We start from the raw sequence: 72,089 nt of genomic DNA, 5'->3' as shown, positions 1-72,089 counted from the left end.
AGGAATTTACGTGCATCTCGAAAAACACACTAGCCTATCTAGAACGAGATAGCTTCGACATAAGGACCATAATTTACGTGCATAAAAACTTAAAGCCCTTAATCTACCTTTGATCCTCGAGAGGTTAGGGTGAGGTCTATAATTCATGTGCATCAGAAACTCAAATCTAGTACCTAGTCGAGCATAGAGTACGATTATGGAATTTACGTGCATCAGAACTCATATTGGTATGGCCCAAAATTTACCCGCATCGAATGCATACCAAAAAGACAATATCTCGATATTCACAAACAAAGGACGATCGTCATAAAGCTAGAGTAACTTGGGTGCCCGGACCATTTCCTGAGCATGATACAAGACAAATCTTATGTCTTCCTATCTTGCTTGATTTATCAGTGAGAAATTATAAGTCTTCTTTATTTTCACTTTTATTGAGTACTTGTAGTGTATACGAATGCATAACACCCTAGCTTGAACCCTCAAATCAATTGAATAAAATTACCTAAAAATCAACGTGGGTATCGATACTGGCCAACAGTATCGATATTCACCCCTTGGGTATCTATACTCAGGTGAGTATCGATACCAAAATCAGATTTGATGTTTTGAAAAACACTTGGGTATCGATACTCCTATGGGGAGTATCCATACTCTACCCTAGGTATCGATACCCCGTTAGTATCGATACCAAATTTGGCTTCGATGTTTTCAAAAATATGTCGGTATCGATACTAACCCTTTGAGTATTGGTAAAGCCCAAATTATCGATACTCCTATATAGAGTATTGATACTTCCTTTGCAAAACAACCTGATTTAGGCATTACACAAATAACAATATCGGTATTGTTCTTCTAATACCGATATCGACGAAACAAAATGCTCTATTTTGAGCACAAAAACATACTTAAATCTCACCCAAGCACTCCCCTAAGACTAGAAAGCTTATTAATGTCTTATTTGAGGTCTTAGAGGTAAAAAGAAACCATTTTCATCCATATAACACACAAATACAAAATTTTCCATGAAATCACTATAACATGCTTGCATGAACAAAACATACCATTTATGCACAATTAATGAACTACATGTGGTATGGACAAGTTATAATCGTGTTACCTTTATCCCAAACTATAGCAAATGTTCTTGAATCACCCAAGAGTTAGTTTCTCCTTGCCTCTTGCCTTAGAACTCTCACCATTTTCTTGCACTAATTAAGATATGAGAAATGAGTTAAAAACTCATTGAAATGCTTGGAACAAAGCTAAAAATGTATCCTCGCCACTCAAATCCCATAAAACTTGCTAGAACTCAAAGTTCCTTAAAACTCCATTAAAACTCGTTTTTAGGGAACTTGGCCAAAATTGGTAAAAATATGTTTGAATGAAAGCTTGAAAGATGAAGATGGAGGATCGTACCTAGGGATGGCAACTCAACCCGAACCCGACGGGTTCCGACCCGACCCGACCCGATCGGGTCAAATTTTTTAAAAAAATTTTGGGTTCGGGTCGGGTTTTTTTAAAATGCACTGTTCGGGTCGGGTTTATGGTGGAAAAAATCTGACCCGACCCGACCCCAAAAATATATATAATTTTACCCTATATATTTAGGGATAATTACAATAATACCCCTATATATATAATTTTGTTCAATTATGTCACTGTTTTTATTGTATAAATATTTTTTTATTATTTTGGGTCGAGTCAGGTGAAACCTTAATTTTGTCAGGTCAGGTCACGGGTGGAGAACCCTTTCTTCTCGAGTTGGGTCGGGTGGCCCAAAAACCCGACCCGACCCATTGCCATCCCTAATCTTACCTTAGAATTCACAATAGAGTCTTGGCTTTCTTAAATTTATCGACTTTAGCTTGACTTGGGAGGGAAAAAGATGAAGAAAAAGTGAGGAAGGAGACAAGGCATAGGATGAAAAAGAGATATGAAATAAAACAAACTTGATATCATCCCTCTTAATATGAATTCAACCTTTGATTTAAAAATGGGTTAGTTACTTCCCAAGTCCCTCCATATTTTGGTTTAGACTAACACTATTTCTTTTTAAGCTAATTGGGCTCATCCCAAGCCCAAATCAAATCACTTAGGTCCAAGGTTTCATATGCTAGATAAAATAATTCATAAGCCCAAATGAATAAACCCGAAACTCTTAACCCGTATTTCGGGGGGGTTACAACTATCCCTTCCTAAAAGAAATTTCATCCTCAAAATTTATCTGAATAAAAGAGGTACGGATACTGAAGTTGCATATCTTTTTCAGGTTCCCATGTCGCTTCCTCAACGCTATGGTTCATTCTCAAAACCTTTACTAAAGGTATCTTTTTGTTTCAGAGTTCCTTGACGTCTCTCGTAAGGTTTTGAATCGAATCCTCCTCATAAGTTAGTTCTTGCCTCACTTCAACTTGCTCAAGGGGGATAATGTGGGATGGATCAGATCGATATCTTCGAAGCATAGAGACGTGAAACACATTGTGGATGCGCTCTAACTCCAGAGGTAAGGCTAACCGATAAGCCACTAGCCCAACTCTCTCTAAAATCTCATATGGTCCAATGAATAATGGGGTCAACTTACCCTTGCGTCCAAACTGAATTACCTTTTTGTAACACTCATAGCTCATATATGTAGATAAAGATATCACATAAGCTTAACAAGCACTTGTTGAACATAAATGCTTAAAATTTTGTTTCATTTAAAAAACCCTTTTTACAATTTTAAAAAAAGTTATTTCCTTTAACATGCATAGTCATAGTATAATACTTTATCATTCCAAACAAAGCTAATTTTTATGTAGCAATTGGGAAGATCCATGTTATTTCATATTTATATTCAACTGCCTAATATTTATTGATTTAAAACTATTTAAAACCATCCATAATATTTATTCTTTAATACGATTATAACTAAAATTAACCAAAATTTAAAGCAGTTCTAAATTACTATTACAGATCCTTTTTAGAATAAATGTGATAAAGCAATCCAGTATAATATACATGCCACTAATAAGTCAAAGTTAGGATGCCTTACTGATTCGGTCGGTAGGTTTGATTTTCATAAGATGCTGGCAAGCTCCACACTTCACGTCATCTACTTTATTCGATCCTGAAAATTTTCACGCACTAAGTAAAAGATAGTAAGACAAATAAATAAAATAGAGTGAACTCTATCAGTAGAATTTCATAAATAATTCAAAACATAAAAATAAATGTAAATAAAATCTTTAAAACTTCAAACAAAACTTTCCAAGTTGTATTTTTCTCATTAGAAACCTGAAAATCATTGTCTCATAATTTTATCAAAATCACAATAATTAACATCAACAATAGTATACTTTCCATATACTTTCCATTCAGACACATTTTAGAACTTCCATATTTCGTATTCATATTTTTTTCCTTTCAGTCACTTTCAGAATTTTCCTTATTTTCATTTTTATAACCCATTGAATATTTAGGAGAATGCAAGGTACGTGAGTCAAACGTGTGTATATGTGCAATAAGCATTTCAGTGTTTTCATCAGAATTAGACTATGCACTTCATTGCAATTGTGCAATCACATAATCAAAACATATAAGCACACATAGTACTATCACATCAGAATCAGAATATGCACACAAAGTGTAATCAAATCGAAAGTTTACTAGTGTACCTTTAGGTAACACCATAATATATCATAATTACTCCACCTCATGGCATGACAATTGTACCTATGATTCTCAGTGTAATATACCATGGGCTTTCAGATCATATCACATTCAATTAATACTCGACGTTTCAATATCAGAATCATTTTCAGTTCTTTATTACAAAAACACAAATTTGGGTTGTTTGTACCCTAAATTATCCGTAAAACTTTATTAAACATTATGTAAATCATCCTTAATAAAAATAAAAATATTCTTTAAAATGATGTGAGGTTAACTTATCGTAAGTCATCGAAAAAAATAATTAAATAAGTAAATTAGACTCACGTTAATACTTTAGATACAAATCAAAACAAAAACCTCACTAAGCCTTAAGCTTAAATTCTTTGCTTTCAATTCGCTTATTCACAAATTTATTACAATTTCATATTTCGGTAGTTTGCGCTACCCTCATAGAAATATTATTCTGTATTAATATACATATTTAAAAATTATCCGTTTATACCACTGGAAACTAGACTCGAATACATATTTAATATGCATATTTAAAAATTATTTTGTTTAAAAATTATGATGTCCTATTTTTTGGCCTAGCCTCAAATAAAAATTTATATCTTTTTATATACACCTCAAAATCAATAGACGTTTGTTTTATAGAAAACTAGACTGATTTACGAATCCAACGGTATAAATTTCATCGTCTAATCATTTGTGTATAATTTATAATAATTTATGTATAATTTATAATAATTTCTTAAACTTATTGTTCAAATATTGAATTCTATTCACTTTTCTTTGATTAGGTTCCTTATCTCATTCTATACTTCTATTACTTATCAAATAAACATATAGGCTTGAATCATAATTTACATAACATTAGGAGTAACTTCTTAACGTAGTCACTCCGACTCTGGCTTATCTTAAACCAGTGTTTGTTCAATAACATAAATACAAATTAAATGCACTCACCTTTGCCTTTCTATCGAACTTCCTCCACGATAATCTTCTCGATCCCACAATTTTTTTCTTCCCTTATGAGCTTTATGGGTCACTAGATTTACCATGGTCTGATGATGTCATAAAAACATAGAATGTTCAAGCTATATGTTAGTATCGAACTAACATAATCTAAGCATAAATATAAGTTTCGATAGAAATAAAATCGATACTTAAATCGACATAAAACTAATCGTATTTCCATCTTATTTAAACCTTTTGCAATACATAAATACATAAATACTATTTGCCTTTCTATCAACTTTACTAATTCTCGATCAAACCCTTGAGCTTTATGGGTCACTAGATTTACCTGTCTGATGATGTCATAAAAAACATAGAATGTTCAAGCTATATGTTAGTATCGAACTAACATAATCTAAGCATAAATATAAGTTTCGATAGAAATAAAATCGATACTTAAATCGACATAAAACTAATCGTATTTCCATCATAATTTCAATCTTCTTGCAATATTTCCTTAAATTCCATAAATATCTATTTCCCATTGTCAACCCTTCAACTTTTACTAATTGCATAATCAAACCACTAATTATGAATTCTTTTTAGAATTCACCTTAGCTTTTCTATTAAATTCATAATGATCCTTCACCATTATGATCATTGCATTTTAATTTCTATAATTTCCAGAACCTTCATAAAATTCTCAAATTAATACTTTAACATAAATAAATTTGTAATTTCATCCTAAACTTTCTTAGAATTTTTGAATTCAACCACCCAACTTGATAAACTTACAATTCGATTCCCACTCAATAATTAAACTAAAAAATCAGCACATAAATAAAAATTTCCAGCAATGTACTATTTTACTCAAATGATGCTTTCACATTTAAAAACTTGAAATCAAGTCCCTATAATATTGAGACCTTTCAAACTCTACCCTTAAACTTTACCAAACTTGGAATTTGGTTCCAATAAACTTTCTAACTTAAATTTCCAGCATTTCAAATATTAAAAAAGCAGCATTGAACCCTTCTAATATCTCATTCTTACAATAATGTCCAATAATTCTCAAACTTGTAAACTAGCCCTTTTTCTTATCCAAGCTTCCAAATTGATCCAAATTGAACTCTAAATTACATAGAACACTTCTAATATCATTTCTAGACCATAGGAAATTTTTTCAATATTTCCCCCCTAATTTCCCCTTATGGTCGAATATAACAAGTCTTCTAGGGCTTGATTTTTATTTCATTCCAAGCATTAATTTAACTTCCTTAGATTAAATTCATGTTATTCTAACCATAACAACATCAAATTACATCAAAATCAACCAATTTCATAAAACCCTAAACATTGCCGAGCACTCCACAAAGCTTTACACATGATTTTAAACAACACACATGCCTTAGAATTAATCTCCAACACCAAAAACATAAAAATCATTCATTAATTCTTCAAACTCAATAAACCCTAATCACCAAATCTCAACATCCAAGCATGCTTAATATGAATTACTTATACGAAATGATACATAATTTGATATATATTAATTCTCTATCTAATAGCTTTATCCAAAAACTAATCATGTATCTTTAAAAATCAAAATGAAATTTCTTACCTTGGAACCATGTAGGTTTCGGCCAAGAGAGAAGAAAAAGATGAAAATGTTGATTCTTCTTCATTACTCTAGTATTTAATAACTTGTACACTTGACATTTTTATAATATAATTGAATTTAAAATTCAATTAATGAAAATTTCCAAAAATACTATTAATGAAACTTGAAAATTACCAGATGTCATTGCATTATCTTCCATTAAAATTTCCATTAAAATACTATTAATCAACTTGGCTTTGACATTTTATTTTGCCATGTAATTTTCAAAAATTGCATTTTAGCCACTAAAATTCCACTGTTTGACACAAATTTGAAAAAATTCACTGATGTGATCTAAATTTCTCTGATGTGATCTAAATTTCTCTAATATAAAATATGAAAATAATATTTCCAACCATTTCCTAACATCCTTCAATTTTCTTGAAATTTTGACTCGATCCGATGTCCAATTCCTATACTGAACTTTATCGCTTTATAACTTTTTCTGCTCATCCCAGATCAAAATCCGAATGTCATAAAAACTCCATATTTAAGAATAAACTATTCATTTATGAAATAAAAATTCTTTTTAGGAATATTACCACTTTGATCCTTGAAATTTTCCAAAGTTATACTTTGGCCATCAAACTTTCAAAATTTACATTTTAGTCACTTTTTCAAAATTTTGGGTATTAAAATTCTTCCCCCTTAACGAAAATTCATCCTCGAATTTTTTTCCATATGTATTTACATTTTTTATGTAAAAAGATGAATAATTTACTTTTTAATGTCTTTATCTCGTTCTCATGTCACTTCCTTAACTTTAAGATTTCGATAAAAAACTTTTACTGACAGAATCCTCTTATTTCTCAGTTATTTGATTCCATATGCTAAAACCTTTACTGGTTTCTCTTCATATAACAAATTTGACTGAATCTCGATTTCTTCCTTCTAATCCCCTGTAAAGTATTCGATCTTCAAACTTAATTTCCTTTTATACTCGAATCTCAGAACTTTCCCTAAGGCAAAACTTTGAGAACACTTTATCATCTCTTTGATATTCAATCCTCTTCTTTACTTTTCTATCATTTTAGAATATTGTTTTATCTTTTCTTGAAAAGATCTTCAATCAATTATGGCAATACAAATCTTAGCATTAACTCTGCAACAAGTATACTATCATTTTTCATTGAAAACTAAACATCTACAACACTCAGAACAAAAGAATGTTTTTCAGCAAAATGCATTAGCTACAACTTTAGTTGTCTTCAAATGATAAATAAATACTACTTCATAATATTTTAAAAAAATTGATCCCATCTCATTTGTCTTAGATTCAATTCCTTATGACAACACTCAGAACAAAGAATGTTTTTCAGCAAAATGCATTAGCTACAACTTTAGTTGTCTTCAAATGATAAATAAATACTACTTCATAATATTTTTAAAAAATTGATCCCATCTCATTTGTCTTAGATTCAATTCCTTATGGATTAGCAGATATTTTAAACTTCTATGATCTGTATAGAGATAGCACCACTCACTTTATAAGTAGTGGCGTCAACATCTTAAGGAAAACATCGCCGCTACTAATTCCAAATCATGAGTCGGATGATTTCATTCATACTTATTTTAACTATCTTGAAGCATATGCTATCATATTATCTTCTTATATCAATATACACCTAAATCCCATTTATAACACATCTCAACAAATTCCATTTACTTGATTCTGGTAGTACTAAAACTAGTGTTTCTGTTAAAATGTTTTTGAGCATATCAATTTTTTTAAACACTTTTCAATCCAAACAAATGATATTTTTTTCCGAATAACTTGGAAAGTGGAGAAGCAATCATCACGAAATTCTTCACAAATCCCCGATAATAGCCCACTATTCCCAAGAACTTTAAACTCTGAATTATTCTTTGGAGTTTTCCATTCCACTATAGGTTGTATTTTCTTAAGATTCATTCTTATTCTCTCTACCAAAATTATATAGCCTAGAAAAGCAACTTCTGATAGTCAGGATTCACCTTTCGATAACTTAGCATAAAGTCTTTTATCTTGTAAAATTTACAATATGATATGAAAATGTATGTCTTGTTCTTTTTTATTCTTAGAATAAATCAGAATGTCATCAATGAACATTACTACGAACTGATCTAAGCATGGCTAAAACATTCAATTCATCAAATTCTTAAATGTTACTAGAACATTATTAGTCCAATTGGCATCACTAAGAACTCATAATGATCATATAACCCATTTTCAATCAAACCAGTCAACTATTACATTTCCATTTTGTATCCAACATGTACCTTTTTTTTATTCATTTCATAGCGTACTCTACTCACTTCATTTATTTCATAACATATATCATTCATTTAATTCATCGTAGCATGAATCATTCGCTTTCATTTCATAGCCTAATGTAAACCGCTGAGAATACAAGCTATTCCAAACAAACGTGCATATAAATAAATAGCACCACCATTACATAAGTAATGTCAGACGTGCTAATTATCATCAATAGTAGCACCATTGTCACACAAACGTCAGACGCACAAATCATCATCAATAGTAGCATCACCGTCACACAGACGTCAGACGTGCTAATCATTATCAATAGTAGCACCACCATCACACAGACGTCAGACGTGCTAATTATAATGAATAATAGCACCACCGTAACACAGACTGACATGCTAATCATCATCAATAACATTCATAAATACAAATATATCAAAATATAATTTAAAAGTGCATTGGATAATTATTTTAATTTTTCTCTAATTACTATTATTTCATAACCCTTCACATTTTTCAAAAACAATCATTTCTTACGACAATCTACCCAAAACCATGATACAAAAATAACCAATTATTTATTAAAATAACTTATTCATATATTTTATTCTTAACGATCAATTGCCACTTTACTAGTTGTTGTTATTCTTTATACACTTACTCACTTCTATAATCCTACTTCAGTTGCTATAATCTTGAAACTCTTCAAGTCTTTTAGATAAACAACTAGTTCATACTCATTTTATATCATTTCAAATAATAACATAATTATCATCTGATTCTCTAGGAACTTAACTTTCTTTAAACTTTTAACATACAATCTACTTACCTATAGGAATTTCAGAATCATCAATAAATTTAATAATTTCCTGATACTCTTGGGACTGTTTGGATGGATTTCAATCTTAATCTTCTTTTAGTATTAATAACTTTCTTACTCTTACTTTTAATTTTCTGACATCTAACACATACATTTAAAAAATTATGTTACTAAGGAGAAACATCACAAATACAATCATCGAACCATACCAGATCATAAATTTTTACATCCTAGTGGCATGTACATATTTCTAACATAACATAAGCTCGGTTTAGGCTGAGAATCAACTAAACATGCTGCTCTGATATCAATAAATGTAGCACCCATCCCATATATGTCTCGTATTACGAGCTAAAGATGTCACATCAACTTAACATATACTTGTTGAACATAAATGCTTAAAATTTTGTTTCATTTAAAAACAATCCTTTTTACAATTTTAAAAAAGGTTATTTCCTTTAACATGCATAGTTATAGTATAATACTTTATCATTCCAAACAAAACTAATTTTTATGCAGCAATTAGACAGTTCCAGGTTATTTCGTATTTATATTCATCTGCCTAATATTCATTGATTTAAAACCGTTTAAAACCATCCATAATATTTATTCTTTAATATGGTTATAACTAAAATTAACCAAAATTTATAGTAGTCCTAAATTACTATTACATACCCCTTTTAGAATAAATCTGATAAAGTAACCCAAAAAATATAATGTAAATGCCACTAATAAGTCAAAGTTATGATGTCTTACTGATTAGGTCGGTAAGTTTGATTTTCATAAATGATGGCAAGCTCCTCACTTCATGTCCTCTACTTTATTCGATCCTACGCATGAAAAGTTTCACGCGCTAAGTAAAACTTAGTAAGACAAATAAATAAAACAGAGTGAACTATATCAGTAGAATATCATAAATAATTCAAAACATAAAAATAAATGTAAATAAAATCTTTAAAACTTCAAACCTGGCTTTCCAAGTCGTATTTTCCTCATTAGAAACCTGAAAATCATGATCTCATAATTTTATCAAAATCACAATAATTAACATCGGCAATATTATACTTTGCATATACTTTCCATTCAGAACTTTTCTTATTTTCATTTTTATAACCCAATGTATATTTAGGAGAACGCAAAGTACGTGAGTCAGACGTGTGTATACGTGCAATAAGCATTGCAGTGTTTTTATCAGAATCAGACTATGCATTTCAGTGCAATCGTATCATTTGCACCAATGGTGCTGTCACATAATTAGAACATATAAGCACACACAGTACTATCACATCAGAATCAGAATATGCACACAAAGTGCAATCACATCGAAAGTTTACTAGTGTACCTTTAGGTAACACCACAATATATCATAACTCCACCTCATGGCATGCTAATTGTAGCTATGACTCTCAATGTAATATACCACGGGCTTTCAGATCATATTATATTCAATTAATACTCGACATTTCATTATCAAAATCATTTTCAGTTCTTTATTACGAAAACAAAAAATTGGGCAGTTCATACCCTAAATTGTCCATAAAACTTTATTTAAACATTATGGAAATCATCCTTAATAAAACTAAAAATATTCTTTAAAATAATATGAGGTTGACTTATCTCAAGCATTCGAATAAAATAATTAAATAAGAAACTTGTACTCATGTTAATATTTTATATACAAGTCAAAACATAAACCTCACTAAGCCTTAAGCTTAAATTCTTTGCTTTCAATTAATTTCTTCACGAATTTATTACAATTTCATATTTCAATATTTTGCGCTATCTTCTTAGAAATATTATTTGTATTAATATACTTATTTAAAAATTATTTCATTTATACATCTGGAAACTAGACTCGAATATGAATCTAACCATATAATGATATTTTTCTAGTTCAATTTGTACAATTTATAGAAAATTTTCAAATTTGATTGACAGAAGTTGTTTTGAGCAGAATCTGCTGTCTTATTTTCTGGGCTAGCCTCAAATAAAAATTCGTATCTTTTTATATACACCTCGAAATCAATAGACGTTTGTTTTTATAGAAAACTAAATTGATTTACAAATCCAATGGTATATATTTCACCATCTAATCATTTATGTATAATTTATAATAATTTCCTAAACTTACTTTCAAATCTTGAATTCTATTCACTTTTCTTTGATTAGGTTCCTTATCTCATTCCATACTTCTATTACTTATCAAATAAACATATAGGCTTGAATCATAATTTACATAACATTATGAGTCACTTCTTAATGTAGTCACTCTAACTCTGGCTCATCGCAAACAAATGTTTGTTCAATAACATAAATACAAATTAAATGCACTCACATTTGCCTTGCTATCGAACTTCTTCCACGATAATCTTCTCGTTCCCACAATGTTTTTCTTCACTTATGAGCTTTATGGGTCACTAGATTTACCATGGTCTGATGATGTCATATAATAACATAGAATCTTCAAGTTATATGTTAGTATCGAACTAACATAATCTAAGCATAAATATAAGATTCGATAGAAATAAAATCGATACTTAAATCGAAATAAAACTAATCTTATTTTCATCATAATTTCAAACTTCTTGAAATATTTCCTTAAATTCCATAAATATTTATTTCCCATTGTCAACCCTTCAACTTTTACTAATTACACAATCAAACAACTAATTATGAATTCTTTCTAGAATTCACCTTAACTTTTTATTAAATTCATAATGATCCTTCACCATTATGATCTTTGCATTTTAATTTCAATAATTTCCAGCACCTTTATGAAATTCTCAAATCAATACTTCAACATAAAAAAATTTACAATTTCATCCTAAACTTTCTTAGACTTTTCGAATTCAACCATCCAACTTGATAAACTTACAATTTGATTCCAACTCAATATTTAAACTAAAAAATCAGCACATAAATAAATTTTCCAGCAATGTACTATTTTACTCAAATGATACTTTCACATTTAAAAACTGAAATCAAGTCTCTATAATATTGAGACCTTTCGAACTCTACCCTTAAACTTTACCAAACTTGCAATTTGGTTCCAATCAACTTTCTAACTTAAATTTCCATAATTTCAAAATATTAAAAATCAACATATAACCCTTCAAATATCTCATTCTTACAATATTGTCCAATAATTCTCAAAATTGTAAACTAGCCTTTTTTCTTATTGAAGCTTCCAAATTGATCTCTAAATTACATAGAACAATTCTAATATCATTTCTAGACCATAGGAAAATTTTTCAATATTTTCCCCTAATTTCTCCTTATGACCAAATATAACAAGTCTTCTAGGGCTTGATTTTTATTTCATTTCAAGCATGAATTCGACTTCCTTAGATTAAATTCATGTTATTCTAACAATAACATCAAATTACATAAAAATTAACCAATTTCATAAAACCCTAAACATGGCCAAGACTCCACAAAGCTTTACACATGATTTTAAAAACATAAAAATCTTTCATTAATTCTTAAAACTCCATAAACCCTACATAAACCCTAATCACCAAAACTCAACATCCAAACATGAATTACTTATACAAATGATAGAGAATTTCATGTAGATTAATTCTCTATCTAATAGCTTACTAAAAAAACTAATCATGTAGCTTAAAAAATCAAAATGAAATTTCTTACCTTGGAACCATGTAGGTTTCGGCCAAGAGAGAAGAAAAAGCTGAAAAATGTTGATTCTTCTTCATTATTCTAGTATTTAATAACTTCTACGCTTGTCATTTTTATAATATATTTGAATATAAATTCAATTAATGAAAATTTCCAAAAATACCATTAATGAAACTTGAAAATTACAAAATTTCATTGCATTTTCTTCCATTAAAATATTCCTTAGTCAAAGATTAATCAATTTGGATTTGAATTTCTATTTTGGCCACGTAATTTTCAAAAATTATATTTTAGTCACTAAAATTCCAATATTTGACACAAATCTGAAAAATTACGCTGATTTGAGCTAATTTTCTCTAATCTAAAATATGGAAATAATATTTCCTACCTTTTCCTAACATCCTTCAAAATTTTCGTGAAATTCCAACTCGATGCGATTATCCAATTCCTATATCAAACTTTATCGCTTTATAATTTTTTCTGTTATCCCGGATCAAAATCTGAATGTCATAAAAACTCCATCTTTAAGAATAATCTACTCATTTATGAAATAAAAATTCTTTTTATGAAAATTAACACTTTGGTCCTCAAACTTTTACAAGTGTATACTTTGGCCGTCAAACTTTCAAAATTTACATTTTGGTCACTTTTTAAAATTTGGGGCATTACACTTTTTCCATGGGGAGACCTTGAGAAATACCTTGTCTCTCTCTATGAACTCAATGTCCTTACGTTTCAGATCGAAAAACGACATCTTCCTTTCAGTCACCTCTTTTTGACAACTCTAGATCAACTAAACATTTTCTTTTGTCTCTCAGATCAAGTTGGGTCCTACAATCTTTCCCTCACTGAGTTCCATCCAACATAATGGAGTTATGCACTGCACCAATACAATGCTTCATACGGAGCCATTTGAATGATTACCTGGAAGCTGTTGTTGTATGTGAACTCTGCCAAAGGTAAGTGATCCTCCCAACTACCTCAAGGTCCAAAACGGTGCATCTAAGCATATCTTCCAAAATCTGAATGACACATTTGGATTATCCATCAGTCTGAGGATGGAAGACAATACTGTAGTGCAACTTAATACCCAAAGCTCCATTCAAGGCCTTCTAGAATCAAGAGGTGAAATGCATATCTCTATTGGATATGATCGAGCCGGAGACTCCATGCAATCTCATAATCTTGCAGATGTAAAGTTGAGTCAATCTCTCTAATGTGTATTCCATACATGCGGGAAGAAAATAAGTAGATTTGGTCAAGAAATCCACTATAACCTACACAGCATCGTGCCCAAATCTCGTCATCAGTAGATTAGTCACAAAGTCTATCATCATTTTTTCTCATTTCTAACGCAGAATATGAATCAGCTACAGAAATCCTGAGGGAACCTGATGTTTCACCTTAACTTGTTCGCACCCTAAGCACTTAGCAACTTGGATACTTCTCTCTTCATGCCAAGCCACCAATACAATGGTCATAACTCTTGGTACATCTTGTTGCTACATGGATGAACGGATAAGGGGCTACAATGCGCTTCATGAAGAATTTTATCATGAAGTTGTTTGTCGGTTGGCACACATAAACACCCTCTGAAGTACAATATGCATCATCGCGTAACTCAAAACCTAGGGCCTCACCTCGGAGGACTTGCTCTACTCGGGCCTTCAATGGGTTATCTGAACTCTGTAACCTCCTAACTTCACCCACTAACTCGGGTTCGACTTATGACTCGGCTAACAAACAACCCGAATCAAATAAACTCAAACGTGCTAGCAAAGTACACAACTCCACCACAGTCTTCCTGCTCAAAGCATCTACAAGAATATTCACTTGACCCGGGTGGTAGTCTATTACACAATCATAGTCCTTAAAAAGCTCTATCTGTATTGCCTCAAGTTCAACTCCTTTTGAGTAAGTAGATATTTAAGGCTTCTTTGATCCATAAAGATGTGACACTTCTCATCGAATAAATAATGCCTTAAAATTTTCAAAGCAAAGAAAACTACGACAAGATCCAAATCGTGGGTAAGGTAGTTCCGTTCATGAGGCTTTAATTTTCGGGACACATATGATACAAACTTTCCTTCTTGTATCAAAATACATTTCAAACCATTTAGTTACGCATCGTTAAACACCATGAAGTCTTTACCCAACTCTGGCTGCGTCAAAACGGGGGTTTGCATAAGAATATCTTTCAGTCGGTCAAAACTTTCTTGGTGCTTCTTGTTCTATACTAAAGAAGCTCTTTTTGAAGTAACTTGGTTAATGGTGCTACAATCATGGAGAATCCCTTGACGAAACGATGGTAACATCCTTCCAGGCCTAAGAAATTGTGTATCTCTTTGACATTATTAGACGGTTCCTACTCTAATATTTTCTTAATCTTCTAGGGATACACTCGGATTCCATCAGCTACTAATATATGGCCCAGAAACCCCACCTCGATCAACCAAAACTCACATTCCCAAACTTAGTATATAGTGACGCTCCCAAAGTGTCTGCATAATGTTGTGGAGGTGTTGGTCATGCTCTTCCTCAGACCAGGAGTACACGAGAATGTCGTCAATGAAGACCACTACAAACTAATCTAAATAGGGATGAAAAACTCAGTTCATCAAATCCATAAATATCGCCATGGCTTAGTGAGTCCGAATGGCATTACGAGAAACTCGTAATGGCTATACCTTGTTTTGAAAGTAGTCTTAAAATTGTCAGTGTCCTTGACCTTCAACCGGTAGTACCCTGACCTCAAGTCAACTTTGGAGAACATATATATGCCATTGAGTTTGTTAAACAAATCATCTATATGAGGGAAAGGGTAGTGATTATTGATGATTAACTTGTTCAGTTGTCGATAATCGATGCACAACCTCATCGACCCATCTTTTTTCTTGACAAAGAGGATCGACTCTCCCCAAGGTGATACACTCAGTCTAATGAATCCCCTATCCAACAAATCTTGAATCTATTTTTTAATTTCCTTCAACTCTGTTAGTTCTATGCGATAGGGTACGATAGACACCGGAGTTGAGCCTGACATAACCTCTATGCTGAACTCGACCTCACGATTAGGCAGTAATCTTGGAAAATCTTCCAAGAATACATCGAAGAATTCTCAAAAAGTGCGGATGTCTGTAAGCTTCAGAATGGTGACTCGCGTATCCACCACATGAGCCAAGAATGGTGACTTGCGTATCCTAGGTGGGGCTCCCTAGCTCTATCTCCAGCTCTACGGTCTCTCACCAATCAATCGTGTCTCATTTCAGAATGGCGGTGATGCACTCCAACTTTCCTTCGTGAGTGAGGTGCAGCTGAAAAAGGGTACGAAGTGTCTCCCAAAGCCACTGATCAACATAAATGGGGTCATCATCCCCAAAACCATAGAAATCGAGGACTCATGAGGCATCATAATAGGTAAGACTAGGGGTACAAGTGAGAGCGATGACATAACAGACAGATTCATAATAACTCGGATGATCTGCTTAAGAGTCAAGGTTAGATCATGAAAAATATCACCTCATCGACATCAACGTTTTTAGGCATCTCATACTCAGAATCAAGGGTATATTCATCACCGAAATCCCCAGCCAATGAGTTGTGACTCCCCTTCTGGCCCTCATAACTAGAGACATCGTTGTCAGCCATAATTGAATCTTACAAATAAAAGAAAAGAGAGGTCATTATCGTCATTCGAGAATCTTAAGTATTCTTGACACTCTAGGGGCATGTAGTCACACAGAAACTTACTGACTCTGACTTTTGGGTCATTGGAACGATTAAAATTAGACACTCTGATACATTAAATATAACACCCTAATCCAGTCTGGCCCAAAGATCCATAGATTATGATGCCACATAGAACCACCGAAATGGTCAACCAAAATATTTCTTTTCAAAACACTTATAATCATCAAAATCATCCATCATACTGAATATGGAATATGGAATAGAATTAAGGTTTACAAAATATGGGAGTCCCCCAATATACATATAATATAACCATAGGGTTTAAAATCAAAATAGAGTTATGACTCGAATACACAAGGTCCATATAGAATGCATTCCCTCTACAAATACTCAAGAGATTCTCTGATAATCGGTCAGTCTGGAATGGACAGATGTGATAAGCTCCCTTAGCGATCCTCTACTAACCTGCGCATGGAAACACATTCCATACACTGAGCTCACAAGCTCAGCGCCATAAAATAACTAAGCAATACTACATGCATTCATTACACGAAAATGCCATAATGCTAAGTCATAAACATGTATAGGTGCATATCAAACATGAGATAGGCCAAGTGGTGCGGTCGGAGGAATTTACGTGCATCACAGACATCACACTAGCCTATTTAGAATAAGATAGCTTCGAGATAAAGATCCAAATTTACGTTCATAAGAACTTAAAGCCCTTAGTCTATCTCGAATCCTCGAGAGGTAGGGGTGAGGTCCAGAATTTACATGTATCAAAAACTCATATCCCGTACATAGTCGAGCATATGGTACGATTCTAGAATTTACATGCATCAAAATTTATACCAGTATGGCCCAAAACTTACGTGCATCAGATGCGTACCAAATAGATAATATCCAGATATTCACAAACAAAGGACGATCATCATAAAGCTAGAGTAACTCGGGTGCCCGAACCATTTCTCGAGCGTCATACAAGGTAAATCTTATGTTTTCTTATCTTGCTTGATTTCTAGGTGATAAATTAGAAGTTTTATTTATTTTTCACTTGTATTGAGTACTTGTAGTATATACGGATGCATAACACCCAAGCTTGAACCCCCAAATCAATTGAATAAATTACCCAAAAATCATCGTGGGTATTGATATCTACCATAGGTATCGATACCCCCATGAGTATCGATACTAAATTTGGCTTTGATGTTTTCAAAAATATGTCGTTATCGATACTGACCCTCTGAGTATCGATACTGAGCCCCGAGTATCAATACTCTTATAGAGAGTACTGATATTTCCCTTGCAAAGCAGCCTAATTTAGACCTTACACGAAGAACAGTATCGGTACTGTTCTTCTAGTACCAATACCTACAAACTAGAGTGCTCTGTTTTGAGCATGAAAACTTACTCAAATCTCACCCAAGCACTCCTCTAATATTAGCAAGGCTTATTAATGTATTATTTGAGGTCTTAGAGGTAAAAATGAACCATCTTTCATGTATATACTATAACAAAATAGGTTTTTAGCAGCGTTTTTCATACATATAACGACATTTTTTAAACGTCGCTAAAAATCCCTCATGGCGTAAAAACAAAGACCATAAAAAGCGCTGCCAAAACAAACACCGCTAAAGTTTGCAGCGCTTGTGAAAGTCAAACGTCGCTAAAGGTTATGATCTTTAGTGGCATTTTAAAAAAACACCGCATTTATCTGTTCTTTTGTGGTTTGTTCCCAAAAAACATCGCTATTGACTACATATATAGTGTTATTTTCTGTATAAATGCCGCAACAAATCTTGAACTTTAGTGGCATTTTGTATAACAAATACCGATGTTGACTATGTATTTAGTGGCATTCTTTTTATAGAAACGTCGCTAATAAAAAATGATTTTTCCAAATATTGTTTTCTGCTATTTTATTACCCTAAAATTTTAATATATAGCATTATCTTATAAACTTGACATCCATAACAACAAACTTGAAATCCATAATAATAAATCAAAGTTTACATTAAAGTGAAATATAATGTAGTTTAACATTGTTAACTAGAATAAACAAAACATATATCTAAAATAACACATAAGATGGTGGACTATGGGTTGATTTTGTCGTATCACACGGTTTCTAGGAGGAAGTTGGTATAATTCCTTCAACATTGTACGTCCTCTAGTCTTACGTCTTCGACCATTTTCAACTATATAAGAAATAATTCAATGTAAGTTTTGAAAATCAACCTGAAATTACAGAAAGTGTCAAACATTACCTTCAATTTATAGAGCTTCTTCAACACTAATCAGAACTTTCGAAGATCCAATACCAATCGATTCCTTATTATTTGTTTCTTCCTCCTCTTGAGAAGCTCGAACAATCCGTAAATCACTTAATTTTCTGCTAGGCATAATATCTGCAATAAGGTTGTGTTAAGAAGATAGAAGTATAATCAGATAAGCATAAGAATTATAAATATTAAAATTTAAATCTAGTATTAGTTAAATATCATATTTTAAAGATAATTATAAGTATTATACAAACTTAAACAAGGATGAAGATAATAGTGACTCATATCAATAAGGTCCAAAACATTACTATAGAATTCTATTACGGCGTTTTTAGTAAAAACGCTACTGATAACTCTGTAAAAAGACTATATTTTAGGTCTTTTTACTTAAGTTATTGATTGTCTAAAAGCCATTGACATAGCATTTTAGCTTCATATAGTTGCATTTAGGACATATTTTCATGTGGTGGATAAGTTTTGCCAAGGCAAAGTTTATTTGATTAAATTGATGCTGCTGATGAGAAAGGTTGTTTGTTGATTGTGATGATGCAGGAAATGTCTGAGGAAAAATTTATTTGCTAATACAAATTAATTTGATAGGGCCAATGGAACACAGAAGACGAAGACAGTGAAGAACATATATTTTCCTTGCCAAGGCAAGAAAAATCTTGCAAGTCTGATGCGAATCTGATGAACTGCTGACGTCACCTGCCAACTGCCTGATTGACCTCACATGCAAGAAATCCCTCAAAAGTCTGACAACAGCCAACCGCCTTTCCATTTATAGATGGAAAAGAAAAAATAGTTATTTATGGGGCATTTAATGATGTGAAACCCTAGGAAAATTCCCATTATAAATACCAGTCACAGCCGCCAAAAAGAGGAGAGAGGGGAGAATCATACAGAGAAAATTCCCCAAGTTTGGAAAAAGGCGGTCGCGGCGTTCTTTTTTCCACAGCCCCCACTCGTTCGTCCTTGGTGCCCTCCATAGCTAGGCTTCACCTAGGCGACAGCCAGGCCCTCGAGAGAGGCTGGTGTGCTGGAGCAGTCATGGTGGTGGTATGATGTCACGACAGAGCTCTGTTCTGGGAGTTTTTCTTCCTCTTGTTCTTCATGTTTTACTTTTCTAAGGGCTTGTACTTAATGAATATTTTTTGGATGATGTTAACCACACCATAAACTATTTTATTTGGTGTTGGGAATACTTGGATGATATTTTATTTTGCCGTTAATGAATGATTAAGTATGTTTTTGTTAAGTGTTATTTTGTTCACTGTTTTAACCTTTTGCCTTGACACTGTAAGAGCTTCGAGAAATTGCCTGGTGCTAGGCGAAATATTTCTAGATCTTGTAAGAGCTTTCGAGAGATTACCGTTTTTCTAGAAATAGATTCTTAGATTCGAGAGAATTAAGATAGATCTACGTGAACAATGGAATGGATCCTGGATGGTGATGTTCTAACCTGTCTACCTTAGAGATAAGGAGAGGGTTTCAATCGACTAAAAGGGATAAACGCTTGAGTATGATAGACAACGACTATAGTTCACGCTCAGGGGTATTGCCACAACAACAGTCTGACAAACCAAGGGTTGTAGCTCACGTCGAGTAGTATTGTCATAGCAACCGTCTAAGAATACTCAGTAATCCTGTCAGGCAACCTAAGCATAGCATACCAAATCATTCTTAGCATGAAATAACTTCTCGCCATAGCAAACCCAACCTAAGTGCCCCGTTAGAAGTCTGATTGTGTGAGGTTTCCAGTTTATTTACAAAGTTTTGATAACTTTAGCCTTGACAACTTTTATTTGTTTACCTTTGCATATTTTATTGCCTCGGCCATACTTTTTCGATATGTTCATACCATTTACCATTGCATATTTTCCTTATTTATATCATTAGACTTATATACTTAGGATTAGTTAGCGATACATATTCCTAGATGTAGCAATCTTTTAAAAGCCCTCCAATCCCTCTGGAGACGATACTCACTCACTACTATATTACTTGCATCGATTGTGTACACTTGCACATATTTGCTTGCCTTAGCATATGCATTTACAAGCGATCATTGCTTGCTCACCGTCTACCCACCAATCTTTCTTGGTGTCCTCCATAGCCAGGCGATAGCATAGCGATGCTCAGGCCTCGAGAGAGGGTGATCACCAAGGCAGGCGTGGTGCTGATCAGGATTGTCGTGACAGAGCCCCCATTTTGGGAGTCGTTCTTCCTTTGTTCTTAATTCTTATTTTATTTGGGGCTGTATTAAACGGTTAAATCTTGGATGATCTTTGATAACACTATGAATGCTTTACTTGGTGTAAAACTTTGTTTTGCCTAAACAATATTTTTATGTTTATGAATGATGAATTATGTTTGCTTATGATTTTTTCTCATAGTTTAAATATTTTACCTTAACACTATAAGAGCATCGAGAGATCGCCTGGGTTTGGTAAAACATGTCTTGGCATTGTGAGAGCATCTAGAGATAGCCTTTTGTCTAGATAGTGATTCTTAGATTCGAGATAATTAAGATAGATCAACGTGAGCAAATGAATGAATTCGGGATGTTGAAGTTCTAACTTGTCTACCTTAGAGATAAGGAGTGAGTTTCAAGCGACTAAAAGGGATAATGGCTAGAGTAGGTTAAGACAACATCTATAGTTAACGCCGAGAGGTGTTACTATAGAACCGTCCAAGAATACCTAGCTAGTAATCCTGTCGGGCAGCTTAGTGAGGCATAATAATTCATTCAGAACTTAGAATAATTATTGTCAAGACAGTAGTTTAGCACCAGTGCTCTGTGATATGTCTGAATATGAAAGGTTGTTTGCATTATATTTAAACCAATACTTGTTTTATTTGTTTGCATATTTCCCTTGTCTCGACTAGATTATTCTAAAATCATTGAATCATTCTTCTTAGTTTATTCGTACTAGTTCTTAGTTCGAATACTTAGTAGGATTTAGTTTGTGACATTAGTTCTAGTTGTGGTGAAAATATATTTCTAATCCAATCCCTGTGGAGACGATACTCACTCACTACTATATTACTTGCATCGATTGTGTATACTTGCACAGATTTGCTTGCCTTAGCATATACATTTACAAGTGATCAAGTTTTTCACGGTTCCTAGTAGGAAGTTGGTATAATTCCTTCAATGTTGTACGTCCTCTAGTCTTACGTCTTCGACCATTTTCAACTATATAAGAAATAATTCAATGTAAGTTTTGAAAATCAACCTGAAATTACAGAAAGTATCGAACATTACCTTCAATTTGTAGAGCTTCTTCAACAGTAATCGGAACTTTCGAAGATCCAATACCACTCGATTCCTTATTATTTGTTTCTTCCTCCTCTTGAGAAGCTCGAACAATCCGTAACTCTTAATTTTCTGCTGGGCATAATATCTGCAATAGGGTTGTGTTAAGAAGATAGAAGTATAATCAGATAATTATAAGTATTATACAAACTTAAACAAGGATGAAGATAATAGTGACTCATATCAATAAGGTCCAAAACATTACTATAGAATTCTATTACGGCGTTTTTAGTGAAAACGCTACTATACGTAAATGACTATTGCGATGTTTTCCCACAAACGCCATGAAATTTGTTATTTTGTGGTATTTTTTCTAAAAATGCCACGAGAGGTATAAAGTTATCAGTGTTTGTTCAAAAAATTCCGCTAAAAATGTTATTATAAACCCATTTTGTTGTAGTGATATAATACAAAAATACGAATTTTGCCATGAAATCACTCTAACATGCTTGCATGAACAAAACATACCATTTATGCACAATTAATGAACTACATGTGGTAGGACAAGTTAGAATCGTGTTACCTTGATCCCAAGCTACAGAAAACATTCTTGAATCACCCAAGAGTGAATTTCTCCTTGCCTCTTTCCTTAGAACTCTCACACTTCTCTTGCACTAATTAAGACATGAGAAATGAGTTACAAACTCATTGAAATTCTTTGAAAAAAAGCTAAAAACGTTTCTTCATCACTCAAATCCCATAAAACTTGCTAGAACTCAAAGTCCCTTATAACTCCACCAAAACTCATTTTTGGGAAACTTGGACAAAATTGGTAAATGTGGGTTTGAATGAAAGCTTGAAAGATGAAGTTGTATGATCTTACCTTAGAATTCACAATGGAGTCTTGGATTTCTTAAAGTTATCAGCTTTAGCTTAACTTGGGAGGGAAAATGATAATGAATAAGTGAGGAAGAAGACAAGGCATAGGATGAAAAAAGATATGAGAGAAAACAAACGTGATATCACCCCTCTTAATGGGAATTCAACCTTTGGTTTGAAAAATGGGTTAATTTTTTCCCAAGTAATCTATATTTGGTCAAGATTAAATCATCCATTATAAAGCTAATTGAGCTCATCCCAAGCCCAAATCAAATCCACTTGGGTCCAAGGTTTCATATACTAGAGTAAAATCATTCATAAGCCCAAATGAATAAACCTAAAACTCTTAACCCTTATTTTAGGGCATTACAAGTTGGACCAAGTTTAGTGTTTATGGGCTTGAGTTTGGGCCAACAAGTTTTATATTAGGGGATGAGTGTTTTATGAAATAGAAAGTTAAGGGACAAAAATGTAAATTTTCCCTTTTTAGTTTAAAAACTAAAAATTCCTCTCTATAATATGATTTCCTTTTTTTAGCTCAGCAAACACTCATCTTCTTCTTCCATCATTTCTCATTTCTTCTTCCATCTCAAGTTGAAGGATTAAAGATTTCAAGTTTAGTTTGGGTCAAGCTAAGGTAAGATAGTAACCAAAAATGGGTTTTTTTTGGAGAATTAAGAAACTCAAGGGATTTTGGCTCTAGGTTAGTGGATTCAAGTTATATATAATGTCTTTAACTTAATATAAGAAATGAGTTAAGATAATAACATCTTTCCTTACCTTTGTTTAATGAGAGATGTGGGGGAGAAATCAAAATCAAGAGGGAAAGAAAAGTTGACTTCGGGTTGATTGGGGAGAGTTCTAGCCATCAAAAGAAACAAGGTAACCATACTTATAACTCTTTGATACTCTTTGTGGGTCATTAGAGTTGTGGCATTTGCTCAAAAGTTTAGTTGAAGCATGATAAGTTAATTCTATGGTAGATTGTATGTTTTAAAATTATAGCATGTTTAAAAGCCTTCTTTATGACCCTTATATCACATATAAACATTAAGCATGATTGGGGACCTCACTAAGGTCTTTGGGCTAGAAGAATAAGATTTTTTGTGCTTATTTTGTGCACTCTATATCTTGGGTCTCGATACTGGAGGTTTAGTATCGAGAAGGTTCTTCATTTTCGGGGAAAATTCATGAATTTCTGGGTAGTGGTATCGATACTTATTTATGAGTATCAATACCGGGGTCACGGTATCGAGATTCCCAAGAGTAGTATCAAGATCCATTTTCTAGTAGCCTTTTTAGTATCGATACTTACATAAAGTATCAAAACTATTGTCATGGGTATCGATATTGAATGGTCAGTATCGATATCAACAGTCTGTTTTGGGCAATAAAGTTTAATTTTAAAGGGTTTTGACTCGAGGTACTCCAACACTTCAGTATATCATCAAATAAGACTACAAGTGACAACCCTAATGACACTTAATTAAATTTAGGAACAAGATCAATTAGGGGACATAAAACTAGACTTGATTGATGCTCGAGAAGCGATTAGGACACCTGAGTTCCTTTAGTAAGATATTGGTATCGAAGTATAGAATCATTCCGGATATCCTTCGCTAGTGCGCGAGGTACTTTAAAGTGACTAACTAGGGTCGAGGCTCGACACTCGTGAGGGGTGGTTAGTCGAGGGTGTTGTGTTTGATGTAGAGATTTCGGGCCTCATCCTCAGTAGACTAGAGGGGTGCATGAGCTCCGAGATTCGCACCATGATATCTACCATAGAGTAGAGAGTGCAGTATACGAGTATACTCACTATTGCAGTTTATTAGTTAGCTTGAGCTTGACATGAACACTTTTAGTATGACTTAGTTGTTAGTGTAGCACTGTGCTAGTTAGCTCAGTATTTGGAATTTGTTTTCTTTCGCATGATAGTCGAGGAGATGTCGGAGGACCTTTTTTTCCAACAATGATCCAAACCAGACTACTGCAAAGTATGTCTCGAATCCATCCTTCAAGGGCATGTATATTTGTAAACTCGTTTTGTATATTTGAGTCATAATTTATTTTAAATGATGGTCTGTATGATTTCAATTATTATTTTGGGAGGGAGCTCCTAATGTAAACTAATTTATTAAAATATGGTTGATTTGTCTTGGCATGGGTATTTACGAATAATTATTTCAGATTTAAAAATTAAAGAAAAATTTTGGTTAGTCACTCCGGTGGTTTCGCATGGCATTCAGATCGGTCAAATGTGTGTCTTAAAGGTCTAGGGTGTTACATTATCGATACCCCCTTGAGAACCGATACCAAAAATGGACATTGGAAAATTAGTTTCGATACCTAACTGGCTGGTCTTGGAACTAAGTATCAATACTCTCACCCCTAAAAATACCCTGATTTTTGCCTCTCATAAAAACAATATCGGTATTATTCTTACAATATCAATTCTCATCTTAAAATGCCTTGTTTGGGCAAGAATTTAGCACTCAAACTCACCCATATTGCTATTTTGGGGTTCCCAATCATTATTAATGTTTTATGTGATCACAAGGGGTTATAAATAAGGCTTTTAAACATGTTAGAACTCTAAAACATGAAATTTACCATGAAAATGCTTAACATGTTTCAAACTCGACTCATAAGCAATACTGCATTTATAATGACCCACAACGGTATGAAGGATTTGTGAATGTGTTCCATGGTATTCTAACTGCTAGAATTTTCCTCAAAATCAACCAATGGTCAATTTCTCTTTTCCCCTAGCTTTAGAGCTCTCCCACACTTCTTTCACTAAACACAACAAGAAATAAACTACTAAGTTATCTAGGGGCTTGGGTTAGAGTTAAGAACACTATAAATAACTTAAATCCACTTAAAACAAGCTTGGACCACTTAATTCCCTCAAACCTCCTTAAAACTCAATTTTGGTTTCTATGGCTAAAACTTATGATATGAGGCTTAAAATAAAACTTGAAGGGTGTGGATTAATATTCTTATCTTGATTAAACCAAAATAAACTTGAAATCCTTAAAGTTTCTCACTTTGTTTCACCTTGGAATAGAAGAAGAAGAGATAAAATATGAAAGGAAGAGGAAGAGTGTTTGATGATGTTTGGGGGAGTGGTTTCGTGAAATCATAAAATAGAGAGATGCTTCAACTCTTGATTTAAAAATAGGTAAATTGCACTTTTGGCCCCTCTTCTTGTTTTCTTATAATATAATATTCACCACTCTCTAACTCTTAGGACCAACTCAAGCCCACTATCAACTTAATTTCGTCCAAACTATTTTAATATATCCTTTGGGCTCAATTTATGAGTCCCAAGTCAATCCGACTACTGACCCGCGATTCGGGGCGTTACATTGAAGTATACTTTAAAGTTCATCTAAATGTTATATTTCATTTTCAACTTCCTTTGGATATATTTATAAGCCAATTAGGTTTAATTCAATTTCAAGTATCGATACCAATTATGATATCAATATTATTCTTAGGATATCAGTATTATTGAATAGTACCAATACTAAATCGATACACTAGAATTTAACATCTTACCACGATATTGATATCGAAGATAAAATATCAATGCAGATAGAACAATATTGATACTTCAATTGATACTTACTTTATAATTTACCCAATTTAAAAAATGTCCAACCATATCTTTAGATCCTAAGACCTCATATCAGTCTCGCATAATTACCATCCTCATACTTTAAGGCTCCATCAATAAGAATTTCTCACAACACTGGACCTTTTAAAACTCTAATAGATACCATAAGGGTATTTTGATAGTTTTCCTCTCATAAGAATTTTATAATCATTTCACTCATACTAATATTTAAATTACTTTTTTCTTTTACAAGCAATTCAAATACTTAATTATTTGGGGATCTTCTAACATTTTAATCAACAAAATTATTTTGATCATTTTGATTCATTAGGATAATTTAATCATTTCTCCTCGCTCGTGGGTATATTAAACATTTACATATCGAAATTGAGAAATCTAATTATTTAACATGAGGGTCTTATAATTTTCGATCAAATTTTAAATATTTAACATTATAATTTAGGACTAATGACAATTTGATAATTTTACTTGTTTACTACTCGAATAATATATTGTGTATACATACAAGGTAAATGAAGCATCACATTTAAGAATTTATGTTTCTTTTTCAAAAAAAATAATTTTAATTTTTACTTTTCATTATTAATGATAATCTTAGTCTTAGTTATATGTTATATCTTTAAAAAAATTAATTTAATGTAGTAGTTAATTATTTAACTATTTTTCTCTTGTATATATTTTTTTATAGAAAACTGCAAGTTTTATTAAAAATAAAAAATATTTAGAACTACAATGAAGATTTACAAGTATAACCGTAAATTAAAATGTAATTAGGACATTTTTCCTATCACCATTGACACAAAAACTGGCAATCTAGATCATACGAGGACCAAAGAAGGAAAATATTAAAATCCTAACTAAAAAACTCGAATAAAATAAAAATATGAACATGGTCCAAAGCAGGAAAGATCGTCATGGTAACAAATAAGTTTCATCTTGATCAGTTGTGGGGATGTCAAATCCAATCATGAGAAAAAAAAGATAAACAAAATAACGACCAAACAACCGAAAACTACCAAAAGGCATAGATAAACATGTCACAAAAGCATAGATAAATGTGTCACAAAGATATAATTATTCTTAATAAAAACTAAAAAAGAAACAAAGAGAAAAAGAAAACTGACAGTCGGTTCACAAAGATATAATTATTCTTACTAAAAACTAAAAAAGAAACAAAGAGAAAGAGAAACTAACAGTCTGCAATCAACATCAAAATTGGTATCGTCGTCTGTTAAAGAAAATCAAAAAAAAAAAGTTGATTTGATCTATAAAAGAGACACAACCTGTAAAGAAAAAAAGGAGAGAGCAACTAGGGTTACTTTTCTTTTGTATTTAAATTTAAATTATTTTAGAGTTATATGAATTTGTAACGCATGCGAGTAACACATATTGATTATTAGTTAATTAATAATTGTATTTAAAATAAAATATTAATAATTAAGTGTTTAAAAAGTGTGAAGTGCATAAATGATTTTTCAATTATAAGGTACTATTTTGTTGAGTCTTCCGACTACTAAAAATTATAAAATGGTCATCCGATTATAGAATATTATATCTAACCAGTAAAAATATAAAATATTCACCAAACTATTCATACGTTCCAAGCTATTCATTTTCTATTAAAAATTGATAGCAACTTAAGTTGGACGTAAATTTACTGACTGAGATATGATAATTTGATATCAGAATCTCAAATGATTATAATATCTTAATTATCGTGTTAATGTCCACATCAAATTTTCGTTAATTTTTTAACTAAAGCTAATAAGTTTAGAACATATAAATAATCAAATGATTATTTTATAAATTGATAGATTCAATAAAATAATATTGTATAATTAGAAGATTATTTTTATAACTTCTATTAGTCGAAAGATAATTTATATACTTATCCCTTAAAAATATCAATCGAGACCAACACTAACTATTCGAAGAAACATGAAAGGCTATTAACACAAACTTTGCTCTAAAGTATAGCAAAGCTTGCTGCTTTGCTTCTACGAGTAATAAACGAATCAAACCATTCAACGATTCTCCAAATACGATGCGCTTAAAGCCTGACCATTGATCCCTCACCACAACGTCTCAAAACTCCACGTGTGAAACATCAACGATCACCATTGATCTTACATATAACTTCAATTTTTTTAAATATTATGGGTGGTAATTTTTTTTAAAAAAAACACTCAAACAAAAATTTAATATTTTTGAAAAAAATAAGGCTGTTTTATAATTATTTTGAGATCTAATTTATTTATTTTATATACGTGAAATGTCATAATATGATAACGAATTTCATAAAATATATTAAAAATTAAAATTTATAATATGAATTAGAATAAAAATTATATAAAACTTGTCTCGGTTCACAAATTTTAATTTTTTAATATATCTTATGAAACTCGTAATCATTTCGTTACAAATTTCTCTTATGTTATATCAAATAATTTAAAGTTTAAAAGAAGTTTAATTTTAAAAAAAATTTGTCTCACCCAATGTTATTAAAACCGGATCGGACCGGTTGGTTCGACCGGTTGAACCGTGAACTAGTGGCATGTCCGGTCCGGTTAACTCTCAAAACCAGATGAGCACAGAACTGGTAAAGAACCGGAAGAACCGGCTGAGAACCGGTAAAATCGGGGTGAACAGGCTGAAAACCAGTGTGAACCGTCGGTTCTATTTTTTTCTTTAAAAAAAATTAAACCAAACGACGTCATTTGTTAAACGAGCCAAGTCGAACTCGAGTACTACTGAACTCGACTCAAACTCGAAAATTTTAAAAGTAAACTCAATTCGACTCAAAAACTCACGAGTTAAAAATTATCAAGTTCAACTCGAACTCGAAATGTAATATTGAAACTTGAACTCGAAAATGCTTGAACTCAAAAAAAAATTTAGAAGCTCGATTGAAGCCTGAAATTCGAGCTCAATTGAAGCGAAAGAATAGTTCGCTCTGTGCTCACCAAAAAGTTCTATGATTTTGAATGTCAAATTACCTCTAGTATTTATAGAAGTCAGTTGAGATGCTCTTCTATGTTTCTTAGTCATGTGAGATTGTTTTGTTCTCATATTTTTACTCTTTAGACTTTTGGGATGATCTTCTATGTTTCTTAGCCATGTGAGATTGTTTTTTTAAAAAAAATTAAATCAAACAACATCGTTTGTTATTATTTTTTTCAGCCCTAAATTTATTTTTTGATTATAGTTATATAATTATATTTATTATTTAATATGTTTTACCTTAAATATTATGTTGTAGTTGATTTAAATCATTTTGTTTCACTTGATTTTATGTTTTTTTATCTTATATATATCATGACTTGTGATATTTTTATACCATTTAATATTGTAAACTTAAAAAAAGTGTTATATATATATTAATATTACTTTGAATATTATGTAAAATTTAAAAAAAATATTATTTTATATAAAATTCGGTTAAATCACGATTGAATTCGATTAAACCAATAAACTAATAAATCAGTACCTTCATCGATTCAAAGTGCGATTTTAAAAACATTTGTCTCACCCAATATATTTAGCCAACGAAGCCTACGTATAACACCTTAAAACACCTATATATAAAAACGTAATTTCTCGTTTCTCATGAAATAGCGATTTATATAGTAAACCGCCATGGATTCTCCTCAGCAACAAAGAACCGCTTCCACACCGCCACGGCCTCCTCCTCAAAATGGAGATTATTTTCCGATCCTCATAATGGCATTTGCTTTTGTGATTATCGGCTCCACAGTAAGCGCCTTTGTTTTTTCTTCTCCCCACTCTGTATCTGTACGCTTATATCTCGGTAATGCCTTTTGATTGCTTCTTGATTCTCGTCGGTTTGTTCATGTTTTAACTTCATAATTCTTACTTCTTTTCCTTATCCTGCTTTGTTTGAATGAAGTTTGAGTGTGTATTTTGAATTTTTTTTGAGTGATGATTTGAATTCTGTTATGTATTCTTTAAAGGTTTTTTTTATACGTTATGCCAAGCGACTCTTATTTTACTTATTTCTGATTAGTTTTCAAAATCCTAAAATTGAATCCGATTGAGCTTTAGCTCGATTGACTTTTTTAAAAGCCCATCTGTTTGATTGTGTTTAAGTACGTAATTGAGTTCTATATATGAATTTGGGATTATGGATAGTTTAAGCATTTTATATAAAAAAAATTCCTACAGTTGAAAATAGTATCCATAATATCACTTAAATGTTTCCAAGGCCCTGCTTGGTTGCTTAACATTCTCTTCAACCGGAGAATTATTGCTTCTAAGATTGTAGAAACCTCTAATGAATGTGCAAAAACACATTTAGTACTGAAATTCATGTGTGATGATGAGATTTTTCAGGTAATAATTCCATTATCTTCAAGTACTAAAAACACCTTATCCATTTTGCATCAAGTCCCAGAAGGTTATGTTGGTGTGTATTGGACGGGTGGAGCCCTTTCAAAAAGAATAACAGAGCCAGGTAACGTTATAAACTTATGGTCTTCTTTTTTCATTCATAATAGAGGAGTGAGCCAGAAATTTTATATTGGATTGAGAAAAACCATATATTTTATCAACTTTTGAAGATGCCTCCTTATAATGTTATAAGTACTATATGCAGGATTCCATTTTCAGATGCCTCTGATAACTCACTATGAGCCTGTTCTAGTTACTCTTCAAACAGATCTGGTAACCTTTTCCCCAAATTGTACACATTGTGTACCACTTGGCCTATGGCCTATTTCATTTTATTTTTATTTATAAAAAAGAAAATGTAGGTGAGGGATATTCCTTGCGGTACTAAAGGGGGTGTGATGATCAACTTTGAAAAGATAGAGGTAAGGCTTAAATTACTCTTAATTCGTATTTGTAAGTGCAGTTCAAGGTGACTTTCCCCCCCTTGTTGATGGTTGAATTACAAGGTTGTCAATCGGCTTCGAAAAGAATATGTATACGAAACACTTCTCAACTATGGCGTGCACTATGACAACACATGGATATACGACAAGATTCATCATGAAATCAATCAGTTTTGCAGCTCTCATACACTTCAACAAGTCTATATAGATGTGTTTGATCAGGTAAGAGAAGTTGCAACTTGTAACTCATTATACATTCAACATTCAAGGGTAAGGTTTTTAGTTCCATTCGCCCGTGGAATACATGATATATGAAGTCCTATGTTACCCATGTCCAAAATGTACCATATATGGATGTCAGACATGAGCCCTTCATGAAATATGAAGAAATGGAATTACATAGATGGAGTATATTCAAACTATATTATCTTTTTCTTCGACAAATTGATGAAACTTAAAGGTATCATCAATTAAATCATAACATCTTCATTTTTAGATTGATGAGAAGATGAAAGAGGCTCTTCAGGGTGATTGTACACGCTATGCACCGGGAATTGAAATTCTTAGCGTACGAGTTACAAAGCCAACAATTCCTGAAAGCATTAGAAGAAATTATGAACAAATGGAAGAGGAACGTACGAAGGTATTAACTCAGTAATCTTCTATGGTCACGTTAGTTCCTGTTTCGCTTACCCGGTTTTCCTTTTTTTTTAAAAAAAAACATATCAAGCTATAATGTTATTGCGTAGGTTTTAATTTCAATTGAGAAACAAAAAGTAGCTGAGAAAGAAGCAGAGACCCAGAAAAAGATGGCTGTGAGTGAAGCTGAGAAGGCTGCCACTGTTAGCAAGATCATGATGGAACAGAAGTTGATGGAGAAAGAGAGTTCCAGGAGACAGCAGGAAATTGAAAACCAAATGTACAGTGCTCGTGAAAAGAGTCTAGCAGATTCGGATTTTTACCGGTGAAATCATCTTTCCCTTTTATCATGTCAACTTACCATATGCAATAGAGGTGTTAAATATCAGCGTTCTTTATCTATTTTTAGTGTGATGAAAGAAGCTGAAGCAAACAAGTTGAAGCTGACTCCAGAATTTCTTGAGCTCAGATTTATAGAAGCCATTGCTGATAACACAAAAATTTTCTTTGGAGACAAGGTTCTCTACTCTCACTCACCATGCCCCTTTGTCTTCCACTTTCATTGGCTCATTCATTTCTTTGACCTTTGTCTTTCACTATGAACCCTGATTTCTTCTGCAGGTACCCAATATGGTTTTGGATCAAAGGTTGCTTGGTAACTTCATTCAGAATATGTCTAATCAAGTGCATGGTTAGAAGCGAGTAAAGTCAAATGCTTAAAGTTTTCAGGTAATTACTGTCAAGTAAAATGTCGATACAACGTAGTAAAAAAAGAAGAAGGTTCAATGGATCTTTTTCTTGATGAAATTTTGGAGCAAGACCTGATTTTGCACTTGTTTATGGTAATTGTTATTAATTTGTGTTGGAATCTTTTTTATTCGAATGAATGACTCGAATCTGCAAAAATACATGGCTTTTTGTAATCACAGAGCTTTTAACAAAACTCAAAGTTTATGATAGTAAATTGTCATTACTCATTAAGCAAATAAATAGTGGAACTCAATCAAAATAAATTACGAGCTTTGAGTCTCTAACACGTACACTTCAACCTCTTGTGATTGAATCCGAATTTAGCCGATTATGTATCAGATGGATTTGATTTAAATAAGGTTGTCTGATTTGCACCATCAAGCAGTGGGCATGAGTGGGGATAGCTCAGTCAGTTTTTTCATCCAATGACCAGCGTGCCTTCCATATGATGGAGTGAGAGAGAAGCCTTTCAGTTTTCCACCTGCTAACCTTAGCTGCAAAACGAAAGAGAAACGATGCATCTTCAGTGAGAAAGAAAGTCCACCCGGCACGTATCCGGACATAGATACTAGAATATGGGACCATTCGAGTAGATGAAACAACTTGAACATATTCATGCCAAACATATCCGTCACATACAGGCTAACGTATTTCATGTTAGACGCACAAATTTCATAAAGATTAACTTGTGAAGGAAACTTTCATAGTGCTTATCCATCCATGCTTGGCTCTCCAAATGTAGAGATGTTTTTCATCCATAAGATTAACCATAACAAGTGCACGGATATACGACCTCAGGTATCACACCGACGGTTCCCTTCCTCTCAACCAGTAAATACTTTGCTATAGTATCAATATGTCAATTATCAACGAATGGTCATTTTAAATGTAAATAGTACATATACTATGTGTACAAGTTCTAACCTTTATTGTAATTAGTACATCCTGTTCGGGATGACCAGTAACACTAGTCAGTTCAACACACTTTTGAGTAACTATGTTAACTTATGAGCTCCTACAATATGCAATGCAGCGATATAATTTTTTTCCGATCAAAATACCTGTGATATTGTAAAAAATACAATTTAATTCTTCTACCGGCTATCATAGTTGCATGATGATTGACTTAAAACACTCACATTTCTAGGTGATCAAGAGTGGAGACCCTTCATCCTAGTTTTACTTTTACGTGCAGGGGCTTAGCAGTCCTTGATGACTTCAGAGTGGTCCACAAGGGCAAAACATGCTCCATGGTTGAGCCTTGTTTAGGAGAGAGAATTGAAAATATATTCAGGAATAGCATTAATATCCGCATTCGAAAATACGACGGCACGTGAAATCATTAAGAGTTAGAAAATATGCTGAAAAGAGAAAGAATGAAAAAGAAAACAATTCATATTGAGCTTGCAGAAGCAATCAGGTTGTATGTGTCTTGGTAAATAACCTACTCAGGTGCAAGATTTGTGAATCATTTTCAATATTGTGGAGCTTATGCAAAGTAAATTGGCTTCGTCGGAAAGAAAAATTACATAGAATTTACTTAAAAGTTATTTTGCTTTGACTCTTCATTTTTCTTTAAGTACTTGATCTTGATACCTGTATCCGACACACCTCCGGACAGGGTATGGGAATATAAACTTTCAGGGACCTCCAAATAAATAGAAAAGTATTTTAAAAAATTGAAAACATTTGTGACGAACACACAGTATGGTCCGAGTAACATAGCTTGAAACAATTATATGACAACCTTCCAGGAAATTTATATCCGGACCAACATTCGCTAAAAGTTGACCTCAAGGGAGTAACAGCAATGGAGGTTACGGTTATTTACCTTGGCCAGATTCTATGAAATGTCGCAGAAGAATCGAGCTCCTTTCGAAGTTCAGCGAGTCTAAAGCTAGGCACCTGACAGCTTTGTAATTTGCTATGCAGAGGGGAAAAGGAAATCACCAATTACTTACGCAATTAGAGAAAAGAAAATAGAAAGATAAGTCATAATAAGATAAAAATCTGGTGAACAATGCCCTAGTTTCGATATACTATGGGGTGCAAGGACAATAGGTTTGAAATATGCCTTACCATACGGCATAAAATCATGTATTCGGAGATTATAATTAATCTTGTCCTGAGACCGAAGACCTAGCATTTTCTATGCGGTACAGTGGGCAAGATGTTTCAAGTTTAAGACATGTATGGCTTTTCTAAGATGTTAGCTGCATTTAACAATATGGAAGTCTTTACGAAAACCAAACTTACCATACATATGGAACATTGTCAGAGAGAGAAAAGAGAACCAAATGGCGAGCGGGTTTTCGGTAGTAATTCGAGCAAGAAGCATTCCCAATGCCATGCCAATCATTGTTGCCATGGTCTCTTGGTTTCCTTCCTGCCATTATTTTTGAAACAAAAAGAACAAAAAATATATTCAGTACTCTGACTCTCCCTTTACACAACAGGTTCTTGTCATTGTCTTCCAATCATCATAATCACTTTCGAGGTACCTTAAAGGATATATATGCTGCATTATTTGGGAGGGCAAAATGTTGTGTGATAGCAGCTCTGGTTGCTCCACTGACAACACCATAGTTACATATCTCGCTCAATAGCCCACGATCTACGTACTGTACGTTGCGATTCAAAACGCGGTACGAACGCGTTCCACCCCACGAATCTCGTTTCAGTTCGTCCGTTCCAATTCACGGTTCGTTTGCGTACCGGAACGGTGAAATTAGTGTACTAAAAACCCATAGCAAAAATAATGGAAGTATAAACCCCATGAAAGCAAACCAAAGAAAGAAGAAACCCACCACAACAAACCAAAGAAAACAAAAACCCTCGCAGCAGAAGTAAAGGAAACAAAAGCCCATCACAACAAAAACAAAGAAACAAATATAGGGGTAAGGATTCAGTAGGAGAAGGGGCGGTAACGAAGACGGTGGAAGGGCCGATCTTGCTAGTCGGCGGTAGAGTTGACAGATTTTTTTGATAGGTAATTTGGTAAAAGAAAAGAAAGGAAGATGGACTAGCATTTTAGAGAAGGAAAAGAAAGGAAGATGAGGAAGCGTTGAAGTGTGAGAAGAAAAAAAGTAAAGTTAATATTTCAGAAACCCAAGTAAATACCAACTCTTTTTACTGTTGTATTTTTCATGTTTAAGATATTGGTTTAATTATAAATTTAGTCCTTCAAATTTATAAATTTAGCCCTTCAACATTTAAGTATTGAAGTTACTGAATGAAATCTATAGTATTGAAGTTACTCTAAGATATTTGAAGTCTTGAAGTTACTTATAAAATTTGATGTAGAAAAATAGCAACTTAAGAAACTGGTACATCGTATCAATTTATATGGTACATTGTACCGAGTGATCCAAAATGAGTCTACCCCCCTCGTATCGAATTTTAGGGACCTAGCGAATTGCGATCCCGTTCTACGTTCCCGTACCGGAGCGTACTGCGATCCATGTGACTATGGACAACACCAGTTTCATTGGGAAATTATGCAAGAAAACACATGATTAGAAGTTCAAAACGAGCCTCTTCCGTAACAAGAATTGCTTCATCTTGTACATAATAACAAGAAGCTTTGTAGGTAATAGAGTGCTTAATGCAAAAAAAAAAAAACAAACAAACAAATGTGCTCCGCAATGTACAAATGGCTCAAAAGAACCAATAACTATCATGTCCCAGCAAAGCTATCAGTCAAAAGTTCTTAGTTTCAAGGAATAACTTACTAAATGATCTCGACAAGCTTCCTAAGCAAACAATGAAAATAAAGGCTGAAGGGAACAAAGTGGAAAGAAGATCCATCAACATTCCTACAATAAAATACGGAAGCTTTAGTTGTTATTTGAAGTTAAAAATTTTAGGAGATAACAAAATCACTAATACCTTCCGAATCCACATAAGTAATCAAAAGTAAGAACTGGTTTCATTTACAAGGATGCCAAAACCAAAGTCTAACATGTACGTTCAAGAGTTTAGAATAAAGGAAAATCGAGGCATCAATTATACAGACCGAAAGCTTAATATGATTCACCTATATACATGATTTATAGCTTGACAAAGGAATGTAAAAGCCATTACCCCAAAAAACTGATTGTCACAAGCTATGTTACTCGGTCTTGGATGTGAACTGTGTAAGTCTTAGATATGAGTACATGTCCGACACGAGTGTCCAGTTTATTTTCTAAGTTATCTATATATTTGGAGCATACATGACCAAATATTTGTCTTACTCGCGTCTCGGATAAGAAAACCTCAAGAAAAATGAATAGTTGAAGCAATGTCCACTATTATGAGTATGCTACTCTGCCCATGGGCAGGCATTTGCACTGTTGTAAATGCATACACGTAGAGGGCAGAGAGAAAGATCAAAGATCTGTAGTCATTACAGCAAAGCAATTTCTCTAAAAGAAACATCGACATACCTAAATCATTCATGAGATCTGCAACCAAACACCACATTTTAGTATTACTATCAAGATTTGATCCCTGATGCAAAACCATTACGGTGTCAGACTCAAAACGAGAGCTTGAAAAGACGGCTTCGATAAAGAAGAAAAATACATCAATGAAGTCTCAATGAGCAAACCTGGTAAAGTGTGAATAATATGCCTTCGAGCATTCCCGTTAGATCTTTCAATAACCACTACGAGAATCACAATAACCATAACTCTTTATCAGAAGACCTAAGGTTGTTGGTTTTTTGGCAAATTTTGAATCCCACATTGGTTTTGTATAAGGAGGAGGAGAAATTCTTTTGTTATAAATAGAACCCTTATCCTCCTTAGTTTAACATCCCACAAATATAAGCCTTCTTCTATATTAAAGGCTATTTGTACTCTCTCTCTCTTTGTAATATTTCATCTATTAGTGAAATATTATTTTAGTAGTGTTCGAGGACTTAGGCATAATTTTGGCCTAATCTCATTAAATTTTGGCGTGCTCTTTTATGTCTATTTAATAGCTATTATCAGGTATAATTGTTGTTAATTATTGTCCTATTAAAATTACTTGTTTGGTAGTTCTATCTAAGTAGAGTGGGTTTTAAGAGGAACCATTGTGACCCCTCCACTCTTTCCTGGGAATTTACCTTGGGGTGATTTTTAGTACAATCGTTTTCACACTAGTCACCTAGATAATAGTTTTCAAGGTGAATTTGTTATTATTGGTGGAAATTAACCCGAATTCCACAACAATTGGTATCAGAGCTCTTGGTTTATTTTAGTATGCTTTGTGGTTGCGGCTTAGGCTGATCTTGCACATCAAAAAAAATTTCTTTGGGCTAATTGTCATTCCGCATTGACAGCTATTTAATAGAATTTGTAGCAGAAATGGCAGACGACACAAAAACATCCACATTGTCGTCAAAAGTTTCTTCATATTCAATTTTGACAAAAAATGATGTGACAAATGTTAGATTTACAGTGAAGATTTTTTATGGCACCGGTCATTTCGACATGTGGCAAAGTGAGGTTCTAGATGTCCTATTTCAACAGGGTCTAGACATTGCTATTGAAAGAGAGAAACCAGATGATGATGAGGAGAAAGAATGGAAGAGGATCAATAGATTGACATGTGGTACTATTCGATCGTGTCTTTCTAGAGAGCAGAAGTATGCATTTTCTAAGGAAACTTCTGCAAGTAAATTGTGGAAGGCACTGGAGGAGAAATTTTTGAAGAAAAGCGGTCAGAACAAGCTCTACATGAAAAAGAGATTGTTTCCACTTCAACTATGTATCAGGTACCACTCTGAATGATCACATTACTAGATTTAATCAGATGGTGACTGATCTGATGAATATGGACGTAACTTTTGAAGACGAAGATTTGGCTCTGATGTTGATGAGATCACTTACTGATGAGTTTGAGTATCTTGAAACTACTCTACTTAATGGGAAGGTTGTTGTGTCTCTCAGTGAAGTAAATGTTGCCTTGTATAGTTATGAATTGAGAAAGAAAGACAAACAAGAAAACACAAGTGTCGAAGCAGAAGCTCTTGTTGTTAGAGATCATTCGAAGAGTCAGAATAAAGGAAGGAGAGGGAGATCGAAGTCAAAGTCCAGATTGAGCAAAGATGAATATGCCTTTTGTCGAGAAAAAGGTACTAGAAGAAAGAATGTCTCAGGCTAAAGAATAAAGACAAACCTAAAAGGGGAAAGGCTATCTCAGAATAAAATGTGGTCTAGCATGATGATTCAGATTTCACATTCGCTACTATGCCATCAACCAGCTGTTCCAGTTCATGGCTGTTAGATTCAGATTGTAGCCACCATATGACCCCCAATAGAGAATGATTCTTTGATTTTAAAGAACTAAAAGGTGGAATTGTCTACACAACAAATAATTCCTCTCTTGACACACTTGGGATTGGTTCAATTCGCTTGAGGAATCAGGATGGATCAATCAGAACCTTAACAGGTGTCCATTATATACCAAATTTAATGAGAAATCTCATCTATGTAGGAACCTTAGAGTCAAAAGGTTTAGAAGTAAGGGCAAAAGATGGGATTAAGGATTATCTCTGGTGCACTGGTGATAATGAAGGGAATCCGGAAAAGAAACAATGTGTATTACTTTCTGGGTAGTACAATTATTGGGACAATAGCAGTGGCAGCTTCTACTGATGAACATGAGTCACAAGCAAACAGGTTATGGCATATGCGCTTGGGGCATATTAGTGAAAAATCCTTGAAATTACTGATAGATCAAGGATTATTGAAGGGTGCTCGGGCTTACAAATTAGTTTTTTGTGAGCATTGCATCAAAGGGAAGAAGACGAGGGTGAAATTTGGAACAACAATCCATGGTACTAAAGGTATTTTGGATTATGTTCATTCAGATGTATGGGGCCTTCCAAGACAACTTCATTGGGAGGAACACACTATTATGTCACCTTTGTTGATAATTTTTCCCGAAGAGTTTGGGTATATAGAATGAAGACAAAGGATGAGGTGCTAGGTGTAACATCCTCCATATCGAGTTAGTGATTAAATTATGTGATTTAAAAATTCAGTGACCAAATTAGATAAATTGAAATGTTTTGTGTAGGATCAATTAACAAAAGGATGAACTAAAGGGGTAAATGAGTCTTTTAATAAGGGAAATAATTAAATATTAGTTGAGGATATTTTATACCCACGTGGAAGGCAATTGAGGGATAACTAAAGTTTCAGACTTATCTTCTTCTTCATTCTTCTTCATTCTTCTTCTCCATCGTGAAGCCAAGCTAAAGGTGAGTTTTCTTGTTAATCAAAAGATGATGGAGTTAGGAAGGATTAAAGAAATGAAGTAGAAAAGTGAAATCTTGGAATAGAGTTCATAATAAGAATTAGAAATGGGATTTGACTTGTCATCAAGCTAATTAATGAATAGGAAGTATTAGAATTCAAATTAGAACATGTTGGAAATTGAGTGAGATTCTTAAATTCCATATGGAGGATTGGATTTCTAAGTTTTAGAAGTATTGAATGGATAATAATTAGTTTAAGTAAGTGTATGCAAGTTAGGGATATAAAAGAGGTGAATTATGAAGTGTTGAGGGGATTATAAAGGGATTTCGTGCTAAAAATGACATTTCTGGGCTATGTGCATCGATGCATATTCAATGTGTACCGATGCATTAAGGATAAATCCCAAAATTATTTAAGGTATATCGATGCACATGAAGTGCATCGATGCACTAATTTAAAATAAAAACATCGAATTCCATCAGTGTATCGATGCACAAGTAGTGCATCGATGCACCCCCTTAAATACAAACATCGAATAAGATTTCTGTATCGATGCATAGATAGTGCATCGATGCACCCATCAAGGGATGCATCAATACATGGTGTAGTGCATCGATGCATACCTTCATTAAAAGATGAAAATGGCTTTTGTTTTTGCCCAAGAAATGATAGTTTAGAATATATTAATTAATATGTTGATAAGTATCAATGAATTACTATGTAGATACAAGCCTAAACAAGTTCCAGAACAATTGCCTAGTAAGATCAATCGAGGAAAAAACAAGGAAATATAGGTGAGGCGTATGTATAACATGATTAGCGATATATTCAGTTCTAGACTTGTGAGAAGTCTAATTCAATACATTGATGCATGATTCATTTCATATTGTGAAGCATGATATGAATTCATACTATGTGCATTGTGTAACATGTTTAAAATTAATATGTATGCAAAGTTATATGAGCCATGTGATGAAGGTAAGGAAATGATATGTTTATGTGATATATTATATAATTTGGGGAAAGCCCATGTTTTGTGGATGAGAACTATAGGTATAGTTGGCATGCCAAGAATAGAGGGTCTACGCAGTCCTTCGGGACATATATGTATTCTTTGGAACATGTGTGAGGTCTTTTGAGACTCATACTTGAACATTGACATATGTATATGATTCTTAAGGAATTATCTATGTGGTCCTTAGGGACAATCTTATATGGCACTACGGTGCCATTCTACGCGTCACTTCGGTGCAATTCTACGTGGCACTTCGGTGCATTTATACGAGCTGTGGTGACAGAATAGTACACAACCTCACAGTACTTATATACCTTAGGTTCTCAGTATGGTATCATGGGCCAATAATCTTATTAATATGAATTCATGAATGTTAATATACTATGCTTACAGGTAAGGAACATGGTGATATAAACTGCATGGTTAAGTATTTGATTTCATCTCATTCTATTTTATTATGGCATTTCCATTACATTTCTTTGTTGTCATTATTATTATATTGTCTCACTAAGTCGATGACTTAGCGTGTGAGTGTTTCATACATAGGATCCGAGAAAGTAGACGAGACAGGTTAAGCAGCTGGACAACACTACTCCTACAACTATCAGATCAGAGACAACTTAATCAGTAGGTCCTTTTATTATGTAAATGAATATTGGCATGTAATCAAAGGGTCAAGTTGTGTATGCTCTGAGTATTTTGATAAACTTGTATTAACATATGTATATTATTATATTTTAATAATATAAGTTCAAATGTTTTATCATTTTTTAAGAGTATTGTTTTGTTTAGTCAATGTGACATCCTGGACTCGTATCCGGGTCGGGTATGGGTTATGGGTGTTACATTTAATGGTATCAGAGCTATGGTTTAGCCGATTCTATGCATAAACCAGAGTCTATAGTCTTTAAATAGAATACATGCCAACAAATAGTGAGAACTTCTTATCTGGTATAGTATTAGTATGTTGTTTTGCTAATAGAACAATGTGTTTATTTTATTAGATGTCCGGACATAATAGCTCCCGAAGTGAAGCGGGAGAAGATAGGCCTGCTGAAAGTAGTAATTCACCTGCCCTGGCCAGGCAAGGTGAAGGACATGCATCTCAGGGAGTGCTGTACAAGACCAAGACATTTTCTTCAGGACGTTGGACGCTATTCTAACGCGTCTTCAACCTCCTTTCCCACTAATTCAAAGAATGAATGTAGAAAAAGAGTTGAGAAGTTTGGGGGCTCCCAAATTTAAGGGAGAACTAAGGAAGGTCTGGTTGCGGCGGATCTTTGGTTAAATGATTTGAAAATCATGTTGGATGGTCTCCACTGCTTTGAAGTGGAGAAGTTAGATGGAGTTGTCTCGTTACTGAGGGGTCAGGCGAGAATATGGTGGACGAACGTCACCATGAGGATGTCCAGTGACCAGTTGACTTGATATTTGTTCTTAGATGAATTTAAAAATAAGTACATTGGAGATCAATTTATTCGGCTGATGAAGCAAGAGTTTATGAACTTAAAACAGATGAACCGCTCTGTATATGAGTATGAATGTGAGTTCAACAAGCTGAGTCGGTTTGCATCTGAGCTTGTGCCTACTGAAAAAGATGTGTAAATGGTTTGTGGAAGGCTTACGCCCTAGATTGAAACAGATGCTGATAGTATTGAATTTGTCCTCGTTCCAAGAGGTGATCAATCGTGCAAAGGCTCTTGAAAGGGCTCAGAATGAGAGATTCGGGGACTCAAGAGTTCAGACATCAAAGAGGACATGTGCTTTTTCTAGCTCAGCACCACCAAAAAGAGGAATGGACTCAGGATTTCGATCACAAGTTATATCAGAATCAGTTGCATCATCTATTAGGGGAGCAAGTCAGGCAAGGCCTAGACAGACATAGTCAGTGGATCTGGTGCTGGGAGATCCAACCAGGGTCAACCAAGACAGTGTCAGCATTGTGGGAAAAACCATTTTGGGGCATGTCAGATGGCTGCTGGGACTTGTTTCCGATGCGTAAATACTGGACATTTTATCTGGGATTGTTCGTTGATGGTTGGTAAACCTGCACCATCGAGAGAGTTGGTTCTGCCTCACAGAGAGGACGAGGAAGAGGCAGAGGAATGAACCAGTCTAAATCCTCTGCTCAACCTGAAGTTCGGTCAACCGCACAAGTATACAATTTAAAGACAAGTGAAGACTGTGATGACCTTGATATTATAGCAGGTACTTTTCAGCTGTATGATAAATTAGTATTGGTACTGATTGATCTGGGTTTTAATTATTCTTACATTACAAGTAAGTTAGTAAAGGAATTGAGGATTCCCTTAGAAGCTACGAGTAATGAGATTATAGTAACTAATCATTTAGGCCATAGTGCTCGGGTGAACAAAGTCTGTAAGGGGTGTCCCATAAAGATTTAGGGAATTGAATTCCCTGCTAATATGATGGAATTACCCTTTGACGATTTTGAAGTGATTATGAGAATGGATTGGTTGTTCCGTTACTATGGGGATGTTAATTGCAGATCGAAAAAGGTAACCCTGAAGAGTCTAGGAGGAACATAAATAAGTGTGATCAGTGAAAGGTTTAATCCTTTAGCAAATGTAATATCATTAATGTCTGCTAAGAAGCTATTACTACAAGGATGTCAAGGTTTTCTTGCAAATGTGATAGATACAAGAGCTAAAGAGAAAGGATTAGATGAGATTTCAATAGTTCGGGAATTCTCTAATGTTTTCCCTATTGAGTTGCCAGGATTACCTCCAGATAGAGAGGTAGAATTTCAAATTGAAGTAATATCGGGAACAGCTCTGATTGCAATGGCACCTTATCGGATGGCTCCGAAAGAATTGCAAGAGTTAAAGAATCAATTGCAAGAGTTGTTAGAGAAGGGATTTATTCGATCAAGTGTGTCGCCTTGGGGAGCTCGGTGTTATTTGTTAAGAAAAAGGATGGATCAATGCGTCTCTGCATTGATTATCGACAGCTTAATAAGGTGATCATCAAGAATAAGTATCCCCTCCCACGCATTGATGACTTGTTTGATCATCTAAAAGGAGCTTTGGTATTTTCAAAGATCGATCTACGTTCGGGTTATCACCAATTGAAGATTCAGGAGAAAGATATTCTGATGACAGCTTTCGGAACGAGATATGGTCACTATGAATTCATTGTAATGCCATTCGGAGTAACGAATGTACCTGCTGCTTTCATGGATCTCATGAACAGGATTTTCAGCCCTATTTGGACCAATTTGTTATTGTCTTTATTGATGACATATTGGTTCACTCGAAGTCCATTTAAGAGCATAACGCACATTTGCGAATAGTTTTGCAAATTCTCAGAGATAAGAAGTTTTATGCCAAATTGTTCAAATGTGAATTTTGGTTAAATGAAGTAATTTTCTTGGGGCATGTGATCTCTGCAAATGGGATTTGGGTAGACCCCCAAAAGGTAAAAGTTATAATAGATTGGGAAGTTCCAAAGAATGTATCCGAAGTTCGGAGTTTCCTTGGACTTTCCGGTTATTATCGAAGATTCGTTAAGAATTTTTCGATGATAATGTTGCCTTTAACGAAGCTGATGAGAAAGAATGTACCGTTTGTTTGGACTTCTGAATGTCAAGAAAGTTTTGAAGCTTTAAAGAGAATTCTGATAGAAACTCCTGTATTGGTTCAACCGGAATCTGGAAAGAATTTTGTAGTATACAGTGACGCGTCCCATAATGGGTTGGGGTGTGTATTAATGCAAGAAGGGAAGATGGTAGCGTATGCATCGAGACAGTTGAAACCACATGAAAAGAATTACCCCACCCATGATTTAGAAATGGCTGCAGTGGTGTTCGCTCTCAAGATTGGGCATCATTATATGTATGGAGAACGATATTACTTGTATACGGATCATAAGAGCTTGAAATACCTGATGACTCAAAAAGAGCTTGAAATACCTGATGACTCAAAAAGAGCTTAATTTGAGACAAAGTAGATGGGTTGAGTTTTTGAGAGATTATGATATAATAATTGACTATCATCCCGGAAATGCTAACGTGGTAGCAGATGCTTTGAGTAGAAAAATGTTTACAACTTTACGAGCTATGGATGCAATGTTATCTTTGACTGGAGACGGTGTTCTATGTGCAGAGTTAAAACTTAAACCATCATAGTTGGACAGAATAAGAGAATTGCAAAGCCAAGATGAAATATGTTTGAAAAGAATAGAGCAAGTAAAAAATAAGGAAAGTAATGATTTTGAGGTGAAGTCTAAAGGGAAATTGTATTATATAGAAAGAATTGTGATACCAGACGATGAAGAGTTGAAGAAAGATTTATTGACATAGGCTCATTGTAGTCCATTGACAATGCACCCGGGTGGAACCAAATGTATATGGATTTAAAAGATCGGTATTGGTGGCCAGGGATGAAACAAAGCATTACTGAATTTGTGTCCAAGTGCTTAGCATATCAGGAACTCAAAGCCGAACATCAAGTTATGTCTGGATTATTGCAAACACTTTCCATTCCACAATGGAAGTGGGAAAATGTAACGATGGATTTTGTTTCGGGGTTACCCCTGACTCCAAACAAAAGAGATTCAATCTGGGTAATTGTTGATCGATTGACCAAGTCAGCACATTTCCTTTCTGTCAGAACAGATTTCTCCATGGAAAAGTATTCGAAATTGTATATTAGAGAAATTATTAGATTGCATGGAGTGCCTGTTTCTATAATTTCTGATCGAGATCCTCAATTCACCTCTAGATTCTGGAAATCCTTGCGTGGAGCGTTAGGGACTCGCTTAAATTTTAGTACCGAATTTCACCATCAGACAGACGAACAATCAGAAAGAACAATTCAAATATTGGAAGATATGTTGCGAGCATGTGTCATTGAGTTTAAAGGGTCGTGGGAGAAATACTTACCACTAGCAGAGTTTGCTTACAACAATAGTTATCAGTCCAATATTAAAATGGCACCCTATGAGGCGTTATATGGAAAGAAGTGTCGTACGCCATTAAACTGGTTTGAGCATAAAGATAGAAGTGTACTTGGTCCAGATTTGATTCAAGATATGGAAGAGAAAGTTCGGGAAATTCAACATAACCTAAAAGTGGTATTTGATCGGCAAAAGTCCTATTCTGACCTTAAAAGAAAGGAGATTGAATTTGAATTTGGGGATAAAGTGTTTCTGAAGGTATCACAATGGAAAAAAGTATTACGATTTGGTCGGAAAGGAAAGCTAAGTCCTAGATTCATCGGCCATATGAAGTTAAAAGAATAGGGCCAGTGGCATATTAGTTATCTTTGCCACCAGAAATGGAGAAAATCCATAATGTTTTCCATGTGTCCGTGTTACGAAGATATAGGTCCGATCCTTCTCACATTGTTGCACCAGAACAAGTGGAAGTTCAACCTGATTTGACCTATGAAGAGGAACCAATACAAATATTGGCTCATGAAGTTAAGCAATTGAGAAATAAAACGGTTTTGTTGATCAAAGTTCTTTGGAGAAATCACAAGGTAGGAAAAACCATTTGGGAACATGAAGAAGATATGCGACTTTAATATTCTCATCTGTTCGTACAATAAAAATTCGAGGACGAATATTCTTGAGGGAGGGAGATTTGTAACATCCTCCATACCGGGTTAGTGATTAAATTGTGAGATTTAAAAATTTAGGGACCAAATTGGATAAATTAAAAGTTCAAAGAATTAATTGAAATGTTTTGTGTCGGATCAATTAACAAAGAAGGAGGAACTAAAGGGGTAAATAAGTCTTTTAATAAGGGAAATAATTAAATATTAGTTGAGGATATTTTATACCCACGTGGAAGGCAATTGAGGGATAACTAAAGTTCCAGACTTCTCTTCTTCTTCATTCTTATTCTCCATCGTGAAGCCAAGCTAAAGTGAGTTTTCTTGATAATCAAATTCTTGATGAATTTAAGGTTGCTTATTGATCATTAGATGATAACTAAGCTTAAAGAAAGCTTAGGTTATCTTAAAATCAAAAGATGATGGAGTTAGGAAGGATTAAAGAAAGGAAGTAGAAAAGTGAAATCTTGGAATAGAGTTCATAATAAGAATTAGAAGTGGGATTTGACTTGTCATCAAGCTAATTAAGGAATAGGAAGTGTTAGAATTCAAATTAGAACATGTTGGAAATTGAGTGAGATTCTTAAATTCCATATGGAGGATTGGATTTCTAAGTTTTAGAAGTATTGAATGGATAATAATTAGTTTAAGTAAGTGTATGCAAGTTAGGGATATAAAAGGAGGTGAATTATGAAGGGATTTCGTGCTAAAAATGACATTTATGGGCTATGTGCATCGATGCACATTCAATGTGTACCGATGCATCAAGGATAAATCCCAAAAATTGTTTAAGGTGTATCGATGCACATGAAGTGCATCGATGCACTAATTTAAAATAAAAACATCGAATGCCATCAGTGTATCGATACACAAGTAGTGCATCGATGCACCCCCTTAAATACAAACATCGAATAGGATATTGATGCATAGATAGTGCATCGATGCACCCGTCAAGGGATGCATCGATGCATACCTTCATTGAAAGATGAAAATGTCTTTTGTTTTTGCCCAAGAAATGATAGTTTAGAATATATTAATTAATATGTTGATAAGTATCATTGAATTACTATGTAGATACAGAGCCTAAACAAGTTCCAGAACAATTACCTAGTGAGATCGATCGAGGAAAAAACAAGGAAATATAGGTGAGGGCGTATGTATAACATGATTATAGAGATATATTCAGTTCTAGACTTGTGAGAAGTCTAGATTCAATACATTGATGCATGATTCATTTCATATTATGAAGCATGATATGAATCCATACTATGTGCATTGTGTAACATGTTTTAAATTAATATGTATGCAAAGTTATATGAGCTATGTGATGAAGGTAAGGAAATGATATGTCTATGTGATATATTATGTAATTTGGGGAAAGCCCATGTTATGTGGATGGGAACTATAGGTATAGTTGGCATGCCAAGATAGAGGGTCTACGCGGTCCTTCGGGACATATATGTATTCTTTGGAACATGTGTGAGGTCTTTTGAGACACATACTTGAACATTGGAATATGTATATGATTCTTAAGGAATTATCTACGTGGTCCTTAGGGACAATCTTATATGGCACTACGGTACAATTCTACGTGACACTTCGGTGCAATTTTATGTGGCACTTCGGTGCATTTATACGAGCTGTGGTGACAGCATAGTGCACAACCTCACAGTACTCATATACTTTAGGTTCTCAGTATGGTATCATGGGCCAATAATCTTATTAATAAGAATTCATGAATGTTAATATACTATGCTTACAGGTAAGGAACATGGTGATATAAACTACATGGTTAAGTATTTGATTTCATCTCATTCTATTTTATTATGGCATTTCCATTACATTTCTTTGTTGTCATTATTATTATATTGCCTCACTAAGTCGATGACTTAGCGTGTGAGTGTTTCACACGTAGGATCCGAGAAAGTAGACGAGACAGTAAAAGCAGCTGGACAACACTACTCCTACAACTATCAGATCAGATGCAACTTAATCAGTAGGTCCTTTTGTTATGTAAATGAATATTGGCATGTAATCAAAGGGTCAAGTTGTGTATGCTCTAAGTATTTTGATAAACTTGTATTAATATATGTATATTATTATATTTTAATAATATAAGTTCAAATGTTTTATCATTTTTTAAGAGTATTGTTTTGTTTAGTCAATGTGACATCCTGGACTTGTATCCGGGTCGGGTATGGGTTGAGGGTATTACACTAGGTTTTTTCCTTAAATGGAAAAATATGGTGAAGACTCAAACAGATAGAAAAATCAAACGTCTCCGTACAGACAATGGTGGAGAGTACAAAAATGATCCATTTCTGAAAGTCTGTGAAGAAGAAGGTATTGTCAGACACTTCACTGTCAGATATACACCACAACATAATGGGGTGGCAGAGCGTATGAATCGGACATTAGTGGAGAAGGTTCAGTGTATGTTGTCTAATGATGGGTTAGGCAAAGAATTTTGGGCTGAGGCTTTGGTCTATGTTTGTCACCTTGTCAACCGCTTACCATCGACTGTTATTGGTGGTAAAACACCATTAGAGAAATGGTTTGGAGAACCTGCTACATATTATGATTCCTTACATGTGTTTGGTTCTACTGCATACTATCATGTTAAGGAGTCAAAGCTGGATCCAAGAGCAAAGAAGGCGATCTTTCTGTGAATCACCTCTGGTATGAAAGGCTATCGTCTTTGGTGTCCAGAAATAAAGAAAATAATCTTCAGCAGGGATGTTACCTTTGATGAATCTACCATGTTGAGAAAGGTGACTTCAGAAAAATTGGACCAGACAGATATAACTCCCAAACAGGTGGAGTTTGAAGGAAGAAGAATGGTCCCAGCCAGTAAAGAAACTGATGTTGACTCTCCTATGGTAGAAGAAGAGTTAGATGAAGAAAAAGTTCAGACCCAAGAACCTCCACAACAACATAAATCAATTGCACTCAGAAAGGGAAAGAGGGCCATTAGACAACTTGCTCGTTATGCTGATATGGTCTTTTTTGCATCACCAATTGCAATTGATGACGTTCCTACCACTTTTAATGAAGCAGTCCAAAGTTCAGAACATAAAAAGTGGAGGATCGCCATGAATGAAGAAATACAATCCCTTCAAAAGAATCTGACGTAGAAACTAGCTAGTCTTCCGAAGGGAAAAAATGCAATTGGGTGCAAGTGGGTATATGCAAAGAAATATGGATTTCCTGACAAGAATAACATCCGCTACAAAGCAAGATTGATAGCTAAAGGCTACGCTCAAATGGAGGGAGTTGATTATAATGAAGTATTTTCTCCAGTTGTAAAACATTCCTCCATCAGAATTTTGTTGGCTTTGGTAGCGTAGTTGAATTTGGAACTAGTTCAGATGGATGTAAAAACTACATTTTTACATGGAGACTTGGATGAGGAAATCTACATGACTCAGCCAGATGGATTCAAAGTTGCTGAAAAAGAAGAGATGGTGTGCAAATTAGAAAAATCGTTGTACGGATTGAAGCAATCTCCAAGGAAGTGGTACAAGTGATTTGACAAGTTTATGATAGGGCAGAAGTACACAAGAAGCAAATATGATCATTGTGTGTATTTACGCAAGCTACGAGACAGATCCTATATATATCTTCTTTTTTATGTTGATGATATGTTGATAGCTTCTAGGAGTTAGACAGAAATTGTGAAACTAAAGACTCAATTGAGAAGGGAGTTTGAGATGAAGGATCTTGGTGAAGCGAAGAAGATTCTAGGCATGGAGATATCAAGGGATAAGAAATTGGGGAGGCTTTGTTTGTCTCAGAAAGAATATCTGAGGAAGGTACTAAAACGTTTTGGCATGAATGAGAAGTCAAAACCAGTTAGTACACCTCTTGCTCCTCATTTCAAGCTCGGTGCATCCATGTCACCTAAGGATGATGCAGAACGGGAATACATGTCAAAGGTTTCTTATGCAAGTGATGTTGGTAGCTTGATGTATGCAATGGTGTGTACGAGACCCGATATTTCACATGCAGTTGGGGTTGTGAGCAGGTATATGCATAATCCTGGAAAGGAGCATTGGCAAGCTGTGAAATGGATTATGTGGTATATTCTGAACACAGTAGATGTTGGTTTGGTCTTTCAGGAGGACAAACAAGATGGTCAGTGTGTAGTTGGGTATTGTGATTCAGACTATGCACGTGATTTGGACAAGCATCAATCAACTACTGGTTATGTGTTTACATTTTCAAAAGCACCAGTCAGTTGGAAGTCCACCTTACAGCCAACAATGGTTTTTTCTACTACAGAGGCAGAGTATATGGAAGTTACAGAGGCTGTGAAGGAGGTAATTTGGCTTCAAGGGTTGCTTGGTGAATTGGGAATGAAACAGAAAAACATCAAAGTGCACTGTGACAATCAGAGTGTTATTCATTTAGCAAAGAACCAGGTTTACCATGCAAGGACGAAGCACATCGATGTTCGAAATCACTTTGTACGAGAGATTCTAGAAGAATGTGGAGTCATAATCCAAAAGATTCGGACCACTGAGAATCCTGCTGATATGTTGACAAAAGTGGTAACTACGGTCAAGTTTAAACATTGTTTAGACTTGGTCAATATTGTTACAAATTGAAATATGAATTTGCAGACACTACTGAAGATTAGATTTTTGAGAAATGTGTGTGGAATTTGCCAATATGGAGATTTGTTGGTTTTTTGGCAAATTTTGAATCCCACATTGGTTTTGTATAAGGAGGAAGGAAAATTCTTTTGTTATAAATAGAGTCCTCCTCCTCCTTAGTTTAGCATCCCACAAATATAAGTCTTCTTCTATATTAAAGGTTATTTGTACTCTTTCTCTCTCTTTGTAATATTTCCTCTATTAGTGAAATATTATTTTAGTAGTGTTCGAGGACTTAGGCATAATTTTGGCCTAACCTCGTTAAATTTTGGTGTTCTCTTTTATGTCTATTTAATAACTATTGTCGAGTATAGTTTTTGTTAATTATTGTCCTATTAAAATTACTTGTCTAGGTAGTTCTGTCTAAGAAGAGTGGGTTTTAAGAGAGACCATTGTGACCCCTCCACTATTTCCTGGGAATCTACCTTGGGGTGATTTTTAGTACAATCGTTTTCACACTAGTCACCTAGATAATAGTTTTCAAGGTGAATTTGTTATTATTGGTGGAAATTAACCCGAATTTCACAACAAAGGTAACCTCAAGAATTCAACTCATTAGGATTCCATAAAACTCCCAAATATCACATACCAATTATAATAATACAGGAACGATCTATATAGAATTGTACATTGGATATTCTACCTGAAAAGTTGCACCGATAATAGTCGCGGATGTCCCACCAACTCCAATAGCGCTCAAAAGTGCCTGGGAAAGAAGTAAAATCAACAACCAAATATCAGAAATGATCAACATATAAAGCTCATAAGCAACTCGATATCAATTGGATTTGACAGTCACTTGTGTCGAAAGCATTGTTCTTATACTACATATTGAAACTTTAGTAAGGATTGCTAATTTTGAGCAGTCCACAAACGTTAATCAATATTTCATTTTCTTATACATGCAAAGAGTCCCATACTTGAAAAGGGACATAATCTGGAGTCACACTATCTGGGAAACCCTGCAACCAAAGCTGACTTTTAAGACTTGAAAATCATCTTCGGGATTTTGGTTATCCAACTAATGAAACAAATTGTGAAAGAAAATATAGTTATTTTTTAATCAAATTTTCATGAAATTTGGAAGACCCAACAAACAAAATTAAATTTTGAATGGAAACAAACAGAAAGGAGACTTGCCTCGGGGACAAAAGCATCGAAGAATCGTCTCCAAACATGATTGAAACCATTAACTGGTCTGTTTTAAGCCAAATAAAAAATTAAAAGCTTGGGGAGAGAGAGAGAGAATTGAAAAGGAAGGACCTTTGGATTTGGAAAGCAGGGGAGAGAGTGATGGTGTTGGTTTTGGAAAGCTTGGTAGAGGAAGATCCGTTCCATTCTTCGATTATTAGTTGTTGTTGCTTTGACATCTTTGTGGTTTCCAATTGATCATCCCCTCAACCAAAAACATGCACAATCCTCTGTCTTCAAACTAGTGTAGTTCAATTAGAGTCCCATGTCGTTGACCACTTTTTTATTGTTTAATTAAATTTTTTATTTTTTTATAATTATTTCCTTTAATTAAATTTATTTTTACTTTAATGGAGTATTAAATTTATTATATATTTTATTTTAATTTAATATTAGATTTAAATAAAAATAATATGATCAATTTGTACCAATGATAATAATAATAATAATATGATCAATAAAAATAAATATTGGATTTGATTATAAATTTTTAAAATTGAGTTAGGATCAATTTGGAATTAAATAAAATATTTTAGGATTAAATTAAATAAAGGAAACTTGAAAAAGAAAGATATACCATTTACTTTTCTAAGTGAAGAAAAATGTGTTTTTACCGAAAAATCATTCTAATAATAAAATATTGCTTGTCAAGCACTCCTTAAATTTTATCGATTTAGTATCTTTTCTAAAAAGGTGTGTTGCAAGGGGCGCGCCTTCGATGGATTTTGTCCGAACTGGCGCCACGGTGGGAAGGCACGTTTCCGGGGATGTGCCTTCGTAGGGAAATTCTGACACACGGAAGGCGCAGTGCAGGGGCGCGCCTTCTATTATTCCCCATTAAATTAGTACCCCTTCAATTATTGCCCGAAAATACGACTAACCACTCATTCCCATCCCCTCCCCTATAAATACCCTCGAATTCAACTATCAAATCACACCAAAATTACTTTCACATTCTTCCTTCTATTAGTTCCTTCTATCAAGCTAAATAGATTTTGTTATAGTTTTTAGAAGGTAAAATAATTTTTTATTATATTATACTTATTTAAATTTAATTATTTTATCAAATTTTATTGTACAAATTATTTTTATTACTTTTTGTGACTGTAAAATGGAATGTGGGATGTTACGATTGGATGGGGATCATAGCGCGAGACATTTTTTCGATATGGTAACAATATTAAATTGTGTTATTTAAATTATTGTGAATTTGTTTTAGTATTAGTTTATATTTTAATTTGTATACTATTTATTTAATTACGGGAATGATCATATATTAAAAATATTTATTTGTTTTTACAAATATAAGACTCAACACTAAAAAATCCATCTATTATATCTCTCAAACTTCTCAAACCGTCTAACTCTCAATCCCAAACTTTCAAAATGAGGTGTATTTCAGCTATTGTTTACTATGATGGAGAAATTCGGGAAAATGAAACCGATATTGTCTTCATATCAAATCATTATATCACATTACCCTTCAAGAGAAACATTACTCTTAAGGAGCTAATCACTAAAATTTCAAGGAAGGTTCATTTTGGGAGTATTGGAAGATTGTCCTCATTTTAGTGTAGATTTCTAACTACACTATTTCCGTTAACTTATACAACGTTTGTTGTAACATCCCAAACATCGGGTCAGTGGTCAAATTGTAAGAATTTTAAACTCAGTGTTTGAATTAGAATAATTCAATAAACTCAATGATTTATAGTTGAATTTATGTGTAGGGCTTATTGAAAATTTTGGTTTAGTGGAGAGGGCAATATGGTCTTTTCAAAGAAGGATTTTATCCTCATTTTTAAAGGAGATAGATACGTAGGTTTTGGAAGAAAGAAAAGAGAAGTCTGGAACCATTTCTTATCTCTTCTTCTATGTGAACTCCATTCATAAAGGTAAGAATTTGAATTTTGTGGTTTTCCTTTAATTTTTGGTTTGGTAATGGAAGTTGCGGGTGTTGTATAAGCTTAAGGAAAGCGTATATAATATTAAAACAACAAGATGAGTGTATTAGAGATGAATTTGTAAAATGGGGTTTGAAATGAAATTTTGATATGGAGAAGTTTTTGAAGTTTTGTTGAGATATTTGACTTGTCAATGGGCTAATTAAAGGTTTAGGAGTATTAGAAATGATTAAGAGCTTAGTCGAAAACATGGTATGATTTTTAGATGTAAGTGTTTTAGTGAAATTTTATATGTTTGAGAGTAGTAAATGTGTAGAAGTTGGTTTGGAAGTATAAGGGTGAGTTCAAAGGCTTAAGGTATGATGTATATGAGAGATTTAGGAGGTTTTTGGGGTTATTTTTGAAGTGAAAATGGTTATTCTGGGCTTCGAGTATTGGTACCGTTAGAACAATACTGATACTTCAAATGATTAATATGTGTATTTTAAGGGTAGTATCGATACCAGTTGAAGAGGGTATCGATACTATGTGGGTAGTATCGATACCAGGAGGATGGTATCGATACCATTTTTTAAGATGCAATACAGAATGCCAAATCGGTATCGGTACCTAGAGGATGTATCGATACCATGAAGGAAAGTATCGGTACTTGAGGGGTAGTACCGATACTTCTAGGCAAGAAATAGAAAGTAATAGATTCTTGCATCACAAGTTATTCTGATTGGATATAAATGATTCGAAGAACGATATTGATTTTTGATTGTTTTGTGTAGTGATTGAATGTAATCAACTTCCGGTTAGCTCAACATATTAAGTATCGATTTGAAAGGGTTAAGGATTTGGATTAGACTTCAGTGAGACAAAGGTGAGTGCAACTTCTCGGTTTTGTAATAGAATTGAGGAAGATTTGAGATAAGCCAACCTCAGTGTTTTCGATCGAAAACTTTATAAATTTTTTAATGTTATATTGCAATATATTATTCAATTTATATTATATAAGCTATGTTTTATGATTATATGATTATGAAAATGTGAACTTTGAACAAGTGAATGGGAAAAAATCTATGAGAGAGATACTATGTGAATAAGAAACACTTCGAATAATGATTGAACATAATTATGTGATTAATTGCGCAAAGTATATATATGAGGATTAAAGGTATAGTTGGCATGCCAAGAGTCGAGGGTTTTATGTGGTTCTTCGGGACAATTATGTGGTCCTTCGGGACAAATATGTGGCACTTTTGTGCAACCTATGTGGTCCTTCGAGACAATTATGTGGCACTTCGATGTAAATTACAAGCTATGGTAACAGCATTAGTGCACAACCTCAATGTACTCAAATACCTAGTGTTCTTAGTAGTATACCTTGGGCATTTGGAACAAAGATATACAAAATGAATAATATTCATAAGTATACTTTTTAATATGGAAAATAATGAGAGTTCTTTGTAAAGCATTTTGATAAAATCAAACTCACTAAGTCATCGACTTAGCATGTGATTTTCTCACGCGTAAGTTTGAAGAAAGTAGAAGATTGAGTTATCGAGGACAACATATCACTTGAAGATCAGATCATGACATATTAAATGTAGGTTTTTGTGTTAATTTTATAAACTGTTGGCATGTATTATACTTTTAATTAAAATGCTCTGATCGATTTTGTAAACTCTTATATTTTGGGTATTTATGTAAATTATTAAGTTTTTATGTAAGTATGTATGTGAGATGATTATCTTATTCAAGAGGTTTATACTTTTTTATCTTGATTAAAATTGTAATTTTGTTCCTATTTGTGAATTGCATATGTTTTGAAAAGTCAAATGTGACACATCGGATTCGTATCCGGGTCGGGTACGTGTCCGGGAGTTATATTTGTACTCTCCAACGATAACGATGTTACTATGATGATTGATGCTCAGAATCAAAATTCAGACATTGTTACACAAGTGTATGCCATATTTGTTGAAGTGTTTGTGGTTTGTGGTATGTCATTATGCTCTCACTATGGGCTGGCTCAACAAGCTAATCAAGTTGTCAGCCCAAGTAATGTGTAATGATTTTACCTTGTTAATGGCAAATATGTATCCTGGTACCATTGCATCAAGTTCAACGGGGAGACATTCATCAGCAACTTGTTACGATCTCTACCGAGATGGCTCCACGAATAATTTGTATGGTAACATCGATTTCAATTCAAGGGGAAGACATTCATCTTCCAATTTCTTTGACCTGAATATGGAGATGCCCTCGACATAACAATCTATTCAATATCTATTTGACACGATGCCTTCAAGTTCCAAGGGGAGGCATTCAACTGCGAGCTTCTTCGACCTCAATGTGGAGATGCATGTGACACAACACTTAGTTTAAAACCCGTATGACACGATGTCTTCAAGTTCAAGGGGAAGACATTCAACTACCAGCTTGTTTGACCTAAATATCGGTATCACAAAGGAACCCTTATCTCCACCAGAAGAAACTATTCATGAGCCAAGTGTGGATGTTGTTGATACTAGACTGTTCGTTGAGCCCGAATCGCCGCAATTCAACATGGACTCTGATGATGATGGTGTATATGAAGTTCCCACAAATATGGTACGCATTGAAACTTCAGCACACATGTATGAAATTGACTATGATACAATGTACAGGCCAGAATTTGCGGATATACCTAATGTTGGATGCAAAACAACCATGCATATCACCCAATATTAATTACAGATCTACAAAAAAATGTTGCATCAAATGAAATGTCTGTAACAAGCTTTTCTTGAACCCATAATTATTTCGTGTCACAGAAATGCTACGACCTCTTCAAGGGATTGAAGCTAAGTCGTTCAGAGTTAATTTACAAGATATGTGGTGTGACTGTGGGTTTTTTCAAGCTCTAAAGTATCCTTGCTCCCATATCATAGCAGCTTGCTCTTATACCCGTCAACACTATAATCATTTTGTGGATCTCGTATACCAAATTTTAAAAGTATTTAAGGTATATGAATTCGAGTTCCCCTGATAGGTAATGAGAAAGACCCAAATAAGGTTCAGAATTAGCTTATGGTTGTATCAGATCTGTCCTTATTAAGGGAGACAGGTCATCCAAAATCAAATCGAATTTATTGTGATATGAATTATAACACCCATTTCCCGTATACCTTTCCATACACGAGATACAGATGTAGCATCACTTTAAAAACATTTCTCATTAGAAAACCCATAAAATTTGTTTTTTTATAAACCATTTTAATTTAATAATAATACAACACTCATTAAACGTCAATATATAACAAAAGTTAATATTCAAATATTTTATCCTTTCTACATCATTATCAACAAAAAACTTTGCAGAGCATTATTAGAATTCTATTACATGCCGACTAATAATACCAAAATATACATAGTTTTCGTACAGTTACTGATGAAGCGATTATGGATTTGTGATTCCAGATGTACTCCTTACTCGACTTGATATAACCTACGCATGAAATAAACATACGTTAAGTATTTCCTTAGTGAGTCAAGAATACTAGTGAGATGATGTTATTACTTCATTATTTTATATCCATCAAATACCAATTCATTCAGTTGCAGTCATTATCATTTCGTTAAGATACACACGTAGTGCCTATACGGTCATTCATAAACATATTATGAATTCCTTGGTTTGTACACATAGTGCCTATACGGTCGTTCATCAATATATGATGAATTGTGTGGGTTGTACACTTAGTGCTTATACGGATGTTCATCAACATATGATGAATTATGTGGGTTGCACACTTAGTGCCTATACGGTTGTTCATCAACATATGATGAATTTCGTGGGTTGCACACTTAGTGCCTATATGGTTGTTCATGAACATATGATGAATTATGTGGGTTGCACACTTAGTGCCTATATAGTTGTTCATCAACATATGATGAATTCTGTGGGTTGCACACTTAGTGTCTATACAGTTGTTCATCAACATATGATGAATTCCGTGAGTTGCACACTTAGTGCCTATACGGTTGTTCATCAACATATGATGAATTAAATGGGTTGCACACTTAGTGCCTATACGGTTGTTCATCAATATATGATGAATTCCGTGGGTTGCACACTTAGTGTCTATACATAGTACATATATAACAATGCAACATATGCCTTTAACCAAATGCAACTATAACTCTTATTGTACATAATAAATGCACTCACCTGATATGTCTCGGTTGTATGCTTTAAGGATGTCCAGCTACTTGGCAACTTTATTTTTTCCTTTGTTCTTGCTTGACTCAAGGGTTTGGTTACGATCTACTCAAACATCCATTAAAGACGCATATCATACCAAATGTTAATATATTCTCTAGCATTTAGCATTTATACTTTAATAATACTCACAAGTACTATTATTTAGATTTCTAAAACAATTTCAGCCTATCTTTAAATTCTAGGCTCAATAGTATCAATACTCCTACCCTGGTATCGATACTTCTATACTATAGTATAGATACCCTCTTTCAGTATCGATACCATTTTGACATTATGGAATCTATGGTATCGATGCCTTTCTCTTATTATCGATACTTCTATACTCTAGTATCGATGCTCCATTACGGTATCAGTACCATTTATGCATTATGGAATCAATGATATCGATATATTCCTCATAGTATCGATTCCTACATCAGTATCGATACTAATTGCTTCAGTATCAATATTGTTCATATAATTTTCCCAAATTTAAGCCTATAGTATCGATATTGTTCTTCTAGTACCGATACTCTTACCCATATTTTCCATTTTCAGTCCTATTTTTACCCAAATTTGGTAAAATTCTCTTATTTTTACCTCCATTAATACTATTAAACTCTTCTTTACTTATCCTAACTAACTTTCCCTCATTTATCTTCTCATAACATCTAAAATCTATAAAGAACATATCCAACCAAGATATGGGCATTGTAGAAACCTAGGCCGCAATAGGAAAAATGTTCATCTCTTTGAGCATCACGTAATCGTTGAGCATTACCATCTAATTGTAGTTTCTGAAATCTCATTTTTGTGTTATTTCATTTTCTTTTACTTTCAATTAATGTCATTTGAGCATCACCAAATAAATAAAAAAATACATTAAGAAAATTGAATAAAAACATTACAAAATAAATAATAAAAATAGTTAAATAGAAACGTAAAATACAAACATTACAATTCAAACAATTAAATAATAAAAACATTAAGAAACAAAATAAATAAAAAGTCCATAATTTATTACATTTGCTAATAAACAAAGAAAATTAAATAAAATCATTACAAACTAAACAAGTCTATCGATGTATGCGTCTTGAATATGTTCCACAAGGCGATGATTGTTTATTTCGATGAGGGTTTCTACGTATAACTTGCTCTTCCTCCTCACTCTCATCATCATCATCATCATCAACAATAGCAGCTATATTTTGTTAATGAGAGACAGATGACGATGTAGTACCTCCATAGAATAAGGACTCTAGAGTTGTATGACTAACCATCCCACCGCTCATAAAGAACTGTGAAAGCTATGAAAACAACAACATCGGTGACTACGATACATAATGAGATGGAGGTGTTTGTGTCTGTGGTGAAGCACCACCCACCAAATAAGCAGCATATAAAGCCAAAGCTAGATCTATAAGCATAGTAGTATAATATCCGACAGCATGTGCCATAAAACCCTGCTATGGTAGCATCTGAATCGGCTGCGGTTGTATATGAATCGACTGTGGTGGCATCTGAATCGGTTGTGGTGGCATTTGAAATGGTTGTGGTGCCATCTGAAACGAAGGTGTACCCATGTATAGTGACGGGATGGGAATGTAAACCGGTGTAGATTGTGGCTGTTGTGATGGTTTTGATGCGGCAACTAAGGACGAACCAGAAGCTCCCGCTCTCCGTCTACAAGTTGAGGCACGATAATATTGTGACAGTTGATGCTTTTCTCAGAGCCGATGAATGCTCCCGTCTCGTGTTTCCTCGAAAAGTAGAAATAATTTCCCATTCATATGGAACCACAGATAATAGTCAGTCATAATCCAATAATGATCCACATAAATCGAGTCCCTAGGAGGAATGTGTCAATGTCGATCCTCCCAAATCATTATCTACTCGATGTGCTTCGTCAACCAATTTACATCCTTTTTGCCCCGTCTATCAACATTATGCACATTGCCGAGATTTTTAGGTACTTCACGAATATATTGTATATAGCCAAATTGTCGGAGCACGCGATCAATCGGATGCCATTCGATAATAGCAAAACATATTAGAGTCACAACCGCCATCCATACATCTAATGTGTCACTCAAGTGAGGTGGGATGCAAAGCCTTATCTCTTCAATAGAATAAGGAGCCTATTGGAACTAAAACATATATATATATATATATATATAATATTCTAATTATACATAAATAATTAAAGGTAAATATTAAAATTTAAATATATACCTTTGTAGTAGTCTTTTGATCAATGAGTAGCCGAATTTATTTTAATTCGTCCAGTATATCACAGGGATTTTCCTTGTAGTCGACCACCTATTTAAAAAAATATTTCATTATATACTCAACAAAATTATTTATATACGAACTTGGTATTGAAATTACCTCAACAGTAACGGGAAGATAAATGACTCATTCACGATCGGGATAAAAAGAGCATGTGATACCACGCCCATGATTGGAGAAGAAGTAGACATCCGCCAATAGCATTTTTCTAATAATTTGTTGCCCGACACATTTCTCTATATAGAAATGTCAAAATTGTGAAACCTCAACTGAATATGTCAGTAACTCGAAAATCAATGAGGTGATGCAACCACATACAATGAACTTGGTTGCGAGATTTGTCGGGCATCAAGATCTCTCCTAAGAGTTGTAATATGCATGCCCAAGCAAATGCTTTAACCTCATCCTCTGAACAGTTTTCATTCAACTATCTAAAATTACTTCGCAGCCATGATAACGGTATTTGACTACCGTTGAAATAACCTGGGACACCTCCAAGATACTCCTAGCACAACAAATTCCATTCACCATATACCACACCGGAAATAACATCTCCCTCTACCATAAGCCCCAAATGCATGGAAACATCATGGAGCGTAATAGTGCACTCCATACATGAATGATGGAATGTGTGTGTCATGAGGTCTCAACCTCTCAATTAGTGTAGAAATAAGGGTGGGTTCAAGTTTACAATGCCCTTCATATTTTGTTATGAAACCAAATCCAGCCTCAGCTAAATACTACCATACACAATGCAGTATATCTAACTTAGCATTATGAATAAATGCATCTAATATACGATTATTCCCTTAATTAAATAAATAATATACAAATTAAAATATAAACTAATACTAAAAAAATTAAATTAATAAAATATTCATAATAATAAAAAATAACATAATTTAATATTGTTACCGTATCGGCAAAATAACTCGAGATATGGTTAACATCCAATTGCAGCATCCCACCTTTCATTTTACAACTGCAAAAAGTAATAAAAAATAATTAGTAAAATATAATATTATAAAATAATAAAATATTAAGTAAATATAATAAAATAAAAATTATTTTTACCTTCTAAAAACTATGACAAAACCTACTTAAATTTGATTTAGAAGGAAGAATGAGAGAGTATATATGATTTTGGGGTGATTTATGGATGAGGGGTATTTATAGGGGAAGGGGACGATTTGTTGGACGGGAATTAATGGTTGGTAAGTGGGATTTAAATGGAAGGTGTGCCCCCTAAAACACGCCTTCCGCCCGTGTCCCCAACTCGGACAAAACCCATCAAAGGCGCACCTCCTGCAACGCACCTTCCATAAGGAGTGTTTCCTGCAACGCGTTTTATTATCACTCTGTTAGAAAGGGTGCTAGATCGGTAAAATTTGGGCAGTCGATGCCTAAGCGGTAATATTAAATTTATAGGGTGATTTTTGAGTAAAAACGCCGAAGATAAACGCTGGTCAAAATAATGATTTAACCTATATAAAAAAAGAATAAAGGATCAAATTATGACAAACTATAGTATATGGTTTAAATCTAAAGATTGATCATAATAGCATGGCTAAAATCATAATTTGGCATATGTGAAAATTAAGCTGGCTAACTGATATATGTTGAACTTAAAATAAAAGATTAAATCTCAAGTTTGATCATAGTAGATGGACTAAAATTATAAGTTGATTTATATGAAAAATAAGTTATAGGGACCAAAATCATAATTTGACATATAGGAAAAGTATATTTTAAAAAACGCTAGAAAGGAACATGTCAAAAGAAAATTAAAATGTGAGCGAGGAATCAAAATGAGAATTTGTCATAAAGGAAAAATAAATCAAACATATCGCCAGGAGGGCTTGAACCTCCAAACTTATGGTTAAGAGCCACATGCTCTAACCAACAGAGCTTTTTCAGCTAATTGTTACTTTAATTTATATTACTTTATTTAATTCTAAATGTTTAGCATTTTACTTTTTTATATTCCCAGTGACAGTGACAATATTAAATACGATGTAGTAATTTTTACTACAGTTTCAGACAAATCAGACGTATTGAAACTTAGCTGTTGTATTTGTCTGATGGGATGATTGATGTTATTCATGATGAAAGCTCAATAGTCTATGTATTCAGTTCTCATGCTTGTTGATGTTCATTTTCTTTCACTGGATTACACGCTGTTTTTCTCTTCGACTCTTATTGGGTCTTTGAATTCTGATGTGCTGAGACTGATCACTGATCCAAAGATCTTCACCCTGTTAGGGTCACAATACAGAATGGGTTAGTGTGGAATTTAGCTCTCCAAACCCTTCAATGGATGATTGGATTGGAGTATTTTCTCTTGCAAATTTCAGGTAGAATAGCAGGCTGATACACTTACGTATCTTAATTCTAGCTTTACTTAGTAATGCTTATGTGATGGTATACCTTGCTAATCTGAAACTCTTCAATGCTTCGACCTGCATAGCTGAAACTCCAAGGGTTTATCCTCCATTACTTTGATCTGCACCCATTAAGGTTCATATGAATAATACTTTGCCTTGAAATTGTCAAGTTTTTATTCATAGGCTTCAATTGCCGACGGAATATGTTACAATTAGAAAGATTAAACCATCTTCTTTCATCAGTTTCAGTATGCAACTTACACTAGTCCCAAGTACAAAGATACTGGAAAAGATTCCTTGAAGCTTCAGTTGATTAACCAGAGATCAGACTTTTCTTTTGCACTGTTTACAAATGGTTTCTTAAATGTAAGTTCACAGTAGTTCTTGTTTTATATCTATTTTACTCGGATTCGGGTGGTAGTCAGACACGGGTATGTTCAATTTCTTCATTACTTTTTATCCTTTTCTTGTGTTATAATCAGCCGAAGATGGTGGCAGTGTCGAACACAGTTTCTTTCTCAAATCCGAATGCCCCGGTTTATCCTCGCTTAGCACAGGGAAAACAGTGGAATGAGGTAAGTTGACTTCTTTTTATTTTCATTTTTCTCCTCTGCAATTTGAGCAACATTTTTTACATGTTAGAGTTTTTCCTCCCTGAAATTATCCATTGTTTCCTCGATCTCATTTCTCAGATAGACTAGTGGATATGGGATTGATGAAGCAGAGCCCTTTGTGGAATGGGGTACCAAGGGAGAGCGTCAACAGCGTTCCCCAGCTGTTACACTAACTTTTGAACGTAACAGCATGTGTGGTACGAAGCTTCTTGAACTTGAATTATGCTTTTTGTTACTCCAAATCCCCCCTTTTTTTCCTGAAGTATCAGTATTCGATATTTATTGATGTTTATGCACACATTGGTATGACCATAGGACCCTCCAAATATATGGGGGGGGGGGAATTGTATACATCTGTATCGAACATGCTGATATCTAACACTCGCATCCAAATTCATGTGTCTAGTACATAATCATGGTTGATATACAACTCCAAATGCACAAGAAGTGTATAAGCAATAAACATACCCGTATTGGATGCATGCGCATATCCTATTCTCACACACAAACTCAAGTTCATAAATCTAAGTGGATTCTTTTGTTTGTTTAGCTTTGCTTTCCTTAGCAGTTATAGTTTTTCCATTCCCTTTTTTTTTCTATACATGCATCATCTTACTATATGTGCAGGCGCACCGGCAAGGACCGTTGGATGGCGTGATCCCGGATATATAAATACCAGCTTTCTGAAAGATTTGTTGCCAAATAGAATGTAGGTTACAATGTTGCTCCGTCTCTTCAGTCTTTTAAGATGCTTGTGAGTTGTGGCCCCTTTAGACTTGCATGCAAGTTTAATTCAATGAAGTTTCCATTTACCGTGTAGGTATACCTACAAACTGGAGCATAGATTGTTCGACAATACATACATTTGGAATGGAGAATACCAGTTTAGAGCATCTCCATTTCCTGGTCACTTCTGCATGCATTTTCAAGTATGAAGCTGCATTTCCCTCAGTTTTACTAAAAATCATTTTTTAGCTCCCTAATGCAGCACTTTTTATTATACCCTGTCTCTCCTATCTTTGTTACTCTTTCGTTAAATATTTAAAACGTTATGACATAACAATTCACACCAAAACGACATCATTTTAGATTCATACATAAAATCAAATTTATGAAAAACTATTTTTTCTTCCCCTCATTTTCCCCTCTTTTCTTCTTTCTTACTTCTTCCTCTCTTTTCTTTCCCTCGGCTTGAACCTCAGATTTCGGTCACCGTGCTAACCATTGTTCTGACCACCACCGGAGCTGAAGAACGATGATCCCAAAATTTGTCTCGCTCTTTCGAACACGAATTTGGTGTCCGTTTAACCAAAAAATACTTGTTCCACAAATCTACCGTTCCGACAACTGCAATCCGTTGAACCGTCACCGTTTGACATCACTTCAGACCAACAGTGGTTTCGTTCAACTCATCTTTTCTTCCTCTACAAGCATTTCAGTTTAATTTCTCATAGAAATTCCACAAAAGTCTCATAATTTCTCTCAAACTTCCGGACTTCTCCTTACTGTTCCCAGCATCCGACTGTTAGATCACAACAGTTTGTAAACACTTGGTTACATTTGTTATTTGCAAACTTTTAAGGTTACAATCCCGACTTGCAGTTTCCTGAAGTTGAAACTTGCATCTTGCAGGATGAAGCTGATGGCTCTAATGAATACAATAATTTCCAGTCGGGCTCTCTCAACACTACTAAACAACTTATCAAAGATCTGAAAAACATCAACATAATCTTCCACATTGGAGATATATGCTATGCTAATGGATACATTTCACAATGGGACCAATTTACTGCACGGATTGAGCCTATTGCGTCGGCTGTGCCTTACATGCTTGCGAGGTACGCTGCAATTTGCCGGCTTTCATTGATAGAGCTTGAATTCCTCTGGTCCTTAACCTTCTTTGGCATTTGTCATCGTTGGTTTTCTTGTTTAGTGGTAACCATGAACGTGACTGGCATGGAACTGGCTCCTTGTATGAGAATAATGATTATGGAGGAGAATGTAGTGTGTTGGCTGAAACTATGTTTTTTGTTCCTGTTGAGAATAAAGCTAAGTACTGGTATGCTTCATTACTACAACTCTTTACTGGACTGGAAGTCTTTATGACCGACACGTTTTTGAACGTAAGTATGGACCTATGGGGTGTGATTCATTCTCACAGGTACTCCACTGACTATGGAATGTTCCGGTTCTGCATATTGGACTCGGAACATGATTGGAGGGAGGGAACAGAGCAATACGAGTTCATCGAACATTGCCTCGCATCAGTTGACAGACGAAGGCAACCATGGCTGATCTTTCTTGCACATAGGATTCTTGGCTATTCTTCTGACCTCAGTTATGCTATTCAAGGATCATTTGGAGAAACAATGGCAAAGGAAAGCCTACAAAAACTCTGGCAGAAGTACAAGGTCGACATAGCCATCTATGGCCATGCGCATAATTACAAAAGGACATGTCCCATATACGAGGTACGCCTATAACTTTTACCCACATTCAAGATCTATCCCAAACAAATCCGAAACTTGGTCGAGGTAGTTCATCTATAACCATTGAGAAGGGTTCATGGTACAGAATCAATGCACTGCCGATGAGAAACGGTACTATAAAGGCTCGCTAAAGGGAACGATACACGTGGTTGCGGGTGAGGGAGGAACAAGCCTTTCACCATTCACCACTCTGAACACCAAATGGAGCTTATATAGAGTTTATGATTATGAATTTGTCAAACTTACAGCATTCAATCATTCGAACTTGCTGTTCGAATACAAGAAGAGTAGTGACGGGAAGGTTCATGACTTTTTCAGAATATTCCGAGATTATCGAGACATCTTAGCCTGCACTGTGGATAGTTGCCCTTCTACAACGCCTAGCATCTTGAAGATAGTTCAGTTTGCCTACTGGTATTGTCTTGGTTCACCAGCCTGAGCATGCTGTCTGAAAATATTACATGTAAATCTTACCCTCAAAACTGCATGTATTTGCAATGTTTCTGCTTGCAAGTATTGGAAATGAAATAGGAAAAATCTGGATTTTGAAAGAAAAGGTGAAGAAGTTATACCTATTATCCTTCTACTATTTATTTTTGAAATATTCGTATTTGACGCTCGTATTTGCACAAATTCGAACTAATCATTTACACCTTGTTGAAAGATTCATCTAGGAAGAAATAAATGTACCCCAAATGACATGTAAACTTTAGGAGCTTAAAGACCATACAGAAAGAAACACTCAGATACCCCCTCAATGTAGAGGGAAAGAAATTCAATAGGAATCATGTTTTAATTTATTATAATATGAGTGGAAATGTGAGGGCAACTGGTTTCGTGGTGTAGTTGGTTATCACGTCAGTTTAACACACTGAAAGTCTCCGGTTCGAGTCCGGGCGAAGCCAAATATGTGCCTTGTACAGATTTTTCTTTAAAAAATAGAAAAAGAGATAAATAAAGTTCTCTTCGTTGCTGGGGATAAAACCCGGGTCATAGGCAAGAATACTTACAACTATACTACATGTACTTTGTTGAAAGCATGTTTGTTATTACTGTTTATAAACTATGTAAACAGGTAATTCGACTTGTTTATAAACTGTGCCTGTTACCTTGCTGCACGCTCCGTCTGTGTTATTTTATAAACATTTGATTTAATTGTTTATTAAAATTATTATTAATTATAGAAATTAAATATAGAATTATGATTGATTATTACTGGATATATTGACAATATCTTTTCTTTTATTTGGTAATGCAGAAAGAACGAAAGCTAGTGAAGCAGCTTGGTCTTGCTCTACGAGTTCTGCCACTTCAGAATGAGGGTAGTGAAGAAGCCTAGCCCCTAACGGAACACCTCTAGCCAACTTAGCAACCTTATCTGCAACCATATTAGCATCGCAGCAGATGTCGCTGATCTTTGTTTCCCACTCTTTGGATAACAGCTCACGGATCAAAATAATGATCGCCCTATCATAGTCGGATTGGCCTTTTGAGTTCGAATTCTTACCCCCTTCAAACAATCCGTTTCGAGTTTTATCTTTCGAAACCCGAGCTCCCAGGCATAGTAAAGAGTATCATGGATAGCCCATAATTCAGCGTTTAGAAAGGAACAGATCCCCAAGCTCATTTCGCAGAACACCCCCTGCAGTTGCGTGATTGTCCACTCCGCCAACATCACCATCAGTATTTGCTTTAAACCATCCCATAGTCGGACCCTACGATCGAATTGTAGGGCGAGGATTCAGCGTTGCATCGGCAGCACCCTTGTTAACACTGCCAACTTCATTTTTCAATCTTCTGCTTTGGACAACTATTATCAACATAATTCGCCTGAAATAGAACATTGCACCTCCTTTTCCATAGTTTCCAACAAATAGAATATTGTGTATATGTGAATCAGCTTCAAATATTTTATTTAAATTTTTTCTTCTGATTACATAAATAAATTTACCGAAATAATGTTTAACGCATGAGTAGATACTTCTATAGTGCTTCACACGTATTCTGAATGAATGACAGGACAGGACCTTTCATTAGTATATATTACTACCACAACAACAACAAAAAAACCTTTAAAATTGAACTGAACTGAACTGAACTAAGTGATGATTTTAGAAAAAAATTATCTAAGAAATTATTCATGATTAAATTATTACATGAAAAATCCCTCCCTCGAAACTGCATGTGTTTGCAATGTTTCTGCCTGTAAATATAAGAAGATTAATAATGACCATCTTTAAGCTCTGAACAGCCTACAATGGGAATACATTCTTGTACCTGAAGAATGAGCAGTGCAATAAATAACCCACATCCAACACCTGTTATAACCAGAACCCAAGTAAACAACAAATATATATTTGTTGAAAGAGTTGGCTAGGAAGAAAAATTGTAACTCAAATAACTCATTTTTAATATACGTAATTCAACAAAAAATCTCTAAATAATTTCAATAATATACTATGCATATGTATGTATGATATAACTTTCTATTTTTTAATTTTTGAGATTTGAAACTTAAATGTTCTGCAAAATTATATCAAAGAACCAATATATTTGGGCTAAAACACTTGAATATTCTCTTTTCAGATAACAAAGCCCTTTGAACAATAAGATAATGTGCAAGACAAAAGAAAAAGAGAAATCTAAAACTCGATTTTCCACAAACTAGAAGAATGCGATCTTTCAACTGCGTATCTCAATTCAGAGGAATCATTCCCAGTGATTCTATGACCATAAAACTTGGATCTTAGCTTTGTAAGCAATGCTTTGTGCCTCGCTTGCTTCCTGTTTAACACCTCGATGTAGGCAGCTAATCCCAGCCATTCAACTTCATCCCTCACCAATCTATGTTTATGATCCGAACACGAACCCAAACTCGGACGAACGGAACCCATTTGTTTCTCTATCAGCCCATGCATGTACCTAGATATGGGAAGGCATAATTGGCACGGCTAGAGTTTTTTCATGTGCAAGACAATGAAGAATTGAATCCATACCTGAAGGATTTTACTATGATTTTCAGACAATATGTTCTGCGAGGCCGGAAAAAATCTGATAATTCTTGGAGATAACAATGGAACTTCATTGCACACAACAGAAAAGCTTGGTAGACATTCAGTCTTACAACCGATGAGGAATTGATATTTAGATCGAAGAACATCGGGTGACACTTGGGTCTCGTGAAGTCGCACAGCTTTTCCTTTAAATGCTTGCCCGGTCGTCCTCTCGTTCGGACAGTAAGCGTGCACCTTAAGTGCATACCCAAGTACCTGTCAACAACAGATTGAACATATCATTCAGGTAACACATTAAAAATGCATATTAAAATCCATTTTAAAAACAAAATGTTGTGTTGACAGCATGATGTAAAGAACATAAAAAAAAATCTTCTTTTTGCATGTTTCTGTCCGGGTACGAAACATTTCCGAAATCAGATATGCTAAATTACTTTTAGGTTTTCCATATCAATATCCAGATATGTGTAAGTCAAAGGAAACGGCATAAATAACACATTTTGTGATGTTCAATGATGATTTAGATGACAAATATGCAGAAACTGAAAGCAATTTATGACCATTGATGCAGCTAAACTGTGGCACATCTAAAACAAAGAACCTAAGCGTTATTTACCACTGCCGCAAATTGTCGAGAAGAAAGATATGATAAAATTAATAAAGAGAAAACCATTGCTGCAGGGAAAAAAACTGACCTTGTATAATCACCCTGAACTTCTAAAGTCTTCGAGTTTATAAGCAAACCGCTCCACGGAATAAACGAGGAGCCATCTTCACCCGTAAAAAGCCTATTTGATAAAATCCCAAAATGATTCTCAATGTCGAAATTGAAACAGAATTTTTCCTCATTCATGTAGCAGTTGTAATCCGAAAATCCTCGACACAACATGGACAAAAAATCACTAGCCAGATCCTTCGAAGTTGATATGAAGAGAAAGTCATCAACAAATCTTAGAAGCAAATAAGCAGGTGGAAAGATGGCTGCATCCGAGGAATTAAAAGGCAAAAGTCTCGAGGACAAAGCTTCCGTCACACGTTCAAGGTATGGAAATATAACATGCTTGTCCATATGCCCATAATATAACGAGCAAAGCAGGGTGGATAAGATACTTCCTTGAGGTATCCCCAACTTTTGCAAATAAAACTTTGAATCCAATTGAAGCACATTGCACTTTAAAAGCTGATGTAGGTCAGAAAACAGCTCTCGCTTTAAAATTCTCGAGCAGCACCCCTGAAAACATTTTCACAAAGCTTAAAAACGGGATCAGGCTAAGAACTTAACCCTTAATTGTTCTTAAAAAGATTACACCAGACCCTTCCTTGAGTAGGAAGAATCGGGATATGCTCTCCTGTAGAGTCAAAAGTTGGAGAGACACCAGTACCAAAATATTCAATAAACAAAACAGTAGAGATTCAACAGGAACAGAAAAAACAATTCCATCGATGGACATTAAAAACATACCTGATCAGCAACAACGCCAAACAGTGAGCGCCATGAGGCAGAAGACAGTATGTTTGTCCAACCCGGGTCAACAGTCTCATCCACCAACATGAGACTCTGGCAATCCAACAATTTTTTTTTAAACCATGCAACTTGATGATTCTGTTGTAAGATATATACATTTTTCACCATGACATCTTCAATCATCCTAAGCAGCTTATCCTGATTAACAGAATCAAATGCCTTGGAAACATCAGCAGCAACAATATATACACCAGGCATAGTTGTTGATATGTTCTTTAGACTGGTTATAAAAGGCCGTAACTTCTTGTAGACATCATTGTAATCGAACACTGTTGACCCTAACTTCTCAGGTTCTTTCAACAGTAAACCTTTTAGAACTGCATGTACGCCGCGAAGTCTGAAGTTTACCGAGCTAACACGTTTGGTTTTATATGTTCTTGGTCGAGGTTTCAAAATTTTCAGCATCCAAGAACATCTATATTTTGGGGTTCTCTCTTGCAGCATTTTTGAGGATGTATTGAGATTCGTTAGCATTCTAACTCCATTTTGTTTTGGACAAATCCTCAGCTTTGAGAAACCAAATGGTCTTCTGTGTATAATAGCTCTAACAGCATCCTCACCCACTTCACGATAACTTCGATCTTTCAAGCAAGTCACAGCACGGTCTATGAACTTCCGCCAAACAGGTTTGCGATAATAAAAAACAGTGTGTTTCCCACGCTCACCTTCTGTGACGTAGAAGTTAGCTTGCACCAATGGCACCACTAAAGATGAAAAGAACCATAAAATCCAACTAACAAGGGAAAATCTGGATAAAAAGGGGAAATCTGTAGATTTTATTTGATGCATGCATTGCGTTATGGAGAATTTCTCAAATCTTCTCAGCTGAAGAAATTTGAAAATATTTCTCTTTAGCGATCTCCGGGTAGAAGGAGTTCCCAACAAATCTTGAGGAACCAAACTCCTACAAACGGCCCACAAAAAATCAACTACCTGAGACTTCGAGCAATAAGGCATGGTTGACTTAAGCTCCATATTATCTGTAGCAGAAACCTGGCAAAAAATT

The 72,089-nt window shown here is 34.3% G+C and overlaps 3 protein-coding genes, 1 non-coding gene and 1 pseudogene across 4 annotated transcripts in view; 3 read left to right on the top strand and 2 right to left on the bottom strand.

Annotated features, from left to right (window-relative positions):
• The first annotated feature begins 30,352 nt into the window (after positions 1–30,352).
• On the top strand, positions 30,353–32,946 carry LOC120122197 (erlin-2-B-like). Its single transcript, XM_039141401.1, has 9 exons — positions 30,353–30,478; positions 31,076–31,196; positions 31,338–31,405; positions 31,495–31,554; positions 31,639–31,797; positions 32,072–32,218; positions 32,325–32,539; positions 32,624–32,732; positions 32,836–32,946. Exons 1-9 carry the CDS (start codon positions 30,362–30,364, stop codon positions 32,908–32,910), a joined length of 1,071 nt encoding a protein of 356 aa, XP_038997332.1. The 5' UTR covers positions 30,353–30,361; the 3' UTR covers positions 32,911–32,946.
• A 1,159-nt stretch (positions 32,947–34,105) lies between these two features.
• LOC120122198 (protein root UVB sensitive 3-like) lies at positions 34,106–52,820 on the bottom strand. The gene is made up of 12 exons (XM_039141402.1): positions 52,706–52,820; positions 52,583–52,640; positions 52,346–52,404; positions 52,242–52,302; positions 52,086–52,148; positions 37,556–37,612; positions 37,392–37,455; positions 36,692–36,779; positions 35,466–35,562; positions 35,221–35,350; positions 34,796–34,888; positions 34,106–34,242 (listed from the first exon to the last, which is right to left on the bottom strand). Exons 1-12 carry the CDS (start codon positions 52,810–52,812, stop codon positions 34,133–34,135), a joined length of 987 nt encoding a protein of 328 aa, XP_038997333.1. The 5' UTR covers positions 52,813–52,820; the 3' UTR covers positions 34,106–34,132.
• A 10,360-nt stretch (positions 52,821–63,180) lies between these two features.
• Positions 63,181–66,983, top strand: LOC120122223 (annotated as a pseudogene).
• A 392-nt stretch (positions 66,984–67,375) lies between these two features.
• TRNAV-AAC lies at positions 67,376–67,449 on the top strand. Its single transcript has one exon. It is a non-coding gene; the product is annotated as a tRNA-Val (tRNA).
• Positions 67,450–69,147: 1,698 nt separating this feature from the next.
• Positions 69,148–72,089, bottom strand: part of LOC120122072 (telomerase reverse transcriptase-like) — a 7,145-nt gene continuing 4,203 nt past the window's right edge. The window contains 4 exon segments of the mRNA XM_039141316.1: positions 69,148–69,466; positions 69,541–69,813; positions 70,254–70,789; positions 71,021–72,089. The exon segment at positions 71,021–72,089 is cut by the window's right edge and continues 207 nt beyond it. Coding sequence (XP_038997247.1) covers positions 69,187–69,466; positions 69,541–69,813; positions 70,254–70,789; positions 71,021–72,089 — 2,158 coding nt within the window. The 3' untranslated portion in view covers positions 69,148–69,186.

Source organism: Hibiscus syriacus, unplaced genomic scaffold (genome assembly GCF_006381635.1).
Source record: "Hibiscus syriacus cultivar Baekdansim isolate YM2019G1 unplaced genomic scaffold, ASM638163v2 tig00110384_pilon, whole genome shotgun sequence".
Classification (NCBI taxonomy): Eukaryota; Viridiplantae; Streptophyta; class Magnoliopsida; order Malvales; family Malvaceae; genus Hibiscus; species Hibiscus syriacus.
The sequence above is the reverse complement of the archived record's forward strand: the minus strand, read 5'-3'. Positions and strand labels throughout refer to the sequence as shown.

Coding starts and splice junctions, on each gene's coding strand:
- LOC120122198 (XM_039141402.1), bottom strand. CDS start 52,812: ATGTCAAAGCAACAACAACTAATAATCGAAGAATGGAACGGATCTTCC. Junction 37,456..37,555: donor TATTATTCACACTTTACCAG/GTTTGCTCATTG, acceptor GTTTTGCATCAG/GGATCAAATCTTGATAGTAA. Junction 35,563..36,691: donor TTGTCGAGATCATTTAGTAA/GTTATTCCTTGA, acceptor TGGGCTATTGAG/CGAGATATGTAACTATGGTG.
- LOC120122197 (XM_039141401.1), top strand. CDS start 30,362: ATGGATTCTCCTCAGCAACAAAGAACCGCTTCCACACCGCCACGGCCT. Junction 31,197..31,337: donor AAAAAGAATAACAGAGCCAG/GTAACGTTATAA, acceptor TACTATATGCAG/GATTCCATTTTCAGATGCCT. Junction 32,733..32,835: donor AAATTTTCTTTGGAGACAAG/GTTCTCTACTCT, acceptor TTTCTTCTGCAG/GTACCCAATATGGTTTTGGA.